Below are 61,558 nucleotides of genomic sequence, written 5' to 3' on the forward strand. Positions count from 1 at the left end.
CTCAGCTCCTCTGGGTGGGAGACTGGGAGGCTGCCATTTTCATTCCTGTCCTCCAAATCTCTATGGAAAGCATTCAGGGAACAAAAGCTCCTGAGAGCTAACCCAAGCAAATTACTTAGCCTGGCACCTGGCAAGGGTGGTGCAATTCTGCCTTGCGAAAAGACGTTGGAGATTCACTGCAACAGGCCCCTCCCCAAGAAGATCAGCAAGAATAACCAGCCAAGACCAAGTTCATCGATCAAGGAGAACAGCAGAACTCCAGAGCTAGGGGAAAGCAATGTATAGAATTCATGGCTTTTCCCCCATGATCCTTTAGTCTTGCAAAGTTAATTTTTTTTAATTTTCTTTTATTTTTTTAAGCATTCCTCTTTCCTCTTTTAACCTTTAGTTTATCTTAATACCTTTTTTAAAAATATATTTTTTAATCTTCATTGTTATAGTCCTATCTTATCCCTTCATTTTATTTAACCTTATTTTTTGTATACATATAGGGTGTTTTTCTTTAAAATTTTGGAATACGATTTCTTCTAATTAGATCAAATATACCCTAAATCCAGCACATGGCTCTGTTCTAGTCTCCAGCCTGATCACATTTTTTTTTTCTTTTTTCTTTTTCCAACTGACTTATCAATTCTTTTGGAAATTTTAAAATTCTCATCTTTACAGTCATATTCCATCCCTTTATCATGTTTACCCTTGTGTGTGTGTGTTTCCTTTTCCTTAAAATTTTGGGGGGTAGCCTCTAAGAGACCAGAATATACCCAAAATCAAATGGGTGGCTCTGTTCTATTTGCCCATCTAATATATGTACATATATTTTAATTTTTATTTCTTTTTCTCCCCCCTTCTCCTCCCCCACTTCTGGGTCTCCTCCCTCCTCCGATTTGGTTAGTATACATTTTTCTGAGGTCTTTGCTACTCTTTTAGTATTTTTTTTCTCTCATTCATGTATTCTTATCTGGATAAAATGAAAAGGTGGAAAAACTCACCACACACACACACACACACACACACACACACACAAAAGAACAAGAAGCAGTACTGATGGCTAGGGACCTAATCAATATGGACATTGGTAATGTGTCAGAACTCGAGTTCAGAATGACGTTATGAAAGTGCTAGTTGGGCTTCAAAAAGGCATGGGAGATATTAGAGAAACCCTTTTTGGAAAAATAAAAACTAAAATCTAACCAAGTTGAAATCAAAAAAGCTATTAATGAGGTGCAATGAAAAATAGAGGCTCTTACTGCTAGGAGAAATAAGGCAGAAGGAGAATTAGTGATATAGAAGACCAAATGATGGAGAATAAAGAAACTGAGCAAAAGAGAAACAACTAATGGATCACAAAGGGAGAATGAGAGGTAAGTGATACCAGAAGATGAAACGATATTAGAATAATTGGGATCCCACAAGAAGAAGAAAGAGGAGCATAAAGTATATTGGAACGAATTATAGTAGAGAATTTCCCTAATATGGCAAAGGGAACAAGCATTGAAACCCAGGAGACACAGAGAACCCCCCTCAAAATCAATAAAAATAGGTCCACACTCCATCATCTAACAGTAAAACTTAAAAGTCTTAGTTACAAAGAAAATCCTGAAAGCAGCTCAGTACAATAAATCTGTAACATACAATGGTAGAAATATTAGATTGGCAACAGACTTATCCAGAGACCTGGAAGGCCAGAAAGAACTGGCATGATATATTCAGAGCACTAAGTGAGAATAATATTTAGCCAAGAATATTATATCCAGCTAGGCTATCACTGAAAATAGAGATAAAAAGCTTCCAGGAAAAACAAAAATTACAAGAATTTGCAAATGCCAAACCAGTCCTATAGGAACTATTGAAAGGGATCCTCTAAACAAAGAGAGAGGCTAAAAGTAGCAGACCAGAAAGTAGCAAAGACAATATACAGTGACAGTCACTTTACAGGAAATGCAATGGCACTAAATTCATATCTTTCAATAGTTACCATGAATGTTAATGGGCTAAGTGCCCCAATAAAAAGACACAGGGTATCCTAATGGATAAAAAAAAAAAAAATGCGGTCTACAAGAAACTCATTTTAGACCCAAAGACACTTCCAGATTTAAAGTGAGAGGGTGGAAAACAATTTACCATGCTAATGGACATCAAAAGAAAGCTGGGGTGGAAATCCTTATATCAGATAAAGTAGATTTTAAGCCAAGCACTATAATAAGAGATGAGGAAGCACACTAGATCATACTCAAAAGGGTCTGTGCAACAAGAAGATCTATTTTAAGTATCTATGCCCCTAACATGGGAGGAGCCAGTTATATAAGCCAATTAATAACAAAATCAAAGATACACATCCACAATAACACAATAATAGCAGGGGACTTTAACACCCCCTCTCACTGCAATGGACAGATCACCCAAGCAAAACATCAACAAGGAAATAAAGGCTTTAAATGACACACTGGACCAGATGGACGTCATAGGTATATTCAAAATATTCCATTCCAAAAAAACAAAAACAAAAACAAAAACAAACAAAAAAAAAAAACAGAACACACTTTCTTCTCTAGTGCACATGGAATATTCTTCAGAATAGATCACCTCCTGGGTCACAAATCAGATCTCAACCAGTACCAAAAGATTGGGATCATTCCCTGCCTATTTTCAGACTACAATGCTCTGAAGTTAGAACTCAATCACAAAAGGAAAGTTGGAAAGAACTCAAATACATGGAGACAAAAGGGCATCCTACTAAAGAATGAATGGGTCAACCAGGAAATTAAAAGAATTGAAAAAATTCATGGAAACAAGTGAAAATGAAAACACAACTGTTCAAAATCCATGAGACACAGAAAATGTGGTCCTGAGAGGAAAGTATACAGTGATACAAGACTTTCTCAAAAAACAAGGTTTCAAGTATACAACCTAACTCTACAGCTAAAGGAGCTGGAGAAAGAACAAAGAAAGCCTAAACCCAGCAGGAGAACTCATAAAGACCAGAGCAGAAATCAATAAAATAGAAACCAAAAGAACAGTAGAACAAATCAACAAAACTAGGAGCTCATTCTTTGAAAGAATAAGATTGATAAACCCCTGGCCAGAGTTATCAAAAAGAAAAGAGAAAGGACCCAAATAAAATCAAAATGAAAGATCACTACCAATGGCAAAGAAATACAATTATAAGAACATATTATGAGCAGGGGCACCTGGGTGACTCAGTGGATTAAAGCCTCTGCCTTTGGCTCAGGTCATGGTCCCGGGGTCCTGGGATTGAGCCCCCATCAGGATCTCTGCTGAGTGGGGAACCTGCTTCCTCCTCTCTCTCTACCTGCCTCTGCCTACTTGTGATCTCTGTCAAATAAATAAAACCTTAAAAAAATATATTATGAGCAACTATACGCCAGCAAATTTGACAATCTGGAAGAAATGGATACATTCCTAGAGCTGTATAAACTCCCAAGACTGAGCCAGGAAAAAAAGAAAACTGAACAGGGCCAATAACCAGTAAGGAAATTGAAGCAGTCATCAAAAATCTCCCAACAAACAAGAGCCCAGGACCAGAGACCTTCCCAGGGGAATTCTACCATTTAAAGAATTAATACCTATTCTGAAATGGTTCCCAAAAAAATAGAAGGAAAATGCCCAAACTCATTTTATGAGACCAGCATTACCTTGATCCCAAAACCAGAAAATGACCCCAACAAAAAGAATTACAGATCAATATACTTAATGAACAGTTGCAAAAATTCTCAACAAAATACTATCCAATAGGATCCAACAGTACATTAAAAGGATTATTCACCATGACCAAGTGGGACTTATTCCTAGGCTGCAAGTTTGGTTCAACATCCACAAAAAAATCAATCAATGTGATACAATACATTAATAAAAGAATGAACAAGAACCATAGGATACTCTCAATAGATGCTGAAAAAGCATTTGACAAAGTATAGCATCCTTTCTTGATCAAAACTCTTCAAAGTATAGGGATAGAGGGTACATACCTCAATATCATCAAAGCCATCTATGAAAAACCCACAGCGAATATCATTCTCAATGGGGAAAAACTAAGAGCTTTTCCCCTAAGATCATGAACATGGCAGGGATGTCCATTATCACCACTGCTATTCAACATAGTACTAGAAGTCCTAGACTCCGCAATCAGACAACAAAAAGAAATAAAAGGCATCTGAATCAGGAGTGAGGACGTCAAACTCTTGCTCTTTGCAGATGACATGATACTTTATGTGGAAAACCCAAAAGACTCCACTCCAAAACTGCTAGAACTCATACAGGAATTCAGTAAAGTGTCAGGATATAAAATCAATGCACAGAAGTCTGTCGCATTTCTATACACCAACAATAAGACCAAACATTTAAAGAAGAACTAATTCCTATTCTCCTGAAACTGTTCCAAAAAATAGAAATGGAAGGAAAACTTCCAAACTCATTTTATGAGGCCAGCATCACCTTGATCCCAAAACCAGACAAGGATCCCACCAAAAAAGAGAGCTATAGACCGATATCCTTGATGAACACAGATGCGAAAATACTCAACAAAATACTAGCCAATAGGATTCAACAGTACATTAAAAAGATTATTCACCACGACCAAGTGGGATTTATTCCAGGGCTGCAAGGTTGGTTCAACATCCGCAAATCAGTCAATGTGATACAACACATCAATAAAAGAAAGAACAAGAACCATATGATACTTTCAATAGATGCTGAAAAAGCATTTGACAAAGTACAGCATCCCTTCCTGATCAAAACTCTTCAAAGTGTAGGGATAGAGGGCACATACCTCAATATCATCAAAGCCATCTATGAAAAACCCACCGCAAATATCATTCTCAATGGAGAAAAACTGAAAGCTTTTCCACCTAAGGTCAGGAACACGGCAGGGATGTCCATTATCACCACTGCTAGTCAACATAGTACTAGAGGTCCTAGCCTCAGCAATCAGACAACAAAAGGAAATTAAAGGCATCCAAATCGGCAAAGAAGTCAAATTATCACTCTTCGCAGATGATATGATACTATATGTGGAAAACCCAAAAGACTCCACTCCAAAACTGCTAGAACTTATACAGGAATTCAGTAAAGTGTCAGGATATAAAATCAATGCACAGAAATCAGTTGCATTTCTCTACACCAACAGCAAGACAGAAGAAAGAGATATTAAGGAGTCAATCCCATTTACAATTGCATCCAAAACCATAAGATACCTAGGAATAAACCTAACCAAAGAGACACAGAATCTATACTCTGAAAACTATAAAGTACTCATGAAAGAAATTGAGGAAGACACAAAGAAATGGAAAAATGTTCCATGCTCCTGGATTGGAAGAATAAATATTGTGAAAATGTCTATGCTACCTAAAGCAATCTACACATTTAATGCAATTCCTATCAAAGTACCATCCATCTTTTTCAAAGAAATGGAACAAATAATGCTAAAATTTATATGAAACCAGAAAAGACCTCGAATAGCCAAAGGGATATTGAAAAAGAAAGCCAACGTTGGCGGCATCACAATTCCGGACTTCAAGCTCTATTACAAAGCTGTCATCATCAAGACAGCATGGTACTGGCACAAAAACAGACACATAGATCAATGGAACAGAATAGAGAGCCCAGAAATAGACCCTCAAATCTATGGTCAACTCATCTTCGACAAAGCAGGAAAGAATTTCCAATGGAAAAAAGACAGCCTCTTCAATAAATGGTGCTGGGAAAATTGGACAGCCACATGTAGAAAAATGAAATTGGACCATTTCCTTACACCACACACAAAAATAGACTCAAAATGGATGAAGGACCTCAATGTGCGAAAGGAATCCATCAAAATCCTTGAGGAGAACACAGGCAGCAACCTCTTCGACCTCTGCCGCAGCAACATCTTCCTAGGAACAACGCAAAAGGCAAGGGAAGCAAGGGAAAAAATGAACTATTGGGATTTCATCAAGATCAAAAGCTTTTGCACAGCAAAGGAAACAGTTAACAAAATCAAAAGACAACTGACAGAATGGGAGAAGATATTTGCAAACGACATATCAGATAAAGGACTAGTGTCCAGAATCTATAAAGAACTTAGCAAACTCAACACCCAAAGAACAAATAATCCAATCAAGAAATGGGCAGAGGACATGAACAGACATTTCTGCAAAGAAGACATCCAGATGGCCAACAGACACATGAAAAATTGCTCCATATCACTCAGCATCAGGGAAATACAAATCAAAACCACAATGAGATATCACCTCACACCAGTCAGAATGGCTAAAATCAACAAGTCAGGAAATGACAGATGCTGGTGAGGATGTGGAGAAAGGGGAACCCTCCTACACTGTTGGTGGGAATGCAAGCTGGTGCAGCCACTCTGGAAAACAGCATGGAGGTTCCTCAGAATGTTGAAAATAGAACTGCCCTATGACCCAGCAATTGCACTATTGGGTATTTACCCTAAAGATACAAATGTAGTGATCCAAAGGGGCACATGCACCCGAATGTTTATAGCAGCAATGTCCACAATAGCCAAACTATGGAAAGAACCTAGATGTCCATCCACAGATGAATGGATCAAGAAGATGTGGTTTATATACACAATGGAATACTATGCAGCCATCAAAAGAAATGACATCTTGCCATTTGTGACAACATGGATGGAACTAGAGCATATCATGCTTAGCGAAATAAGTCAAGCAGAGAAAGACAACTATCATATGATCTCCCTGATATGGGGAAGTGGTGATGCAACATGGGGGCTTAAGTGGGTAGGAGAAGAATAAATGAAACAAGATGGGATTGGGAGGGAGACAAACCATAAGTGACTCTTAATCTCACAAAACAAACTGAGGGTTGCTGGGGGGAGGGGGTTTGGGAGAAGGGGGTGGGATTATGGACATTGGGGAGGGTATGTGCTTTGGTGAGTGCTGTGAAGTGTGTAAACCTGGTGATTCACAGACCTGTACCCCTGGGGATAGAAATATATGTTTATAAAAAATAAAAAGTTAAAAAAAAAAAAAAAAAAAGAATGGCTAAAATTAACAAGTCAGGAAATGACAGATGCTGGCGAGGATGCGGAGAAAGGGGAACCCTCCTACACTGTTGGTGAGAATTCAAGCTGGTACAGCCACTCTGGAAAACAGCATGGAGGCTCCTCAAAAAGTTGAAAATAGAGCTACCCTATAACCCAGCAATTGCACTACTGGGTATTTACCCTAAAAATACAAATGTAGTGGTCTAAAGGGGCACGTGCACCCAAATGTTTATAGCAGCAATGTCCACAATAGCCAAACTAGGGAAAGAACCTAGATGTCCATCAATAGATGAATGGATAAGGAAGATGTGGTGTATATATACACACAAAATGGAATACTATGCAGCCATCAAAAGAAATGAAATCTTGGCATTTGCAACCATGTGGATGGAACTAGAGGGTATTATGGTAAATAAAATAAGCCAATTAGTGAAAGTATTATATGATCTCTCTGATAGGAGGAATTTGAGAGGCAAGGCAGGGGGTTTTTGGGGTAGGGAAGGAAAAAAATGAAACAAGATGGGATTGGGAGGGAGACAAACCATAGGAGACTCTTAATCTCACAAAATAAACTAAAGGTTGCTGGCCTGGTGGGGTGGGGGTGGGGGGGTAGAAAGGATGGTTTAGTTATGGACATTGGGGAGCTATGTGCTATGGTGAGTGCTGTGAAATGTGTAAGCCTGATGATTCACAGACCTGTATCCCTGGGGCAAATAATATATGCTAATAAAAATAATAAAAAATGTATGTGTGTATACACACACAGGTATATTACTCAGCCATAAAAACATATGAATTCGTGCCATTTGCCAGAACATAGAGCTAGAGATTATTGTTAACACTAAGTGAAATGAGTCAGAAAGACAACTACCTTGGGATTTCACTCATCTGGAATTTTAAAAACCAGCAAATTTGTGTGTGGGGGGGAGAAACATCAAGGAACAGACTCCACTCTAGAGAACAAACTGACGATCACCAGAGGGGAGGTGGGTGGGGATTTAGGAGAGCACTTGTCAAAAGCACCAGGTGTTGTATGGGAGTGGTGAATCACTATGTTCTACACTGAAGCCAATAGAACACTTAACTAGGTTTAAAGACTTAAAACTAGGGGGGCCTGGGTGGCTCAGTCAGTTAAGCGGCTGCCTTCAGCTCGGATCATGATCCCAGGGTCCTGGGATTGAGTCCCACGTTGGGCTCCCTGCTCAGGAGGCAGTCGGCTTCTTTCTCCCTTGCCTCCCTTCCCCCCTAATGTGCTCTCTGGCTCTATCTCTGTTGAATAAATAAAATCTTTAAAAGATAAGAATTAAAACCAAATGCCAGTCATCCCCAAGTGCACACAGTGGTGCACTCCATCCACTCTGATACCCGAGTCAGAGCTCCTTCCATCTCCAGCCTCCCACTTTGCAGTCTCCCTGTAGAGCTGCTGCTTTGAAAACAAACACTGCCGTATAGAATTCAAGTTGTCCTTGGACAGAGGCCTACCACCCCAGTCCCAACAATGCCATCAGTAGGTCCCAGAGCCCACCCAACCAGGACAAGGGGCCTAGGCCTTCCTGAGGACATTGAAGCCAAGCAGCAGCTCCTGGTTATCTACAGTTGCCATCACCCTGAAGCTGCACTCGGTCGCAGAAGCCCCTTCCCAGCCACGCAAGCAGGGCTAAGGAATTGGGCTCAGAGCCCTAGGGGCAGCACCACATGCCAAGTAGCTCCAAAACATGACAAAAATGTTCTGGTGCCTATTTTAAAGGCTGCTATTCTAAGCTATTCTAAGCTGCTGCATTGAAGCATTTTGGAATGGAAGTTGGACTGGGGGTGGGCTGGGGAATAGCTGTTTGATCATTTCTTTGGGGAACCTTTGCCAGGACACCTGCCTGTGGATCAGTTTGTATCCTAGTTGGTGGTTTTCCTCAAGGGCATCTACTCCAAAGTGGGTGGCAAAGCTCTAGTGTCAAAACTATTGTCCCTGCCTATTGTGCATGTCTGCATACTTAGGCATCTTGTGTCTTTCCCTCCAAGGAGGCCTCAGACTAGCAGTCAAAGGCACATAGAGGGAAGGAGGACAGAGGGGTGGAACAGGCAACCCTTTTACCTACTTTCATGGATTGAAATGTATCCCAATGATACAGTCAAGTCTTAATCCCCAGTACCCTCAGAAGGTTAATTGGATATCAGGCCACTGTATGTGTAATCCATTACAATGGGGTCCTTCTGGAGGAGGGAGGCCTCAGTCCCAAATGGCTAGGGTCCTTAGAGAAAGTGGGGGTAGTGGTTGGCTCACAGAGCCTCAAGGAGATGTCACATGACTGTGAAGGCAGAGATCAAAGTGATGCTTGCATATAAATCAAAGATTGTCAAAAATCACAAAAGCTGGGGGACGAGTATAGAACAGACTTTTCCTCATGCCCTGCAGAGGGAATTAACAATTCTGCCATCACCAGATAGAGATCGTCTGCTGCTTAAGTCCTTCAGCTTGTGGTACTTACGGACAGCAGGTCTAGCAAACAAATACACTTTCCCAGCCACAGGCCGACTTAGTGGGCCTGGTTTCAGGGGCTGGGCAGTCTATATGCCAACACTCAACCAGTTGGAGGAAGCAAAGCACCTGTTTTCAGAATGCAGGCAAAACAAGTGCTCAGCAATGCTTAGCCAGTTCCCTAAGCTGAACTATTGGTCTGATCACTCCCCGCAGAAGGACAAAAACAGATTATGTCCAGCTAATCCATGTCCCTCTCTGTGGAAGCAAAAGGCCAAAGTCCTCTCAGCTACCAATAAAGCCAGCTTTGGGTTTTCTGTGCTTTGGAAAATATGGAGACTGGTTTATGTCTTGGAGCAGACTAAAGTCTGCTCCTAAATGGCCAGTGACTCCTTTAATCAAGCAGGAAGTGTTGGCAGAAGCCAGGATGGATTTCTGGAGTGCTCTGGCACTTCCCAAGATCCTCAGCTATTGGGGAAGTAGCCTAGAGCCAGTTCTGCAGAACTGGGGCTTAAGTACGCCCTGTACTTCCATACACAGAGGTCCAGGAACTCTCCATGCTTGCAACAGCCAGGGAGAAGGACCCCAGTGCTGACCAGACCAGAGGAAGGACAGACCTGGGGGTTGTACCAGGGTTTCTACACAAAGCAGAGCTCCCTTCACCCAAGGCTCTAGGTCATCAGGAAGGAGGCCAGCATGGCCCTCAGGCCAAATACCCCACAGCACTGCAGAATGTCAAGTGACATGCAGCCACATGCCTGCTTGATGGCAGCTACTGGGACAGGGGCAGCACCCAAAGCCAAGCAGATCACGACTGACCTAACAGACGGCTGGATCATTTTCTAGTGTAAGTCAGCAAAAAGAAAAAACAGTAGTATTGTAATCGAGTATTTGTCCCAGGTCACAGTTTTCAACTGAACAAGGACATCCTTGCACTTGACTGAAGAGCTACTGGATTCTATCGTTCACTGGAATGAAATAAAGTTGTCTGTTCAAGAACACAGGTTCACAAGTGTTGGTCTGGTTCACTTTAAGATTTTGGGGGTGGAGGGAGGTGGGAGTGGGAAGCAGGGGGGTGAGCTCAGAGCCTAATGCAGAACTCACATCTCATGACCCTGAGATCATGACCTGACCTGAAGTCAAGAGTCAGACACTTAATTGAGCCACCCAATTGCCTCTGGATCACGCCTTTTTACTAAGGAAAACAGCTGGGCTTTGGAGAAAGCTGACCCAAGCTTTAATCCTGCCTGTAGCCCTTTGCTTGGAAACTTGGGCAAGTCATAACCTTCGAGCCAAAGAACATGCAAGCCAGCACCTGGCTCATGGGAAGTGGCTGGGGAAGTCCTCAGTTGTAGAAAGCCCTTCAGAGAGGCAGAGTTGAGGACAGCCCTCAGGGCACCACTTCAACCAAAGTTCTGAGTATCAGGCAGCAGAGAGAAGCAAAACAGCTGCTGTGTTCTTTCTACAAGCTACAGGAGTTCTTAGTGCAAAGAACAGACAAGGAAGCGGTGGGACTGCCCCAGAGGCTTCACAGCTCTATGCTGAAGGAGTGAAGTCGCGCAGGTTCAAGTCTCAAGCCAGGTTTGCTGTCTCCGGCTGATGGACCTCACCCAGACCTTAGGAAGATCAGATAGTGAAGGTTTAGTGGTCTGTGAAGCATGGCTTATAAAGAACTAAGATAGGTCAGTGACTGGAATAAGGGTATATTTCCTGAACATGCAGGAATGAACATGCAGGAATATGGAGTATATTTCCTGAACATGCAGGAATATGGAGTTTTCTCCTACAAATACATCTACTGTTGATCATCTTCACGGGAAAGTAACTTATGCTAAAGTTCCTGTAGCTTGCAGGAATTTGACCTCCCCACCCCCACCCCCCAAAAAAAATCTTGTAGCGGTTACAGGGGTTAGTCATTCAATTGACAAAGCCCAGGTCTCCTGTGGGATCCCAGTTTATGGAAGAGGAAACCAAGGCTCCTGGGCTAAGCACGCTCAGGAAGTGGTGGATTCATGTAGAGCTACGTATCCTGCGCCTTCATATTTCAGCACAAAGCATCCAGCAGAACTGACCCAAAAAGGAAGCATCAAGGCCTTGTACTGACACCTGGAAGCCGATCTAAGGGTTTTGTTGGGGTTACCTAAGTAACCGACACCAGATTACCCAGAGCCAGCCTAGGAGTTTAAGATTTAAGGAATCACTTAAGTAGGTTTTTAAGACACTAATTGCTTTGAAATTCAATGCAAATTCAGGGGATGCTCGGATTTCTCATTCCCTCTAGGGCAGCCTGGTGGGCCCTTAGCTAAATATTCAAAAATCATGCAGCCCCTCAACAGGGGGCCCCTGTTCTCAGTTCACAGTGGGGGTGGGGAAGCAAGTCAATCCAGCAAGGAGAGGGCTTAATTTGGCCTTAATCTGAGAGTTGACTGACTGGCCTTCAACTGGGCTGTGCAGGAAAGGCTCAGAAATAGCAGGGACAATAGGCCCAGGCAGGCGCTGTGCAGAGCAGCAGAGCTGAAAGGCCCTGGGGGTGGCCCCTTGTGACCCAAAGGAACCCAGGCACAGAGCTACTAGAAAGCTAGGCTGAGGCTGGATCCCCACAGGGCCTTAGAGACCAACATCCTCTTGAGATAGAAGATGTGTGGGGGTGCTGACAAGGTTTGGGATTACTGTGAGGATTCACAGTGCCTGGATAGAGGAGATTTAAGGGAAATGGGTCTCCCAAGAGAAGACTGATTACGAAAAACAAAGGAGGGGGGCCTGGAACGCTGGGTCTGCTTTGAAGTTTGAGCTGAAAACAGCCAGAGTCAGATCCTTACTGCAGCTCAAAGCTCTCACCTAGGGAGTAAACATTTAACTTAAATGAAAAACACTCTCAACCTTACGGTCATGTATGCATCATACCCTTAGCCTGTATTCACAGCAGATGCCGCTTGCTGTGGACGCCTGGACCCATAGGTCTAGGTCTTGATTACTAAAACCTCACATTCCTTTCTGCTTTTCTGCTCTTACTTGATGTATTGAGACTTGCAATAAAAATGGAGACTGAGTCTAGCTCGGGATCTGTTCACCACTAGAGCCTCTCTCCCTCTCCTTTCTCCTATTTAGGTGTCTGAAATAATCTTTTCATTCGCTACCTCAGGGTTTACTGGCCACACCCAGTAGGTTAATCTGGCTCTGAGTGGACACAGTAGTTAGGAAGTGGTTAAAGGAGACTGGATGAAGCGTAGAAGCTCAGAACCTGGTGGTGTTGAGATGAAGGGATAGATTTGAGAAATGCAGGCATTCAAAAAATCAGATTTGGTGAGGGGTTGAACGCAGGGTGGGGGTGGAGGGGGTGAGGACAGGGCTGGAGCCACAATAGTCAGAAAAACAGGGTCACCATGGGAAGGGAGGGAGGCCTCAGAGAAACAGCCCTATGGCAGGAGGAAGTGGGTGTGGTCTTAGGCTGGTTTAATCTCAAGAAGTGCCTTGTGGACTTCCCTACAGAGATGCTGGGGAGGCAGTTGGTAACAGGTGACATGCTAAGAGAAGTAGCTGGACAGACATGCAGAAAAGGAGCCACCAGGATACTGACATCCAGGGTCCCTCCTAGAGAGGGGAAGCAGGCTATTGGTTGTATCAACAAAGGTGTATGTAGAGGAACCCAAGGAAAAAGTGCCAGACAGCTAGCCACAGCTGATACTACTCAGGTGTTACTGAGCCTTTACAGCTGAGAGACAACCAAGCCTACAAATCCCGAGACAAGCCAGAGGAAGAATGTCCTGGGGTCCCTTTTCCCTTTCAACCTTGTAACTTTCTACCTCTTCCTGCTGTCCAGACAGGTTTTTGCTTTGTTTTTAAAGTAGGGGAAGCATTCCTACCCCCACCTAAACTTCAAGCCCCCAGATCAATAGGACTTCCTAGGCTAGCAGCAAACCCTCCTACCAGCATTTTGAGAATGTTCTACGTTGAAGTTTTAGTCTCCTTGTGAAGTAGCGTTAAGTTCAACAAGGCTTTGTACGTGAGCTAAAGGTTACCAGCTTGCAAGAGTCCAAGGCTGGTGCCTTAGATTTACTTGCACGAGGGTCCTTCTGTTACATAAATATCCCAGGGGTGATTTTGAATCCACCTCTTCTAAACCCAAGTCTCATTAGGGGCTGATAATCAAACCCTGGTTTCTCCAGAGTTACAGCTACCACTTGTTTCAGGAATCACCATTTGATATCAAGACTTAACATTTCTAGGTTCCTTCACAAAACTACCTTCACAGCCACTGCTTCCTGATCAAAGGGCACACGTGTGGTACCGGGGTCACCCGTTTGAACATCTGCCAGGTGAACACTTAGACAAGTCACAGGAAAGTTAATATCAGGAATATGTTCCTAAGGGCTGGAAGCTTGGGATTTAAAATAAGATGGTCAAGGAAAGGGACCTTCACTGAGCAAGTGATACTGTAGCAATTAGTTTCTTCTGGAGAAAAGAGTAAATTGCCAAGGACCTAGGGCAGGCCTATCTTGGGGCATTCCTGGAACAAGGCAGACAGTGTGCAAGAGAAAGGTACAGCTGAGAGCAGTAGATGGGAGTCTCTCCTAACCTTGAGACTTGTTACCTAGGGCCCAGTCAGCCGTCTTAAAGGCTTTAGCTTGGGGACTTGGGAGTTCCTATAAACTTTAAGGTGAAAAGTAGGTTTCAGTTTATAGAACACAGACTGCAACCTGAAGAACAGACTGAGGTGAAGGTGGGGGACGGTGGTAGGAGCAGAACAGGCACATAACACCTGCGATAACCCAGGTGAGCCCTGGTTCTGTGAGACTAACAGTCAAGGAGGCAAGAAATGGTTAACCTGGGTAGATCTGGAAACAGAGCTAACAGGTCTTTCCAGTACATCAGAGAAAGGTTTTTCAGGTTGGACTTCAGTACCCACAGGTGCTTTACATACCCTCACTTAGCCGCCCCTCAGGAAAGCTGTGTCCCCCTACTGAAAAAGAAGGCTTAAAGCAACATCTCAGAGCCCTTGCTTTTCCCATTTTCACGCTGCCTTGATCTTGAAAGTGGAAGCCCCCCCCTTTCTTTCTGCCTCCTGACTCATAAACCCTGGTTTTCTCAGAGCCTACATGCCCTTCGCTCTCCTCGGCTTCTTAGGTTTCTAAAGGAAGTTATGAGAGAGTTCAGGCCCAGCAAGGCATTTCCCTGAAATCTATGCTGCCAGCGGCTGCTTTAGAGGAAGGGCGACTCCTACTCAGGCATGTTTTTAAGAAAAGAAAAACCAGTTTGCAATTCCTGCGCGAGCCTTGACTCTGCCGGAATGCTAGCGGCCCAGGATCGCCCGCTGCGCAAACACAGGGTGGGAAGCGGCTCCCCCAACACCCCCCGCCCCACAACAGCGTGCAGGCGCGTTGCGCGGCCCCACGCACTTCAGCCTGGAGCCGCCGGAGCAGCCCCCCCCCCCCCCCAGTCCGCAAACTCCGCAGCACCCAGAAGGGACCCGACACTCAGCCCGCTGCCCGCGCCACATTTTTACGGGGCCGCGTGCAACGTCACTTCCGGGGCGGGACCCACGCGGGGGTGGGGGAGGGGCGGCCCGGTCCGCGCAGCCTCACGCGGGCTGCAGTCGCCGAGCTGAGCGCTTGACTATATATGGTCAAAGCTGGGGGCGAGCCGCGCGCGAGACCGCGCTTCCGGGTTCGGCGCGTCCGCAGCGGCAGCGCGCAGGGCAGGGCGCGAGCCGGCCTCGGAGCCCCGGCCTCGGACCGCCCCCTCCGCGCCCGGCACGCCCGGCGCCGCCTCTCGGCCCCCGGTCCCTGGCCCGGCCTCTGCCAGTCTGCTTCGCGGCGCGGGCGGCTCCGGAGGTCTTAGCGAGCGGGGCGCGGTAACAAGTGGGCGAGGATGCCGTACGAGATCAGTAAGTGCCGCGGCCCGGTGCCCCCGGGGATGGGCGTCCACGCCGCCGGACCCCCTCGGCCATCGGCGTGGCGTGGGGCGCGGGCGGCCCGCCTGAGTCCCGGGCCGCGGGGGAGGGGAGAGGGAGCGGGCGAGCGAACGCTCCTCCGCCCTCAGGGCGCCCGGCGGCGATCCCCGGCCCAGGGGGTGCCCCAAAGTTGGTGCTGCGGGCTGGGCCCGTGGGAGCCCCCGCGTTCCTGAAGGGCCTGGTCGGGAGCGCGGACCAGGAAGTCGCGCGGTCCCCTGCGCTCCTTCAAAGTGGCGGCCGCCCCTCCCGGTGGAGGCAACAGGTGACCGGCTGAGACCGGTCCAGGTCCCCTCTCTCATCCGCTCCCGGCCCCCTGTTGTCAGTTCGGCCGGGGGCCAAGGTGGAGGGTGCCCCTAACGCGCTCTGCCTGGTTTGTGTCTCCGCAGAGAAGGTGTTCGCTAGCCTCCCCCAGGTGGAGAGGGGCGTCTCCAAAATCATTGGTGGAGACCCCAAGGGCAACAATTTTCTTTACACCAATGGAAAGTGCGTCATTCTAAGGAACATCGACGTGAGTAACCCCTTCCCACCTACTCCCTAGGCGCGGGTTCAGACCCTGGGTGCAATTCCCAGGTTCATTCTCCCTCCCCGCTCCCCACCTCTTCTCCCGCCGGGCAGCCTGGGGAGGGTGAGAACGCCACGCCCCCTCAGCCTTGGGACCACACCTCGGAAGCCTAGAAGACTGTTTTAGGCTTATTTAGGCCCTCTTCTCTCTCTTCCTGGGGAAACTGAGGCTTGGATTAGTTCAGACCAGAAGTATAAGGGCTCTGGATTGGGGGGATCAGACACACCCAGTCAGCAGCTGCTTGACCTTGGGGCCGTTGGTGACTTAGGCATCTGAATCCCAGTGTCCTCATCTGTAAAATGGAAGTGATGATGAGATGAGGCTCCCTTCCCCCCTCTTCCCCGGATTGCCTGTGCCTGCTGAATGAGATGATGTGTCCCTCCAGTCCAGCATGCCTGGCGCACACCCAGCACTTGGTAAATGGTACTTATGTATGATCATTATTAACACCCAGGGTCTCAGTGTGGCAGAGCCAGCAGGACCCATGTTCAGAGCTTTGCACTTCAACCTGGTGTGAGCCCCAGTGCAAAATCAGGAACCAGTTTATTCCCATGAATCATTTAGACAGACGTCCTGTACCCAGGCTGAGAATGCTGCTTGAGCCAATTTTGTGGGAAATCCTTGCAAATTCTTACTCCTCTGTAATTACTGAAATGACCCAGTCTGCTTTTTGGTCTCCCCACTGCTGGGATTGCACACTGAAATCTTTCTTCTCCCTTCCTCAGGCCGAGTTACCGTATGGGGGAGGGAAGGTGGAAGTACCAGCACAGCCATTTGTGGGGGGAGGGGTTCTCCTGCACTGTGCTTAGGGTTGGGCCTCTGCACAGTATGTAGGTGGATGATTCTGATTGGTCATGCTCCCAAGGGATGTCAGTTTAGATTCACATCTGTTGCAAGTGATTACCCCTGGTGGGCCAGGATTGTTGCTGATCAGATGCACTTGCCCTCGGGACCTCACAACTGGCTAAGGGAGTAAAGGGTCTCTGGGAGCCATGCTTTTCTTGCATGTAAAAAGAGAGGGCTCAGTATGATCTGAGGTGCTGTTGGCACTTCCCTCATCTCTGGGCAATCTAGCCGGTCACTGTCGTTCCTCTGCTGAAGGACCGAGCTCCGAGTGGCAGTTTCAGCCCTGCCCTGGATTGCTGGGCACCTCAAACGAAGAGGTGGGCGGGTGTGAATGCTCCCCGGAGGTGCCACACTCTGTTGTGCTAGTCTTACGGATTCCTAGAAAGCTGATCTGGCCTCACCCAGAACTGAGGGAAACCTTACCAGGGACTTAGATGGTAATGATGGAGATACCCAGGGTGCGGTCCCGAGATTGTGAGTAAATAAAAGTTTGATGGCCCAAAGTAGGTACTTGCTTGTAGTTGGGCAGACAGAATGGACTAAACCATTCTCAGGGATATATAGGGTGGGGAACGCTTGAGTTGGCCCCTAAAATTCCTGGACGGGTCATGGCAATCTACATGTGCATCTAGGTGGGGGGCCTCATGTGACGTACCTGCCCTTTGTCAGGTGCCACGAAAGTTCTTGACCAGATGCATCTTTCAGCCCTGTGGGCCCATTGCTCTGCAGAGGGGTCAGGCCAGCACAGTGAAGGAGGCCGATCCTTGGAGCTGCTTCAAGTGAGAATTATTCACAGCTGCACACAAGCACCTCCACCCCCCTGCAAACATTCCCCTGCTTGTGAAACCCAGTTTGCTCATTCTTCGGAGGTGTTTTGTTTTTGTTTTTTAAATATATATTTATTTGACAGACATTACAAGTAGGCAGAGAGGCAGGCAGAGAGGGGGGTTAGGCAGGCTCCCTTCTGAGTAGAGAGCCCAGTGCAGACGTGAGCAGACGGCAGAGGTTTAACCCACTGAGCCACCCAGGCACCCTTCTTCAGAAGTCTTTAGTTTTGCTGGTTCCCGAGTTCACCATTCTCTCTTGAGGGTGCGTCTGCTTTTCTTTCCCAGCTATTTGTCGGGCCCAGACAGCATGGGGAGCTGCTAATGTGTTCCTGTTCTGGGTGAAAATTAGGCCCTTAAGCTCTTTTTGGATTGGGGTATCATTGGTACTCAGTTAAAGATGGATACCATTTTTAGTGGGGTACAGCATTCCCGGGAAAAAGCTATGGGGAACTCTCATGACCATTCAGGGAATAGGAAAGATGATGGTCTGGTTATATTACAGGCTTGGGAAAGAGAGGAAACCCAGAAGAAAAGATTGGAATTAGGTCAAGGAATGTCCAACAGATGTCTGCTTGGCCTGTCCAAACCACATTCAGGTTCCTCATGTGTCCTTCCCCCAAAACAGCAGTGCCATTTCTCCAGCCGTTTGGGCCCCAAACTTGGGACTTCTGGATTTCCCTCTTTTTCTTCCATTCCATAGTTCCTTCGTCAGTGGATCCTAGTGTCTGTTGTCAAGATAACTTCAGAATCTGACATTTTTTTCTACCTGTTATGTTTTTCACCTTCCTCCAAGTTACCATCCTTTCCGAATTGCAAAACAGAAAACCCAAACTGTTCTTGATTCCAAGGTGGCTGTGCTCCAGTCTGCTCTCAGAGCTCAGCTGGACCAGTTACGTTAAAATACGACCTATCTGTCTCAGGGCATAGGTCTCTGTAGCACTCCCATCCTGGCCTTTTCTGTTCCTCTGTGCTAACGCAAAGCGAGCCAGCAGGCAGACAAGTAGAAGAAGTAGAAGACAAGTGCCTGTCTTCTGGGACTGGACTAGAAACTCCTTGAAAGCAGGGCTTGGCTCTCCCCTGTTTCATTCACTGCTGTGTCCTCACCCAGGAAAGTACCTGGCCCATAACAGGTGCTCAGTAAGTTTATCCATTGGTTAAAAGGCCTTGAAAGTGAAGCTGTGTCATGGAGATAATAGGTAGCCGTCGCAGGCTTTATTTCCTGGAAATTAAAGAAGCTCAGCTTGCTTGAGGTTGCTGGAGCTCAGTTTTGTGGCATTCCCCTCCTTTCAAACCAAACAGGTATCCATACCCATATGACTTCCTTCCCACTTGGGACCACTGCCGCCACTCATTGTGTTGACTTAAAAGTTGTTTTGTGAACCCAGTATAAAGGCATTTCATAAGCTCATGGAGAAGAATGTTTCTTACCTCTTTTCTTTCAACTCACCTGAATTAAAGTATGCAGTGGTGTGGCTATCTACCAGAAGGGGAGAGCCTGGTATATTCTCAGCATGGGGCGGGCATGGCCACTGCTCCTGCTGATTCTGCAACGACAGGAAGAGTTACTCCCAGTGACCGTGAAGGAGGCTCTTCAGGATTCTGAGCTGCCCAGCATCACATCCCTGTACAGAACAGCTTTGGCACATAAACTTCCCAGCAGAGGCCCCTCGAAAGCTGCCAAAAGCAGCCAGCAGATTTGCTACGAGGGCAGGTTTGGATCTCGCTTTTAAAGCAGTCCAGGCCCCAGATTGTAGAACTAAAATATGTATGTTTGACAAAGTTATGTATATAAAATCCAATTCCAGGAAGTGATACATTGCAGTTCAACACAGTCTGCTTCAAAGCACAGTGTGAAGTTCAGGGTTGTTTTTTTGTTTTGTTTTGTTTTGTTGTTTTAAGATTTTATTTATTTATTTGACAGAGAGAGATCACAAGTAGGCAGAGAGGCAGGCAGAGAGAGAGAGGAGGAAGCAGGCTCCCTGCTGAGCAGAGAGCCCGATGCAGGACTTGATCCCAGGACCCTGAGATCATGACCTGAGCCGAAGGCAGCGGCTTAATCCACTGAGCCACCCAGGCGCCCCTGAAGTTCAGGGTTGTTGAACATGAGTGCTGAGTTTGTCCTGGGGTGATCTGCCAGCCCTGTGCGGAAGGACCACCTGTGCGTGTGCCCCCAAGGGGTGGGGGGTGTCTGCAAAAGGACAGATGGCTCCAGAAGGATAGACATTGTCCCTTCTGTCTATTTGCACATGCCTCTTGAGTCCTTGCTATACATCCAGGAAGACCACCAGCCCTGTGGGGAGTCCAGATACAGGGGAGGTCTGTCTAAACTGGTCTTGGGAGCGACATAAGCTTCCAGGTGGTAGGAGGGAGTGGTGTGTTGGAGTACCACCCGGACACGTGAGTAGGCAACACATGCATGAGATTGAACCAGAAGAGACCTGGGGGTTGGATCTTTAAGAAGTGAGGAGACAGGCTCAGACCAGGCCACGGGGCTGCCTGGAGCCCAAGTGACGTAGTGGTGACTTACTTCGTGGGCCAGTGATTCTTGGGTGCTTTGGCTGTCCCACATCCAGTCTCATAGGGTTCCCTGAGTGTTGCCTGACCCAGGATAGGCATTTCCTTTCTATCCCTGTCCCACTGCCCTGCCCCCCCACCTCCTGTACCTCAAGCTCCAGTGAACCATATTATAAGTACTTACCAAGCATCTGCTTTGTAGCAGAGCCCATGGGCCTTTCCTCACAGAGCTCGCAGTCCAGTGGGGAAAACCAACTCTGGAAACTGGATGGGACTGACCCTGAGAGGAAGCACAGGCGCTGTGCTGCCAGACAAATGAGGCAGGTTTGAGAAAGAGGGCCTCTACAGAGTTGTTGAGTTCCAGGGTCGGAGCCTGGGTGTGGGAGGGGTTCTAGCTGTCAGCGATCAAGCAGCCCTGTGTCAGAGGCTACCAGAACCATTAAGAGGTTAGGCAGACTAGTAATAGGATTGAATCTGTAGTTGAGATTGTTCTGTACCTAAGATTTGAGATTCAAGATGAAAACACCCAAGCAAATGCTTATCAGCACTTGGTAGAACCACTCTTTGGTTCCTTTTTTTTTTTAATTTATTTTTTTTTTTTTTCAGCATAACAGTATTCATTATTTTTGCATCACACCCAGTGCTCCATGCAATCTGTGCCCTGTATAATACCCACCACCTCGCTCTTTGGTTCTTAATGTTTCCTGCATTCACGAAGCTTGTCTTGCTGAGCCCTGCCTGTGACCACAGTGCCCAAGATTCAAATCAATGTGAGGAGATTTTGCCCCCGCCCCATCCCCTAAGATACTTGGCAATGTCTGAAGATGTTTTGTGTGCTGCGGGTATCTGTCTAGTTGGTAGAAGCCAGGCGTGTCGCCAAGCATCCCACAATTCACAGGGCTGTGCTACAAGCCCACAACATCAGTAGTGTTGAGATTGAATGTTGTTACCCTTGGTGGATAACATTCTAATGATCTGGTAAAGCACTTTAAAAGAATGTCCTGGTGATTTGAGAACAAGAAAGAAGAACCGGTTGTGCCACAGAGCAGCAGGGAAGGTTTTTGGAGAAGGGGAACATTTGAGTTGTGTTTTGGAGGATGAGTTAGAGTTTTCCAGGAAGAGGAGTGAGAAAGTGGATGGAGATGGGAGAGAATCTAGAGAGGAAGCCAAGTGTGCAGCAAGGTTAGAAGTTAGACTTGTGTGCTCTCACACAGTTAGGGGCTCCTGCAGGGGGGTCCATGGTTTTGATACATTTCTTAGGCGTTTCTGTTCCTGGAGGTATAGAAAGGGATACCAAAGTCTTCAAGGTTACAAAGAAAACAAGGCTATGGCCTCATCTCTGAAGGCAGCAGAAAGGTGGTACTGGTTCTGCTTGGGTTATGGAAGTCAACCTTGTCCTGAAATGGTTGGAGATGCCCATTCGGGTCCCTGTGCAGTCCTGACCCCCAGACTGTTCCCCCACCAACCCATCTTTCCCCATAGGGCCTCATTATAGAGGATATGTAGACGCTGGAGGGAAGAGGGCTCTTTTTGCTTCTCTTCTAAAAGTCCCAGTGGTGGAACCTGCACACTTTTGGTTGTGGTGATAGCCCCTGTAGAAGAACCTAGACCTCAAGCTCTGGTCAGCCTACTAGTAGCTTCTACCCACTGATTTTATCCCTGCTCCTTGGGATCCTACCCAGAAGATGGCAATTTCTCCACCATATACCATCCCATCATGGGCACTCCAGTCCTCTCCCCACCTCCCCACCAGCCCTGCCCTTGTTCATCTGTTCTTCAGGGAACACAGATGTGTGCCAATCCAGCAGCAGGCCTGAGCCCTGCCTCTGGCAGAGGAGCTCCTTGTGCTTGAGTACATTTTGTGCTGGGCAGTGGCTGTACTTAAACCGGTTTGGTTTTCTGATCTGGAAGAGTAGGGAGAATAATCATGGGGTCATCATGGGCTTTAGAAGAGTTCATTCACAAGTATCCCTAGAGGGTTGCCTGAGCTGTGACGGTCCACAGTGCCTTCCTCACAAGTCTCTAGGCAACACAACCGCCGTGTTGCCTAGAGACTTGCTCTTTTTAAAAATGTGGACACCAGACCCCAGGAGGTGCTGGCATCTGACCCTGAGCAGCCTTCCCCAGACTCTACGCAGGACTGCTCAGTAAGGCTCTGGGCAGACAAGAGGAAAAGAGGGAGGGCAGGAAGGAAGGTGCCACTGTCCTGTGTGCAGAGGTCCCTGTGTTACAGCTTGATTTGCTGCACTGGGAAAGGATTGAGCTTGGAGGCAAGAGGGACAGGCCCTCAGGGAGCAGCAGACCATGCAGGACTGCTGAATGGCCCCACGCCAGTTCTGGAATCCTTACCTGTCAGCCAGACTAAAGTGCTCCTCTGAGTCAGAGAATCAGGCTGACGATGGTACCAACCACAGGTAAGAGAATAGAACTGAGGAACAAACGCCCTTACCTGACTTCAGGTCCCCACGCACACTGCTTACCAGCCGGGTAGCCTTGCGCACATCTCGTTCTCTGTGGGCAGCTTCTTTGCCTGTGAAGTGGGTTATAAGGTTATCTTCCTGTGAGGTTTCAGAGAAGTCAATAGAAGGGTCCACCCTCATGGCTGAGAGTGAACCATCTGGGCACGATGTTTCAGAACCGGTTCTCGGGGTCTAGCCAGCCTTGGCCTTCTGGGGCCTTTGGAGGTGGCCGTGTTGGGTCACATCCAGGCCCTGCCCTTGTGGGGCCCGCTTAGGGAGAAGGCACATGGGTGTAAGTGTGGCGTGTGGTGCAAGGCGGTAAGTGGTGAGGGTGGCGGGGTGGGCGGCGAGGGCACATGGTGGGCATTCAGGGCTGGATGAGATCATTTCCAGTTGGGGCAGCAGGGAAGGATTGTCGGAGGTGGCCTTTGCCTGTGTGGTAGAAGCTAATTAGGAGATGTCATTGAGGACCAGGGAGGAGGGAAGGAGTTCCAGACAGAGGCAGATAAAGTGAAAAAACAAAGTCACTCAGTGATTTCCTGACGGAAGGAGGAGGCATAATGGAAGATGGACTTTGGATTGTCAGTGGGAGGTGCCATTCTTCGGGCCAGCTACCTTGGGGGCCTGTTGGACTCGTACAGAGTACAGAGCATTCGTTCACTGCTGGATCCACAGGGCCAGCCCCAAGTGGGTGCAGGGAGTTCTTGGAAGGAGTGAATGAGCCACACTTACATGTTCTGTCTTTTGAGGCAGCAAGGTCGGGGCTCGGCTTCTGGGCCCCAGCTTGCGCTCTGGAAGCATACTTATCTGTGTGGCTGCTTCTCACTGGACTGCTGCGCAGTAATTCAAGTTTGTCCTTAGTCATCTATAGAGGTCTCTGCACATTGTGTTGGATGCACAGGTCCAGCTACCAGGACTGCTTTTAGGAACTAGAAGTTGTTAGAAAGTCCATGCTCTGAAACGCAATCCTCCGGGAAGGTCATGCTCACAATGCCTGGGCTGGGTTCGGAGTTGCCCAGGGCTTTCTCTCTCTCTCTCTGGAGGCTCTAGGGACCATGAGCTGCTCCAGGAGAGCACAGAGGCCCCTCTTGCCATGCCAGGTCCAACAGCTTCTACACTGGTTGCTCAGGGAGGCCTTCCTAATCTCCTGATACGTCCACCAGGCTCCCTGTGGTTCAGGAGCTGAGGTCAGAGCTGCCACGCCCTGTGACCTGGGCCAGTCACTGACCTCACTGTGGATGGTGTGGTGACCTCTGATCCCTCTTCAGCCCTGAGGTTGAGAGGACATAGGACCTGAAAGAGCTTTGGGGAGTCGGTGGCTCAGTTAGACACTGCCCATATGAAGTGAGTTTTGGGAATCCTCCCTTGATGGAGGGAGTCTCCTTGGGCAAGGTGGAGACCTGGACGGCGTGGGGGTTTGGATTTGTTTCCTGTTTGACAGGATTGGCAGAAGAAAGTCTGGTCTTGGGGATGGTTGTCTGCGCAGGTGGGAGGCTGGGTGGTATGTAGTCTGCAGGGGAGAGGGCCGCCTCAGGTTGGGCCAAGGTGCTTCCTGTCGTCTGGCTCCCACTGTGGCCAGAGCGCCCCCACCTTGCTGTCCCCACAGGTGTTTGCAGGGTCTGTAAGGCACATGGTAGGCCCTCCATGCCCGTGTCTTTCCTCAAATCTGTGCCTCTGTGTCCTCTCATGTCTTCTGTGAGACTCCCGACCTCCCCCAAGTGTGGGGCAGCCTTCCGGGGCTTATGCCAGGGCCTTAACAGCCCTGAGCTCTGCCCCTCACCTAGCAGTGTTGCTGAGTGCCCCCTGCCAGACCCTGAGCTGCAGGTGGTAGGGGGAGCGGGTGCCCCTGTTATATAGCCCTAGGTTGGCTTGGGGAGTAAAGGGGCCTTGGCCCCATAAGGGCATCAGCCCAGGGAGCGGCTCCTTAGCCTGGAAGGGCAGACCTGTGGGGGTCCTGTGTGTGGGGTGGGGGTCTGAGAAGAGTGGAGGCAGTGGGGTTAGGCCTGTCCTGAACCATCTCCCAAGACCGCCAGGGAGGGGAAGCCCGTGCCTTAGCAGGAATATTCCTTGGTGCACCCAGAATTGGCTGTCTTCCCGTCACTGGCTCATTTCCCCTGTTGCCTAGCCCTGCCCCAAATAAATTACTCACCCAAGTCCTATTCTCCTTGCCTGAGGCAGCAGGAGAGAGAGGGCAAGTGAGGGGAGCCTGCCGCCAGCTATGGCGGGGGGTGTTGGGTACAAATCCTGGTGCCTTGTGGCCTTAGCTGATCTGGAATGAGCCTGAACTGGCAGGACGACAGTGGGACATTTCTGCCTCTAGTAGCCAGCCTCCTTGTGTGTACTAAGCCGAGGTGGGGAGTTTGCAATGGACCCAGATGAGGTCATTATGCTCAATTTGGAGAATTTGGCCCCCTCCCTCGCTGGCTTAGTTGTATTTGCAGTGCAGACAAGAGAGATGTCTCATCCAGCCCAGGATTCTGGAGCTGAGCCTGCTGGGGATGACCTTGGGTGTTTCACGCCCCCTGGACTCAGCACCCTAACCATTTAGGGGAAGGAATGTTTAGGGGCAGAACTTCTCCCAGGGCCAGTGCCTACTGATCTCACATGCCCACCCTTTTAAAAGCAGAGCCCAGTGGGGATGAGTGCCAGCATGGGTGGTCATTTGCCCATGGGATGGTTTCTCATCTGTAAAATGGGCTTGTGGTGTCCCCCGTTAGAATGTAAGACCCCTCAGTCAGCCTTGAAACACACCTGGAAAGGATCTCAGTGGGGGTGGCCTGTCCACAGACCACTTTTGGCCCACTTCTTTGCAAGGGATTTTGTCCATGTTGGGGTGTTAGGATAAGAAGCACTAATCTGGGCTGGAATGAGTTGGATTAGGCAGATATTAATGGATACCAGGCATCTTAATTTTACTGAGGCATAGTTTAGATACAACAAGATTTATCTGCTGCTCAACGTGACAGATACTCACAGCCCCATAAACACCACCACAGTGATTTCCAGAAGGGCTCTCTTAACCCGTTGCCATCGGTGGGCTCCCTCCATACCGAACACCTGGAAAGGACCAATCTGCTTTCTGTCCCTGTAAGTTTGCCTTTTCTAGAAAGTCATAAGAAAGGAGTCCTGCAACCCAGTGTTGTCTTTTGTGTCTGACTTTTTTGTAATGCCTTTGCAGTTCACTGGTGTTGCTGGGTGTGTTAGTGTATGCCTCCTTGGTTGCCCGGGTGTGTTCCACTGTGGATATAGGGTGGTGGTTCTTCAGTGTCTGTTGGTAGACATTGGGGTTGTTTTCTAATTTGGACGGTTAATGAGTAAAGCAACTATAAACCTTCATGTATATGTATCTTTTTGTGGACGTGTGCTTTGGTTTCTTGGGTAAATACCGAAGGGCGGGATTGCATGTTTGGTGTGTGGTAAGTATATGCTTAATCTCATGAATCACCAACTAGACAGTTTTCCAGCTACACCATTTTGCATTCCCACCAGCAACACAGAAACTTTCCAGTACACTGCGCCCCCATCCTTGCCAGCATTTGGTGACATCAGTCTTTCGATCTTCCTGATTCTAGCGGGTGTGGAACGGTATCTTTCTGTAGTTTCCATTTGCTTTTCCCTAAAGGCCAAAGACTCAAGCACCTTTGCATATACCTGTGTGCCATTTATGACATCTTATTTTGAGTACCTGATACCCTTCTAATTTCATTAGTAAATGTTTATTCCGAGATGGATCAATTTATGAAACACATATATTAAGTGCTCACTACATCACATTAATGCCAAGTGTTAAGTCTTAGGGTGAAAAAGACTTTGTAAACCACCCCCCCCAAAAAATTTATTGACTACTGGCTAGCTGTGAACTGCTTTGATGGCCGAAGAGATAAATGCACTTGAAGCAGGTCGCAGAAAAACTAATTGGAAGCGATGACAAGAAGGTTTGGGACTTCAGGTTTCCCCACCATCCAAAACAGAGCATTCTTTGAAACCTCACGTGAGCCCAAATGGCCTAAAGCAAAGAGGCAGTTACCATTGTTACCATTGCTTTATATGAAAAAGAGTATAGAGTGTTCGTAGACCCTCCCCAAAAAATCACCTCTCCTGGCGTTTCTGATACTTTAGGATATGTCTTGCTAACAGATGCATGAAATAAATGGAGAGCCCAGGTGCTCCCAGACACGGCTTAGAGTTCTGGCTGTTTGAGACTGAGATGCTGAGTGTGGCTCCCAGGGAAGGAGCCTGGGGGTCACCCCACACTGCTCCGGGGTGCCTACTACTCCAGACCAGCTCATCTCACCACAGAAATAGGGCTAAATGCTATTTTGGCTTTTTGCCTTTTTTTATGAAAGTGAAAATCCTGTGTGGCTTGCTTTCGGTTAGTGAAAACTAGTATTAATGTAGATCTTGTGGCATAGTGCAAACTTTGTAAAAGCAGGGAATACCTGTATTGTGTGTCCTGAGTACCTTAGGGAACAAGGTAAATGATTTAAGGGGCATAAGAGGTTTCATGCAGGAAGTAACCCTGCAGTTAAGCCTTGTAAGTAGGGATCAGAGGGCAGGTGGGGTGGTCCTGGCCAGCCAGGGGAACGCCAACAGGAATGTCAGAGGTGGCTGGTGGTGGGCGGGGCTAGAATTTAGGGTCAGCTGCTCTGGTCTCAGTCTGGTAGAGTCAGGAGCTGGGGATGCTGTAGCCGGAAGGCTGAGAAAATTGCAGGCCTCTGACCTTGTGGTCAGGTTGGAGAGCAGTGGGGGCAGCTGGGCATCAGGCCAGGTGTTCCTGCAGCAGCTCAGCAGCTGCCTCTAGAAAGCAGAGTGTCTACACTGGAGCCTGATGTGTCCTCAGCCTCCAGCCAGGGGGATGTGGCCTCTTTGAAGAGCGCTTGGTTTACCTGACAGCAGGAATGGGGAGTAGATGACCGAGTTTTTATTCCTTCCAGAAAGAAAGCCCAGCCATAGAGACAGATCAGGAGCATCTCAGTGTATGTGTTTCCAGTTTGCTGAGACTGCTTGAGTGTGTGTGGAAGTGGGGGTACCGCAGTCTTCTTTTGGTAAATCAGACATTAGAACCTTCTTGGCGAGTAGTGGTCTGGGACGCCAGCCCTGTTCTCACTGTGAGTCCAGCCAGCCTTCCATCTGGGCTATGAAGCAGGTGGTAAAGTCCACATTTCCCTTTGAAGGTTGTGACAGGGGTAGGCTCCCAGTGCTGCGCCCCGCCAGGCTGCTGGAGCTAAGAGCCAGGGCTCCATTTCGGGCCACCTGCTGCTTGGCGTCCGGGGCAGAGCTGCTTCTGAACAGGGAGACCAGCACACAGCTGACTCCGGGAAGCTCCCCACCAGGAAGAGAGAGTGGTAGACTTTTCTCCCATGAAACTTGTCTTGAGTGTATCTTACAAGTACATATTTGTACTGTGTCAGGTGCAGAAAAGCAGAGGAAAGACAAGCATCTCCACTTCGACAGCTGCAGACTAAAGAGAAAGAGTTAAAACTACTTCGATTTCTATCACCCGAAGACAGGCAGGCAGGCACTGGGTGTGTGGGTAGGGAGTCATACTGCTAGGATTTTTCTTTATGGAGGTTTTGACTGAGATGTTCGTGCGTGTGTTATTTTTAGCCCCTGAATCCGCTCATCGGGAGAGGGAAAAGCAGTTGACTGCTGCTGCGTTCCTTGTGCTCATTCTGGTCTCCTCCCCGCAGAACCCAGCCCTTGCTGACATCTACACGGAGCATGCCCATCAGGTCGTGGTGGCCAAGTATGCACCCAGCGGGTTCTACATCGCCTCCGGAGGTACCTGTGTGTGCGCCTGGCTGGGGTGCGGGGGTGTGACCCAGGAGTTCCCCAGCCCACCTGGACTCCTAGCTGCAGGGTGGTGGGAGGAGGGGCAGGGGAAGTGTAAAGGAAGGGGTGCAGGAAGGGGTGCCAGTCTGATTAATTTCATTTGGGGCTGACAAGGAAAGTACAAGCCACCAAAAAGCCCCGTTGCAGAACTTCATGGCTGGCGGTGTTCCAGCTGGTTCCCGCTCAGAGGTCAGCAGAAATGCTCATGTGAGATTGGCCAGAGGCCTTTGCAGTAGCTGTGTCATGATGTTCAGGAGCTCATTTGTGTGTGTGTGTGTGTGTGTGTGTGTGTGTGTGTTTTCTGAGTTGTAGTGTTGTCTTGTGTCACCTTTATTCATTAGCTGCTCCTTTCCCAGTCCCTGCCAGTGCTGGCCTCAGGCAAAGGCTCCATTTCCCTGGGCTTACTCAGGCCCTCTGCTCTCTCCAGCCAGGCTTTTGTGTGGCTCTGCAGGAGGCTGGCTGGGAGGAGGGACAGAAGGGTCTTTACCATGGTGGATGCTTTGTTCACCTACTTCTTTGAGGCAGATCTTTCACCATTTACAGATGAGAAGGGGAGGCAGTGGGTGTGCGTGCCCCACCCCCTCCGTTGACTTACTCATTCCCTCGTTTGCACGCTCAGCAGATAGTGACTGGTTGCTTTACCAGTGCCCATCCCTGTCTCCAGCCTCTGGGAAAGCCAAGTGAGTGAGCTGCTGTGGGCCAGGGCCTGGTCAGCCTCCCCAGAGAGCAGCAGAGAGGAATGAATTGCTGGGCAAAAGAGAGGGGCTGGGGTTCACATGCCCCATGGCTGGTCTGCACTGCCCTCCGCCCCTGCGTGAGAGGTATGTGGGGACCTGTCCCTGCACGGTTCGTCCCTTACTCACTGTGCAGGCTGCCTGGAATAGCTCACCTTCCTAGGCCTTGGTTTGATCTCGGAGAAGCCGGACAGAATCCTGAGCCGTAGTGTGTATGCAATGCCAGGGACCGTCTCATGCTGGTGGCCTCCTGATAGCCTGTGACCAAGGTGTCTGCCACTAACCCTGGGACACGCCAGAGAGACAGGCGCGCTTGGCTGGTGGCTGAAGCTGGCAGTCAGGTTTGTGTGTGAAGGGCTTGGCCACAAGTCTGGCCCACCGTGGGCACTTAACGATGTTGGTGTTTAGACTCACTTACTTTCTTTCTTTTTCTTTTTTTTTTTTTTTTTTTTTGGCCAGCCCTGCTTGCCAGCAAAATACCTTTTCCTTGAAAGCCCCAAGATGTGACCCTTTTAAAATCATGTCTTCTCAGAAGAGGAGTGTGGTTGGCGAGGGCCCCGCTGCCTGCTTGGCGTGGTTTCCCCACCCTGGCGCGTGGAGCTGCAGGCCCGGCTGCTGAAGCACGTGGGAGCCCAGGCCTGCAGTCCACGTCCCGGGGCAGGGCCCTCCACCAGCCAGAAGTCTGGGCTCTTCAGATCCTAGTGCTAAATCAATGAGGAAGCCCAGCACAGAGACCGCTGCGAAGGACAGTCCACATAAATAAAGGGTCAGTTGGACATTCTGCTCTCATAAAGGCGCCCTCATTTGGTGGAGGAACTGAGGGAGGTCTGGGCTGCATGCAGATCACATTTACTTTTCTAGCGAGCTGGTCCCTTGAATCGAGTGAAGAGAAGGAAACCTTCATTGCAGAGATTAGGTGCTGGGCTAAAAATAGTAGGGTTGTACAGAGTTGGGAGGGAGAAAGAGGAAGGCTGAGAAAGGGCTTTGCTCTCTGGCTAAGTGGGTTACCTGGTACCTGGAGTTCCCCACATTAGGGCGGGGATCCCAGTACCTCAGGAGGCCTGTGGCTTACTCCCAGATGGGGTTCCAGCCCTCTGTGGGACCTATAGGTTTCTGTGAGTCTGAATGGTCTGTGTCCACTGAATGAACCTTCTGGAAAGCCTACTATGTAAGAAGCTCATGCCAGAGACTGGATCCCCAGCCCTGAGCAAAATGGTCAGTCTGCCCTTGGGTTGACATGACCCATGATGTCATGTTTTCTTGTTCAGAACCATTTCCAGGGCAAACCCAGTTCCCTTTTTCTAGCTGTGTCTTCCTTGGGTAATTTTGATGCCACTAGTCTATGTTCTGTGCTCTGTCCCTTGGGTACCCACCAGGGCTCTGAATCCCAGGCTGCCCTCAGAACAGTGCACCCAGGCCACAGATAGTCAGGCTTCCTAGGAGAGGGGCCTCTGCCCAGGGGAGAGAAGAACAGGAGGGTTGCTCAGGTGAGGAACATAGGAAGAAAGGCCAGGCTGCGGAGCTGGTGAGCAGAGGCCTCCATGGGCACTGGAAGGCCCACCTCACTCCCTGTTGCCACTCAAGTTGCTAAGCTGCTGGGAAGTAGGGGCAGACTGCAGGCTCAGACTGCTCCCCTTGGTGTAGCGTGTTATCTGGAGGAGGAGATGCCTTCCCAGTGAGGGGACAGAAGGAACTCTCTCCCCATCATCTCTGGCTTCATGCAGGTGTCCTCTGCCCCTGAGCAGGTGTCTTTGTTGTGTCCCCAGCACTCAGCACAGGGCTTGGCACCCATGGACACTTGATCAGATCTCCTGCCTGCACAGGGGCTGCCCTTGTCAGTGCGGCCCGAGCGCCTGGTCCCTGAGCCCCACTTTCTCTTCCTGGCTCTAGCTGCTTCCCAAAAAGAACTAAATGTGTGGAAGCAACCTAAGCTTCCCTCAATAGAGCAACAGATACAGAAAACGTGGTGCACATATACAATGGAGTCACGATGCAGTTGTAAAAAAGGTTGAAAGCATGCCATCTGAGACCCCACAGAGGCCCAAGAGGATAGCCTGAGAAAGACAAAGGCCATATGATTCCACTTAAGAGGGATATCTAGGGGGGAAAAAAGGATAAACAAAAGCAGAATCAGACTCTATAAATATAGAGAACACACGATGGTTGCCAGAGGGGAGGGGCGGGGACGGGGGCAGTGGGATACACAGGCTCCCAGGTGTGGAGTGAGCGAGTCGGGGGAAAGAAGGGCACTGTCTGGGGAACACAGTTGCAGATGTTGTAGTAGTGATGTCAGGATGGATGGTGGTTACCCCGTGCTGCACATATCGTAACTTAGGAACTTGTCAGGTCACTGGGTTGTACACCTGAAAGTAATGTGACATTGTCAGCTCTCCTCAGGAGAAACAGAAGGAGGATTAAATAGACGAGCAGGGTCCACGCAGGAGGTGGAGGGTGTGGTGGGGAGGCCATGGGAAAAATAGCTGGCTCCCAGCCCAGAGAGGAGTCTGAGTACCCCGCACCCACCTGGGAGCGGGAAGGGGGTGGCCGGCTCCATCCTGGCCAAGAAGGTGGGATACAGTCAGCCTGAGCTAAAGACGCTGATGGGGCCAGACTTTAGAGCCACCTGGACCGGCCTGAGCCCAGCTGACAATATGGCTTGGTGTGTGCGTGAGCATGTGCGTGATACTGTGTGACACGTGTCCTTCCTGCATACACCCTGCTCCGCTCCTGGTACTTCAGCCTCTGCCTCTTTCCTTTCCTGCTGGCCTGTTCACTAGAGACTGAACTAGTTCCAGGTCATCTTTGCAACTCCCTTCGGCCAGGCAGCCTTCCTGGACCTCACCCAGAGAGGCCCAGCACCCCCGGGCCCCTCAGGTCGTGCTCTTCACATAGCAGCGAGTCTTCCCTTGTCTGCCCTGCGGACTGTGGGCACAGCTGCTTGCTCATGAGGTAGCGTCTCTGGTGGCCCTTAGTTTTTTCGCTGGTGAGTGATGACCAGCTTGCAGCGGGCGCCTGCTGTGTATCCAGCACTTGTCTGAGATTTTCCACGTGCTGACTCGTGTCACTTCTCAGTAGCCCCCCACCGAGGTGGCCCTGTCCTCCCTCTCTGTTCGGTGCAGCTGTAGGTGTGTAGGATGTTGTTTGATGCCCTCAGAGCCCCAGGAAGCCTTCCCCTACCTCAGCCTTGTGCCCTGAGCTAGAGGACAGGACCTGTGCTCACAGAGCAGCGGGAGGGTCTCTGTGACGTACTAAAGGGGCCTAGGGACCCTAGGAAGCCCCAGAGCCCCCCTCCTGGGAAGACTGCCCCCCCAAGCCCAATCTGGACTGAGGATTTAAGCCTGAGGAGTTAGCATAAAATCCTCCATCTTCGTGCTAATTTGGGAATTCGGTGCTCTTTTGGAAAGGGCTGTGTGGGGATCAGTCTCAGATCTTGGTGACGGGATCCTGCCTGGAAGGGAGGGGTGTGCCTCTCCCTTGGCTCCCGTGTCTCTTGGTTACTCATCCCCGAGGAGAGGCGTGGCTTTCTGTCTGGAGCACCACTTCTGCCTGCCTGCACCCCACCTTGCATGCCTCCCACAAGGCTCCTGCGCTCACCTCACTCGTCTGGGCCATCGGGGGGTGCGTCACTGTAGATGCGGGGGATGCAGGCGAGTAGCTGGAAGGAAGCCCAGGCGGGGGCCGCAAGCAAGTCCCGGCATGCACCAGCCGCACACAGCTCCACTCCGTTAGCACAGCCACTGCTCGGGAGAGGCGGCTGTCACTGGTCTTGGCCCATTTTGCAATGAAGAAACTGAGTATCAAGCATTCAGAAAGGTGCCTGATCCCCATAGGCCATTTAGACCCCTCTGTGAGGAGACTAGAATCAGACCCAGACAGCTACCTGATGCGTTGGGCCGTGCCTCTGTGTGCCTTAGTGCTCTGGTGCCCACACAGGGTTTATTGTCCAGGGAGTGGCTGGTGAGCTGCAGGGACCCAATAGTGGGCCTCACAGGCCGTGTACTCTGACGGGCCAGGGGCCCATTGTGCTCACTTGAAATGCCGCCTGGGGCAGTGGAGCCCCCGGGCCCTGCTGGACAGGCACGCCTCGTGCCCACATCACCCAGGCCCAGGGATGATCATGGCTGTTGCCACCCTTTGTGCCCACAGATGTATCTGGAAAGCTGAGGATCTGGGATACCACGCAGAAGGAGCACCTCTTAAAGTATGAGTATCAGCCTTTCGCTGGGAAGATCAAGGACATTGCTTGGACAGAAGACAGTAAGAGGATCGCAGTGGTCGGGGAAGGAAGGGAGAAGTGAGTCTCTGGCCTTGGCGCCTCCCTGCCTGTGTGTCTTGGCTTTGCTCTCTTTGTGGGTGCTCCAGCTGGGAGGGGAGCGGTGACCTCTGGGCCAGCTTGGACCAGTGTGTATTGAGGCCCCATGGGGCTGGGCCCTTCTCTTTCTGTCTCTGACATCCTCAGCCCCTCACCTGGAGCGCCAGCTGTCGTGCCCACACTCTAGGCAACAGGAAATGAGGAGGGGGAAAGGGAGCTTCAATCTCTGTTGGGGTCCCTCCCCGAATGCCAGCAGCCATACCTGGCTGCAGGAGAGCTGGGTACATCACCGAAGGTGGTGACCTTCCGAAGGAATAGGGGCCCAGTGGAGACGGGGTATGTGTGCCACAGCGCAGGCTTCCCTCCAGGGCACCACGGCGACTTCAGGCACTCGGACTTGGCAGGCACGCCTCTCGTCTCCCTTACTCGGAGGCTATTTTTAATGCATGTTCTGGCAGGGGTTAGTTCTGCCAGTTTTTCAGGTCATCCTGTTGGTCTTAAGAATTCAGTTTGCCTCCAGACACAAGGAGGAGCCCCTGCAGTACTTACTTACCAGATGCCAGCTGAGAGCAGAGCATCATCTCCTTTCTGGTAGGGGGTGGTGGCTGCTGATTACCTTGGTCCTGCCCAGTACAACCACTAGGAAACCGAGAAGTCACAGAGCTGTTCCCCAGCATGTGTTTCTAAGGGACTTTCCACATAGGGGAGTTTTGTTGGCCCTGGCCCATACAGATGCAGACATCCAGTCCCTTCCCAGAGCCTCTTATTCTTGGATTCTTTGACCAGCACCGCACAGAGCCCAAACCACGGTGTCTCCGGTGTTGGCTCCTTTCACGAATCTGTGTGAAGTGTTGCTGTGAGCATCCCTGCACTGTACCACCCCGCGTACTAGCCTCGCTGCTGCCCACATCTCATCAACCGTCCCCAAGGTTGATTGTTTTCTTCCTGTGACTCTCTGGGTGAAGGTTTGGAGCTGTCTTCCTGTGGGACAGTGGCTCTTCCGTGGGTGAGATCACGGGACACAACAAAGTCATCAACAGTGTGGACATCAAGCAGAGCAGACCCTACCGGCTGGCCACGGGCAGTGACGATAACTGTGCCGCATTCTTTGAGGGGCCACCATTCAAGTTCAAGTTCACAATTGGCGTAAGTGGATGTCCCCCTGGGGATGGTTTGCACGTGAAACCAGCAGTCTTGACCTGCGGGGTTGTGAGCACGTGCCGTTTATGCTGTGGTGTATAGACAGAAGTGGGGTTTGCAGGGGAACGTCCTGTGATGGTGGGACAGCACACTAGCCCCAGGCCAACGGGGCCCTGCCCTCAGGCTGGAAGGGCTGCTTCTGGCAAGGAGGGACCCGCCCTGGGATATGTGTGTGTGTTTCTGGGGTTGTGGGGTGAATGAGTGGATCTCTGATGGCCTGTGACCAGGGGAGCATCCTGGCCTAGAGGAGCTTTGTCATAAAGGGGTGGCCCAGGCTTGGCTCTGGTTCTGCCAACTCAAGACCTGCTGGTGAGCTTCCGGGGACACCAGATTCGTCTCCTCTGGTGAGATGATGCGGGCAGGGTCACAGCTGGAATGTGACACTCGATGAGAGTTAGATGCTCTGCCTGGGGAAGACACATGTCAAAACACCTTAGCAGAGTGTCCCAGCTCTGCTCCTGCTCTCTGGTTGGGACAAGGGTCTGAACCTCAGCCTCACTTTTCCTATCTGCAAGGTGAGTGTGGGGATATCAATAATAGTGCATTTTAACCATGAACTTAACTGCACAGCTGCCCACGGGTCCAGAGCAGTTCTCAGTACTACCTCATCGAGGATTAAATGAGAGAAGGTCCTTTATGAGGCTCCGCGGGGACCACTGTTTACTTTGATGACTGAACACAGTGACTCATAAACCAGGCAGGGTGTGGCTGGAAAGGATGATGCCACTTCCTCAGCAGATCCCCATGGGGTAGCACTCGGGCAGTGGGCAGAATTTCCAGTGCAGATCTTGGCTTGGGGATGGAAGAGCTCTGCAGGGCTTCCCTGCTGGTGAAATGGACTCCTTTCTGCCCCCAGGGCTCCTGAGTGGGGCCAGGTGGCTGCATGGAAAGCCCCACGGGGTGTGCAGCTCAGAGCTCCTTTTGTAGCGGTTCTTGTGGCCATCCCCTGTGGCTGCTGCCCAGTTGGTAGGTGATGGGGTTTTTGTCAAAGGCTGTGTTCAAGGTCAGTATTCACTAAGTGCAGATCAAGGTTCTGTGGGATGAGTCAGATAGCTAAACTTCATGCCTTGCACCCAGGAGAGAGAGGAGGAGGGGTTGGGTTTCTGTGGCAACAGGAGGCGGTCTTTGCCTGTCTCAGTGAAGCTGTCCCTATCTCCAAGTCCCCCTCCTCCTCCCTACTGTTTGATGTCACTTGGATGTGATCTGGGCTGTGGGCCAGTGAGGCTCCTCTCCCTGCCCCAGGAAGGGTCACTTCCCCTTTGCAGATGTAGATTAAACCCAGCCAGGATGAGCACAGCGGCCGGTCAGCAGAGCCGGGTTTGCGCCCAGGCAGCCCGAGGCTGTGACTTCAGCACTCTGCCAGCCTTCCCTCTGCTCACCTGGGGACTTGGCTGGAATAGTCTTTCTCTTTTTGTTTTCCTTTCTAACGTGAGAACACAGCCCTCACCCCAACACTCCAGCCCAGGGCGATCAGATACGAACATTTGCCCCCTGCCTGTGTCCAGGGTGAACACACAGCTTGTCATCAGGTCTGCCTGTGGAGCCTATCGCCCATGGGTCCTGCTTCTGGACCTGGCTGCAGATCAGGAATGGAGGACGTTGGATAGCAGCCCAGCACCACAGCTGGCTGGCTCTGTGACCGTTGGATGGGCCAGTGGTGTGGCTCGGTCCCCTTAGGAGACAGGACGGTGATGGCCATTCTCCTATGGGAGGATGTAAGATGCTGGTGAACATCAGATCGGAGTGTCCACAAGGAGATCTTTGGGTGCTCCAGACAGGCTCAGGTGGCCAGCAAATGAAGGATGGGGAGAAAAGTGTTCGGGGCCCTACACACCCACCCAAAATGGCCTGTCAAGTGTTGACAACTGTGTAGATCAGTCTGACTTAGGCATGTGCATCTCCCCTGGAACCTCAGAGCCCCAAAGTGCACCTACCATGGATGGCTGTCTGCCTGCCCCCCTAGGCTCCAGCTCCTCCCCGTCTCTCCCTCTGCACCATGTCTGAGGCTGTGGGACGAGGACTGAGCATGTCAGGAGCACAGAGGGGTTGAGCTCAAGTTGCTGCCGTGAGAAAGACGAAGTTGTGTTTCCATTTCAGTAAGTGCTAGAATAAAATGCTGGTGGTGTGTGTACCCAAGGGGAGGTGAGGGCAGGGTTAAGCCAGAGTGCCTGAACGTGCTCAGGCCAGCCCTCCTTGGCCATCCTGCTGCCCTACGTGGGGGTGCTGGGTAGCTTTTCTCTTTGGTTCTTGAGCTCATCTGTAAACTGGCTGCTCATGTTGTACAATAAGTGTAGACTCCTGGCTCCTGGGGAGCTGAGTAAGGACCCACTTCATCTTGAGCCAACCAGGCCCTTGGGCTGTCAGGTCAGCGTCAGCATGAATTTTCCTTTGCCTGGACCTGCAATGGGCTCCAGAAGTTGCAGAAAGATGAGGTGAAGGAACCAGCACTGAAATAGGCTCTGGACCCCCTCATTTCAGAGGCCATGGGCCACTTTGGGCAGATGACATCCCAGGATTGTAGGGGACCGAGGCTTGCAGCGTCTCTGTTTCTGCTTCGTGCTGGCATTTTGTGGCAAAGGTTGAGGTTCCCTTGGAGGACCCAAGAAAGAAAGAGCAAGTGTGTGTGCCTTCGCCGCCTCCTGCTTCTGCAGCAGGAATTTCTTCCTGCCATGGCACCGGTCCTTGTGACCAAGGCGCGGTTAGCAACCCACGGGCACATTGGGCAAGGTTCAGCACCTTTCTGGCCTTGCCCTTTTCCATCAGGGACAACCACAGACTCCCCTTCTAGAGCAGGCACCCGGGAGGATTACGTCCTCAGCCTGTCCTGCAGCCAGGTGTGGTGGTCTGTAGGTTACTTTGTCTAACTCAGTGATTGTTTAGGTGGCACTCATGAGGCCCAAGCCTGCTTGTCCAGGCTGTGGTCGTGTGATCTGGAAGTGGAATCTTCCTGCCTGAGCTTCTAAGGGCGGATAGAGTCCACGTGAGGCAGAGGGGACACCTGGTCTCACCTCTCCAGCCGGGCGTGCTGTGCAGCATGGTCAGCTGCTCTGAGAGCAGCTTTCTCCAGCCACCTGTGGTCTCACCTATCATAGGCGGCGCCGAGCTGGGGGGATGGGGTGTCCCGCTTCCTTTGGCACAGTGGAGGTGAGTTGAGCTAGAAATGTGTCTTGGCTATTATTAGAGTCATTGCCTTTCAAGGCAGTTAAGTAAAATTGGACCTCTGCTATGCAGGATTTTCTTGGGGGGTGTTTTCCCATTTTCTGACTCTAAGCAGGGCAGAATGCCCGTGTCAGGCCTTCGGTGTGTATCAGGTGCCTGCTTTGGACAGGCTCTGGGCTGGGCCTGCAGAATGGTCTGCCTTGTCCTTAGCCGTTCTGCCATCTGTCCTCATATCTGCCGGTCTTGCTGTTCAGAGAACTGTGGGTGTGTTAGTCCTGGTCACGTTGGGGGCCAGCGGGATAGGTCTTCTTCCTCCCATTTCCTTCCTGGTCTGCTCTTGCACGGGCTGTGGCTGATGGTGGGGCAGTGACCAGACAAGCCTTCTGCGCCTTCCTCTGGTCCTCTTTCTGCAGAGGAAAGTGGTCGCTGAGCCAGTCTGCCCAGGTGGCAGGAGAGGCAGGCAGAGGATGGGGATCACTTGTGTCTCAGCCACGCTGAAGCAGGAAGAGGGTGTGGTGCTCCCCCTCCAAGCACTGGACAGGGGAGACTTCCCAGAGGGAGAGGAGGCCAGGTGTGAAGGGGGCAGTCGACTGAAGGAGTGAGGCAGTGTTGCGGTTGAGGACGGAAACCCACTTTCAGAGCACTGACTAAAGGTGTGTGCTGTGTGCTGAGGGAGGATGAGGAGGTGGGCCCAGGCGTCTGAGCCCATTTCTCCCTCCATGAGTTCATGACAGGGAGCAGGACAGGTGGGCAGGGCACTGTGCTGTGAGAGTTAGTAGCAGTTATATGTTCTGGGGACAGCTGAGGCCAGTGAAACCAGGGAGGGCCTCCCAGAGAGGACACCTGAGCTGACCACCTCGTCTGCCTGTGCTCGCTGGAGTCAAGCCACAGAGCCCCGTGGTGCTCTGACCCTGTTGGTGACGGGGGCTCAGGTATGTTACTTATTACCTAATGGCTTCACAGCTCTTCTCAGTGTCAAGAGAGGGCGATGATGGGGGAGGGACAGTGACAGAGGGGGTTCTTGGGAGGATCAGCTGACACAGGGCTCCACTGAGAGTCGGCTGTGACTAATGGGCGGACAGGTGTCGGTTAGACACTGAGGACCTTCCACATCAGGGAACAGCCTGAGGGACCTAGGCCTGCGGGATGGTGCTGCATCTCCTCCAGGGAGCATGGGGAGGGGAGGGCCAGGGGCTGTGAGCCCCAGTCCAATAGGTGGTGGCTGGGTTGAGCAGCCAGAGGAAGGAGGAAGCCCCGCAGGTATGTGAACCCTCCCCACACCCCTCCCCACCTTGATGTTTCCCCAGACCCCTTCCTTCTTCATACTCAGGCCTCACCTCCCTGTGGAACAGGCTATTTTTAACCCTCACTTTTTTGGTTAATGAGCTGTTCACTGCTGTTTTCCTTTAAATGGGCTATTTCAAGAGCAGACATCAGTTTCCTACTCATTTGGACTCTTGGCTCAAGCTGCAGGAAAAGCTGACAGGAGTTTCTAAAGCCAAAGGCCTTGGTTCACACAGTGCCGGTTCTCTGGGGGCATCCGCTGTTTCTGGCCCTCACTAAACCCAGGCTTTCCCACAAGCTTGCCTTGTTCCAGGGCCTGGGGAGTGATGTGCAGCATTCTTTCGGGGGAGGAGGGCCATGAGCCCATTGTGTGTGATGTCCCTTTCCCATCAGAGATGCTGAGTGCTATAAGGAGTCGGATTCCCGAGAGATGGCAGCCAGGGCAGAGGGCCCTTCTGAGGAGAGGCCGCGGCCTGGCCTCCTAATGGGATCACTCGGGCCGCGGGGTGGACATGTGCAGGTATGCAGCTGAGTGTTTGGTGCTACCCTTCAGGAGGGCATCCTGACTTCTATGAGCTGGGCTTGGGATCCAGGACGTTCCTGTTCTCTCAGGGAAGCAGCGGAAACTGGAGTTCGTTGTGCAGTGGAACTGAGTGGTGGCCGGCCACCTATCTCGTGGCGTATTCCTTACGCCCGGTGAAGGGGGCCGGCATTGTACTGTAGTGACCCCTGTAGCCGGGGTTCATTCCATTTCTTGTGCCCTCTTTTGGCATCCAAGTTGTTGGGGAGACCAGCTGGCTCCCTCACAGCCCTGGGTGGAAGGCACCATGGTGGTATTTGGCCTGGGGAGGGAAGATCTGACCCAGGTACTCCCCACAGCCAGTGCAGCCAAGCCTAGAGATCTGGAAGAGAAACCAGAGCCCCAGGTTCTCTCTGGGCCTGGCTGTCTCGGAGGGGTTGGAGGTTCCCCAAAGCCCTTACGGTGGTAAGGTGGTGAGTGACAGGGGGCTATGAGGGAGACAGAAGCACCCAGGAGGGCTTGAGAGATCCCGGCTTGGGAAGCAGACTCCTTCCACTGTGGTTCGGCTTGGCGGATTGCACCTGCTCTAAAACACAGAGGCCAGACCTGGGAGCAGGGAAGGTCAGCCCTCACCCAGATGAGCACACACTGTAAACCCGGCCATAGCCTTGTCACCCTGCAGGCCTGAGCTGGCTGAGGCTGGGCCCCGGGAGTGAGGTGTGTGGCATGTTAGTAGTGGGAACTGCCTCCCAGTGGTCCCAGAATCAGGGCCAAGTTCAGGCTGAAGCTGTGAGCCCATCATAAACCTCCGTCACAGGCACCGGTGATGATGCCCTAGAGGACAGGCTCTTGAGTCAGAACCAAGTTGGCAGCCCCATGATTGTGCTTGCCGAAAAGAGATAGGAAGGCAAGCCAGCTTGGTGGCTCACCAGTGTCACTGCGCTCAGAAGGCTCAGGCTTTCCTGTCCCCAGCCCTGTGGGGGAAACCCCCTGAGGGAGAGGAAATGCTGGCTGCTTCCGGCCTTATTAGCTGAGGGGAGCAGTGGGATCACTGAAGAGCAGCATGCCGGGCTGTCTCCGTGCTCCAGCACTGGACCCGAGGCTCGTGGGGCTCGAGGGGCCTGGCCTGGAAGTGTCCTCGGGCAGAGATCACAGTCTCCTGGCTCCAAGGGACGGAGCTGCCTGCAGCAGGGAAACCCCCTGCGGGGCAACTCCTCTGCTCAGCCTCCCAGGTGGACTTTGCAGACACGTGGATTCCTCTGGTCCTGGCCTGTGGCTTCCCTCCTCAGGATCCTGGCCCCGATTTCTCCTTCCTGGCCTGAGCTGCTTCGCCAGTGCATTGAGCATGGTGTCCTTGAAGGGCTCTTCCTCTGGGAGTGTCACAGACGGTGTGCCCCATGCCTTTTCCTGGGCTGCCATAACAAGGGACGACAAGCCAGGGGTTCAGCATGGGTTTATTCTCGGTTCCTGAAGCCAGAGCCTGAGCTCCCCATGTCAGCAGGCTGGTGGTCCCCAAACTCCGTTGGCCCGACGGGCACCCTCGATCTGCCTATGTCTTCACGGGCTCTTCCCGCACCCGCTATCTGTCTGTCCCAGTCTCCCTCATCAGAGTGCACCAGTCACTGTAGTGGCGCCGCCCTAAGGACTTCATCATACCTCGACTGCATCTGTATAGACCCTCTTTCCTGAGGTTTCCATTCACAGATGGCACAGTTTCAGCCCAATTCAGCCCCTCGCATGACACAGACACACATGGAGCCTTCACACGAGCGGCTCCTGACTTAAGTGGACTTGTGCTTGGCCTCAGGGAATGCTGTGGGGCAGGTGATGGGCAGTTAGGTGTTTATGCCCCAGGAGCCCTTAACCCTCCCTGCTTTGAGAAGAGCTTATATTATTAAGTTTACTGAAGGGGTGTTTCTTGAAGGTAGGGGAAGGGGCATGTGGCATTTAGAGGATGTTTTCTTATGCAGACCTTTGATGGGGGAGAGAATGAATCTTTAGGATAGGAAATCATCCCTGGAGGTCGTCTGGAGTCTTAGTCCCCAGAAGTGCAAAATCGTTGTTTAATTTCTTTAAAAGCTCAGTTGTTAACTCCGCTCCATCCCAACCCTTCCCAGTACCTGCTGTGTGCCTAACCCTGGAGACTCAGGGAAGAGGCCTAGGATTCTGGACTTGAGCTACCTCTGGGGCCCTGACTCTGTCTGCTCTGCAGATTGAGGGTGAGGGGAACTCATGCATCCCACCAAGCATGGGGCTGGGAGGCCTAGCAGAGGACAGCCTGGGCACAGATGGGCCTGGGCCAAGGCAGGCGGGCTGAAGCAGACCTCCTGGTGAGTCAGGAGCTACTTCGGGAGTATTCTGTTTAAGGGCCGAGGTCTTCCTGTGGACTGACTGTTCACACTGGCAGCTGGAGCAAAGGTTTGAAGCAGACTGCGTATTTCATAGAGAACTTTCCAGAACTTCCTGCCATCAGGTGGATAATTGTGCTCTTTCTTGCAGGACCACAGCCGCTTTGTCAACTGTGTGCGATTCTCTCCTGATGGGAACAGATTTGCTACGGCCAGCGCCGATGGGCAGGTGAGAGCCGGGGCCTGGGGGTGGTGGGGGCTCATTTGATCACCTCCCAGCTCTTCAGGGCAGACTAGCCTCCCAAAGCCAGTCTTGCTGGGGGAACTAGCTCTTTCCCTCCATTCCGTTCCTGGAAGGTGCACAGTTCCCAGGCTGTGTCATCACAGCTTGGTGCGCACCCCCCCACCCCCGTTCCCATCTCTCTCCTTTTAAATGGAGCTGGAAACTCCCCCGTTTAGCACGTTTTTCAGATTCCTTTTTTAAGAGTCACAGTAGCAAGCTCTTGACGGTAGAGCAGGGACGGGGAAGAGCTCATCTTGCGTGCCAGCTGGTGAGCGCGTCCTCCCACCTGTGACCCACGTGTGTGTTATTCTTTGAAAGATTTACATCTACGATGGAAAGACGGGAGAGAAAGTGTGTGCCCTGGGAGGCGGCAAGGCTCATGACGGAGGCATTTACGCTGTGAGTATGGATCTGTGGTGTGTGACCGTGTCAGCCACCGTTGGGGGCCGTGTCCATGAGTGCAGTGGTCAGTACACAACTAGAAGTTAGAACCATGAAGTGTGAGGGGGTGAAGTGGAGAGCTTCAGGATCACACAGAAGGGGTGTCGTAGCTTGGAGAAGCCAGTGGCTAGAGCAGGGAGGGGCCTGGACACCTGGTCTCCCCAGCCGTCGCTTCTCCCTGCTCAGAAATGGGGGCTTTGGGCAGGCTGCTTTCCGAGGCCCCTTCCCACTCTGTGTTCTCTGATACCTGGCCCGCTGTTTCATTTGAGTAGATCAGCTGGAGCCCTGATAGCACCCATTTGCTTTCTGCTTCTGGAGACAAAACCTCGAAGATTTGGGACGTCAGTGTGAACTCTGTCGTCAATACGTTTACAATGGGCTCCACCGTTCTGGACCAGCAGCTGGGCTGCTTGTGGCAGAAGGACCACCTCCTCAGCATCTCCCTGTCTGGGTACATCAACTACCTGGACAAAAACAACCCCAGCAAACCCCTGCGGGTCATCAAGGTAAGGCTGCGTGGCAGCCGGTGGGGTGGTGGAAAGGGCTGTGGCCCAGCGAGGAAAAGGGAGAGCTGGCAGGAGGCCGAGTTGGGGACCCACCTTGGGGGTTTGGTCAATGGCAGGAGGCTAGTTGCTTTGGGATGTGTGTTTAGCAGAAGTGGAAGGCTGGGGCCGAGCTCCCCTTAAGCTTCTAGAAGCACTGGGGGCTCAGGGCCTTGGTCTGCGGACAGTGCCCCTCCCCCTACTGTCAGGAGTCCCTGTGTCCTGGGGTGAATAGCCTCCTTCAGGTAGGAGCTGACAGCTGGAACGCATGGAGCTCCAAGAGCATCACTACAGACTTGGAGGACCAGGAGAGCGCCTAAGGGACGGCCGGGAGGCCTGGGGACTGGACCTGGGCACTGTGTCTCATTTGAACGTGGGATAGAGTGTGAGGAGGCCTGGAGTGTTACGTGGTTCGAGGAGGGAAGGCACATGGGAAGGAACAAGTTTGGAGAAACAGGCAAATCCTGAGGTTCAGAGGCCTTGAGTGGTGGGTCAGGAGTTTGTGCAGCCACGAGCGATGAGAGGTGGTCAGGCCCCAGCCCAGCTGCCGTCCTGTCACCTGGAGGGCTTCCTCGGGGCAGCTGAGGGACTCCTGGGGACTCCTGCTTCGGGGGTGGGTGTGGGGTGGGGGAGCATGCCTTCTCCCTGCATCAGCCCTAGTGGTCTTGATATCTCAGGAAGCCAGCAGCCCAGCGAGGACCTAGGAGGTTGGCTCTCGTGCCAGTCCCTGTAGACACTGCCTCTGCCTGGAGTTGATGGAGACAGTTGTCCGAGGTGGGAACTGCTGTGTCTCATTCAGAAGGGGATGTGGCTTGATGAGATTGAAGAGGATTGATGTGGTAACATGGCACTATCTATCCTCACTTTGGGTTCCATGCCTGCTGTCATGCTTCCCCCAGCTTGGACCTAAGCACGGGGCATTGCGGCCTCCTCCTTGATGGGCCCCTAGCTGGCGCAGTGCCTGTATTGTGCAGGTGTGTACAGCCTGGCACAGAGCCGGGGGGCACGCATGACAGTCACTTGACTGGATCTCTCTCTAGATGGGATGGGGAGAGATTCCTTGGGAGGTTCAGGCGTTGTCAGCCCACTTGGGCCCAGAAGAGCAGTTTCCCACTGGCCACTGAAAGCATGGAAACTACAAGCTGGGCTTCTGTTGCTCCCAGGCCAGGTTGCGGAATCTTGCAGGCTTTTACAGTCAGCAGTCAGAAAGTCCTTCCCGTTCCCATTCCCGCCACAGCAGTGTACGTGAATCCCAGGGGGTCCTTGGTGCTGATCTTGCGCTGCAGAGGCATCTGAGCCAAATGTGGGCGCCCCAGAGAAAGCCGGAGTTGGAATAGCAGTTCTCAGCCCTCCCGCTCACGGAGATTGAAAGAGGGCTGGATCCCTGGAGACCCTGAAGGAGGACCAGGAGGCCTTGGAACTGGACTTGCCCCAGAGGGATTTGGTCAGAACCTGTAGGGATGGCTCTATCTGTTGGTACCCCGACACCCGCGGCATTTTGCTGTGTAGCTGGAGCAGCAGTTCTCAAGCTAGAAGGTCTGTGAGAGGCAAACAAGGTGGCTGGGTCTGTCTAGACACCTGCGGGGCATGTGTTAACTCACAAGTGCCTGGGGAGTGCTGCGGCCCCAGGCAGGGCAGGTGCAATTCCTGAGTCAGGATGTGCAGGGGGGATGCCCAGTGGGGCTGATCTGGTCTGAGGACCAGATCAGTATCAGGGCTGATAAGTATCAGGGCTGGCAGGACTCTGTCCTAGAAGGAGACAAGAGGTAGAAAGGACCCACTGTGTCCCCTGAGAACTGTGTGTACCTTTCTTGGAAGCTTTTTGCCACAGTGTGGCAACAGGCGGAACCTGCAGAATGCTCAGGAAGCTCTGGGGGTGAGGCCTGTGCAGAATTGTGCCACCTGGCCACAGAGCATTGCTGAGAAAGACCAGACAGAGACCCACCCACCCTGGCCCCCAGGAGCAGTTATAGTGAGGTTATGTGTTCCCTAGTAGCAAGGGACTGGCTACAGAGAAGTTGACTGTGCCCCCCACGTTGCCGGTGAGGGAGGTATTGGGGGTCAGGGCCCGCCAACAGCTTGGGTGGGGAGGGGCATGTTGGGAGAGAAGAAGCTGCCTCACAAGCTAGGAGTCAAAGCTAGGGTTGTATGTTCCAGTTTGGGGAGAGAATAGACAGTAGAACCCGGGACTGTCTGGGTCTCTGAGTGGCTAGGAGGTCTCCCCTGGGTCCTGGGACTGTCTGGGTTCCTGCAAGGCCCGGATGTGTGCCCACCTGCCTCTGTGAGCGATGGACCCCCCTTGTGGCTGATCCCGCTCACTGCTGCTTCCCGTCCACGGGGGCTCAGCTCCGGACTGGGGCTCACCGGCATCTGCCAGATGTGAGTCAAGGGCGCTGCCAGGGTCATTGCACGGACCAGGCACTCGGCTCCTAGGGTTTTATTAGATCCAGTTCTTGGCTGGGGTTGAGGTTGTGTCCTGGGAGGGAAGGGCTTTATGACAAGGTTTTGCCAGAGGGCCGTCAGCTGGGGAAGAGCTGGCCGCGGCTCACAGAGGGGGTTTTCGGGCACATGGGGCTTCAGGGTGTTGGCACAGACAGGCGCCGCGGTGTGGAGGGCCCTGTGTCTCGGCATCCCGCAGGGGGGCAGTCAGTGGAGGGCGGCTGGCAGGTGGCAGAGGCAGGAAGGCGTGTTCTCCGCTCACCTGCTCCGTCCTCTCCTGTGCAGGGTCACAGCAAATCCATCCAGTGTCTGACGGTGCACAACAATGGTGGCAAGTCCTATATCTACTCCGGGAGCCACGATGGACACATTAATATCCTTTGACTCACAGAGCTGGCTCTGGGGCCACTGGCAGGACAAGTGGGAGTGTTCTGTCCCTGTGGAGCCGGAGGCCAGGGTAGCAGCAGGGCTGCAACCAGAGGGCCGTGTCCACGCTGAGGTCCCTGGCTCTGGGCTGCAGCCTTGACCCGATGGATCGCTTCTTTGCAGCTCTAAGTGGCTGATAACTGCATCGAGCTGCTGCTCCTGCCTGGGCCCCTAGTGCCGCCCAATCCCTCGCACAGGCCAGGAGTCAGGAGTCTGAGGATTCAGCAGGACCTAGAATCTCAGTACTTTTCCCGTTGTTTTAAAAATAAGAGAACAGAAACCCAGCATGCTCCAGTGCTTTCCCCAAAGTCACCCCACTGGTCGGTAGCAGCTAGAACTGGAACTGGAACCTCCATTCTGAGTTTCTTTGTGGTCCCACAAGACTTTCCCTGGAGGCATGTGAAGCAGCCCTTACGGGCCACCCCCACCCCCTTGTTTGAGGCCCGGGGCTCCCCCTCCTCCCACAGCACCCTCGGGTTCTGGGGTACAGGCTGACGCACCCCTGTTTTCACAAAAGAGCTCTAGCTAGGGAGCTGTCCCTACGGCTCTGGGGTAGGAGGGGGGAGAAGTCACCCTCTATCCACTTAAATGTGAGGAGGGGAGTGTATGATATGTGCCCCTCCTGGAGCAAGGTGCTGGTCTGCAGTCAGGCTGTTTTCAGCTGCCCTGCATTGCTCCCCTCCTGGTGTGACGCCTCCTCTTCCAGATCTTCCCCGAGCACAGCGCTGGGGCAGCCTGGCGTGTATTCTAGTGCTCAGGTATCTAGGTTTCCTCAGGTATCAGGCACTGGGGTCTCCAATCCAAGAGCCTATCAGCCGTGGAGCATACCTGTGACGCTCCAGAGGCAACGATAATCCTCGACTTGAAATGAGAACAGTCCACTCACTTACAGCACCCCTCCCCCATGAGCACCTCTGACTCACAGCGTGCAGACCATCCCTGCCAAGGTTGGGAGGCCCCGGGCAGTTCCTAGCTGGTCGTCCTCTGAGCAGGGAGGCGCAGCCAGCCTCCTGCTCTTGGTCCCAGGCTTCCAGCGCAGATGGGCTGTGGTCCATGGGCCCCGTTAGCCAGTGGGAACCCGCACACTTCCATGCCCAGCTGCTGCAGGGGGTCCCCGTGCAGTCCAGGCGGACTGCTCACTCAGCGTGTCCTCCATGGTCCGACCAACCATCACCAGAACATCTGTTCTGGAATTCGGATTCAGACTTGCCATGGACTTCTCCTCAGGCCCCATGCTCACAGTCTCATCCCGAGTGAGAGGCAGCCAGGCCTCCCCGGTGGGGCTCGCACCGTGTCCTGGAGGTGGCTTTTCCTTAACCCCCGCCCCACATTACTGGGATTCAGAGACAGGGGAGAACGACTCCTTCGCCGGAAAGGGCCACACGAACCAGGTGTCCAGGATGACGGTGGACGAGTCTGGGCAGTTGGTGAGCTGCAGCATGGATGACACAGTGCGCTATACCAGCCTCATGCTGAGGGACTACAGGTGAGGGCTGCCCGGGGCCCAGTCCGCAGTGCACCCCAGAAGAGGGGCTCTCTGCCCACATGGCTTCTGGCTCAATGGCACTTTGCTCTCCTCACTGCTCCCCCCAACTGCTTCTCTTGTGGCCATGCTCTCAGCCAGGGGCTGCATGAGAGTCCAGGTAGCCCACCTGGACAGTGACCTGTGTAGACTCTGCCTGGGAAACCTCTCAGCCCAGATGCCCTCCTCGTTCTGTTCCTCTACAGCAGAGGAGGGTATCAGTGGGGCCGGCCTTGCGGGCTGTTGGGAAGGCCCAGCAAGGCCCTCACGGCCTCCTGGAATGCGGCAGGTGCTCAAAAGGACATGTAGGCACCCAGGTGCTTTGAGGAAGCGGCCATGTTGTTTGGTTTGGCTCCGGTGCCTTGAATTGGCTGTCCTTGGCACCAGAAGACTAGCTGTTACCAAACTGCGGTTTCCTGTGCAGAGTGAAGAGGTGGGTGAGCAGGGTCTGCTTCGTGAAAGGACAGACTGGACGTCTGCAGCCGTGCCCCTCTTCCCCCTCAATGAGGCAGGGGACTCCAGGAGGACGTGTGACAGGCCTCACCTGCCTGGTGGGACTGGGCACTGGGAACTGGTTGAGCCTTGTGATGCGTGCGGAAAATGCCCCACAGTCTGGTGTCCAGGCCGCAGCCATTCTCTCTGTACTGGTGCCCCGTGGTGACCCTGAATTAGCACGGCCCACACGAGAGCCTTCCCGCTGCGTGGGCTGCTGCACCCTCGGCTTCCTCAGAGACCCCCGGGGCAGAGCCACAGCTGGTGACCTGAGCCGCAAGGTCCCCATGCTTGGCCTGGTCACATGGGATTTTTTCCCTTCATTTACTATTTTCAAGTTTTTGTGTGTGTGCAAGATTTCCAGGGCTTGTTTTCACAGCATTAACCAAAAACAAAGACATGATTTTCATCCGTGAAAGTATCTTATTCTTCAGAAGAGTCACCCTGCTGAGCAGAGTGGCTGTGACCGTGGGAGCGAGAGGTGGGCTCAGTTCCATCTGTAGCCATGGATCGTCAGGGTCTGTGGCCAGTGGACTCAGGACAAGAGTGGGGTGGGGTTCCTGGGGGCATCACAGCTATTCCACAGGTCATAGCGACTAGAGCACCACCACCCCCCGCCCCACTCCCACTTAATTTCCAGTCTCTTTCCCTAGAGCTGGGGATCTCTTTCTCTCACTGCTCCTGGGTTTTGGCTCATGACTCCCTCAGTGCAGGTGGATTGGCATCTCTGAGTGTAGGCTTAACATACATGCTGAGCCCTGTGAGGTTGACGTAATGTGTTTTCCCTTGTCTCCACCAGCGGGCAGGGAGTCGTGAAGATGGACGTCCAACCCAAGTGCGTGGCTGTGGGCCCCGGAGGCTATGCCGTGGTCGTCTGCATCGGGCAGGTATGGCTTGCTTCAGAGTGGCGGGGAGCACCAGCCAGGCAGCTGAGCGGAGCTGGTGGGTGAGGCATCTGACCTTTTGCCTCTGGTGCAGTGGGAGCTCTGCTGCGTGTCTGACCAAGAACCGCGTGCACACACATTGAGTCACTTGGTCAGCAGTTCTCTCCGGTAGCACGGCATCCTCCCTATCCTACAGACACGGAGGCAGAGGGAGGGCTAGTTGCTTGCCCCAGTCTGCAGCTGCCAGAGGGCACAGCTGTCAGGCATCAGCCTCCCTGTGTGTCCATCAGCCCGGGAGCCTGCTGGGTGCCCAGCAGCAGCAACACGGTTGTCTCAGCCATGAGCCCTGGAACCATGTGACTCCACACATGTTCCTTACCATCTGTGAGCTCCCTAACAGCTCCTAGGGGACTTGGGAGGCTCCTCTCAGTGTTGCCCGTTCTTTTTCTGACTTCTCCCAAGGCCACATGGTGGCTAGGGGCACCAGGGCCAGGATGGCATCTGGTGTCCTAGCTCTGTGACCTGGCTTCTCATTGAAGACAGGTCACTTACAGACCTTTTCTTTTGGAATTTCGGGAACAAAGTGCCCTTGACCCAGACCCTGGTGTGACCCATTTTCTACAAGGTTTTGCTCTGATGCAGGCGGCGTCTGTCAGTAGACCAGGGCATTCAGGAGATCAGGGTGGGCAGGTGTGACTAAGCCCCCCACGGCAGGAGTGACAACCCTGGTAAAGATAGCTGCTGTTCAGGAGTCCACACCCGTCCTGCGTCACGTGCACTTAACGTGCTTCGGGGAGAATGTTTTCTGCGTGTCCTAGATAGCAGAAGCTTCTGCCAAGCAGTTACCGTCAGCAGCCTGGGCAGTCAGTGGGGGAACAATAGTGATGATCTGCATGGAGAGCCAGAGCAGAGTCAGGGTTGGAGGTGCCGAAAGACAGCCTTCTAGAAGCACAGGCGGGCCTGGGCTGATGCTTTGTGTCTCCAGGCCTCACTTCCCTGTCGGTAGAGGGCAGTCCTGACAAGCCCTCCTCTGAGGCTCAGAGCGAGGCTTGCACAAGGAGGGTCAGAGAGGGGCAACCTGGTGCCACGTGGCGGGGTTGGGGGTATGCAAGGTTGTTCTGTGATGTGCCCCTGCTACGCAGGCTTCCTGCCCCGCTCCAGGTGGGATGTTTCTATAGAATATGCTGGAAGGGGCCTGTGATTTTAGTTCGGGAAATAGCTCGGTTTAAGTCTCACTTCTTAGGCAAGTTTTGGCAAATGCTTGGTCCCCTACTGTTTACCTGTCAGGTGAATCCACTTCCCGAGTCAGGCAGGTGGTAGGTAAATGTTCCTTGGGCTGCATTTTCATAGTAGATCTTAGGGTTCTGCCACCTGTCCACCTGTTCCCTTTTCTTGCCCCCCCACCAACCTCACAGTACACACAGAAGCAGAGGCCACTGGAGAGTGGGGTCAGGGGCTGGCCCGCCCTTCATGGGACAGCTGGTAGCCTGGGCAGGGGTACTGTGGGATGAAGCCAGAGTTGTCACAAATCTAGGCCATGCTATCTGGGAGCAGTCCAGTGAGCAAGAAGCAGGAGGGGCAGCAAGAGTGGGGGTGGAGGGCGAAGAGGGTCCCTGTGTACAGAGGGCCTCTTCTGTGAGTGCCTCCAGGTGGCGGTGGGGGATGGTGATCCCGCTATCTCCAGGGGTGTGCCCCGCTGTTAGCAATGCGTGTGTCTCACACTTGGTGAACTCGGAGCTGATACTTTTGTTTGCCTTTACTGAGGACTTTATTTATCCTGAACGTAAAATTCCGGCTTTGTGCTGTGTAGGCACTGGCTGGTTCTTCTGCCCTGGGAAGCTGAGGCTCAGGACAGAGCTGTCCCCATAAGCAGTAGGCGACTGAGCCAGGATCAGGTCCCTGTTTGTGTGTCCACAGGGTGCTGAGGACAGGCTGGGGACTCCGTCCTGCTTCCACCTCTGTTAGAGGGAGGTGAGGCAGGGGCTGGCTGGGGTGGAGCCCCTCCCAGGTACCCTCCAGTGCCTCCGGCTGACTTGCCCTGCACCATCTGTCCTGCCCTCCCATGGGATGAGTCATGCCCTGGTGGGAGGCCAGTGGGGAGCAGAGAGACTCTGTGGAGTGGGAGCCCATGCCTGGGGCCCAGTTTTTGTCCAGAAGACAGGTACCAGCATTGTCTCCCAGCTGTGGGAGACGCTCTGGCTGGCACACGTAGGATGCTTCACGTGCTGCGGGTTGGAGCTGTGAAGGGACTTTTTCGGACCTGGGATACCAGAACTTAGAATCCAGCCTGTCCTGTTCATTCCTGTTGTTGCCTTAGAGCCCTGCTCTTCCAAACGCTGTGTCCCTTGGATCTCGCAAGAAGGCCATTTGGGAGAGCTCATTCATTATGTGACAGGAGAATGAAAAGTTCAGAGGTCAGATGGCTTCCTGGTCCCCAGCGACTGATGAGGGAGGAAGCACAACGCAGGGTCACAGGGCGCCCGCCCCCAGTGAGCTTCGGGCCAAGCAATCTGTCCCCGGCCTCTGCACCTTGACCGCTGCCTGTGATTTTCAGATTGTCCTGCTCAAGGACCAGAAAAAGTGCTTCAGCATCGACAGCCCTGGCTACGAGCCGGAAGTGGTGGCAGTACACCCCAGTGGTGACACGGTGGCCATCGGGGGCACGGTGAGTCTCCTGTCCCTCATGTTCTCTGACCCCGGCTATGGGGGTGGTTAGGGGGTGACACAGGCTATGTACAGAGGGTCCTAAGGCAGAAGGGGAGGGAGCTAGTGGGAGACCAAGGGCCTGGGCAGTGAGCAGGGGCTGGGCTTGGGAGCACAGAGCAGGGGAGACTGCTGGGCCATCAACCACGTAAGTCCGTAGGGCACATGTGATTTAGTGTGTTGAGAGGGGACCAGCGTGGGTGACCTGGGCTGGCAGGTTGGAGGTAGGGACATGACAAGAAGATTCCTGACCCGTGTTTAGCAGCAGTAACCCGACGGGCTCAAGGTTTTCCTTTAGTTTTGGCATCTGTCTGGTCCAGTGTGGTGTTCTTGCTCCTCTAAACCTAGAGCGCAGGGACCCTGTGGTCCCTGCCTGCCAGGCTAAGTCCTAAAGTGCTTTACAACTTGGCTCCCTTTGTCCCTTCTGGCCCTGGGAGGCTTGGGTGCCCTGACGAAGCAGCTCTGCAGCAGGTATGGCGGACCTTCATGCCCCAGGGGAGGAAGTCAGTGCTGGGCAGTGCCCAATGTGCCAAAAGCCAACCCAGGGGTCACCTGCTGGTGTCCACTGTGAAACCACCTGCTCCCCAGCTGTTGGAGGAGCCCGGGGTGGATCTCATGGAGCAGGTGTGAGGGCTGAGGAAAGGCTGGACTGTGGGTGGGGCTTTGCTCCCCAGCCGGTCTCACCTTCAACCTCCGAAATGTCCTTGCTGCCCACCCTTCCAGCCTGGAGGAGGACCAGCCAGAGGGGCCCCTGGGTGTTTTGACAGTGGGTCAGGGTACCTGCCCAAGCAGGTGAGCAAGCCCCCAGCCACATCTACAAGCTCTTCCCTCCCCCAAGAGCCCTTGGGCACAGTGTCGAGCCACTGCTGCCCAGACACAGGAGCAGGGCTTGTCAGCCCTTAGCCCCTGCACTCGAGCCCTTCCTCTGTGTTTTCCTCGTCATGGCTGTAAGACACGTGGACTTCCCTGGTTTTCAGATGAGTCAGATGTGTCCTGTGTGTGGCTGCCCCTCCACGGGGCACTGCATCTCCTCCTGCCAAACAGCCCCACTGCCTCCCACAGGGTTCCCGACAGCCCTGCTCTCCTGCAGTGCTCTGCCTGGGCTACCGTCCCTGTAGGCCCACACCCCTGCAGTGCTGGCAGTCCCTTCTGGGCCTGTCACCGCTTCTTTCCTAAATCCCCGCTCTCTGGCATGTTTTGAGGAGATGTCTTCCCTTTTTTAGGGAGAAGTTCACAGCCATGGTCCTGGGGCAGGAGGTCAGAGTCAGACATGGGGTTTAAATCTGGTCTTCCCTCTTGTACTATGCCCTGCTTACTAGACCTTTACCTTTTTAAAAAGAAGAGAGATGGCTATTCCCATGTTTCCTCAGCTCCTACTTCAAGGTCTTGCCAACTTTGGTCTTTCCTGGTTGTCTGCCAGCCCTGGGCCTGTGAATCTCCGTGATCACACGGAGCACATCTCTGTTTATCCTAGGTTTCCCCATTGTCCTCCACACACCAGTAGTCTCCATTTATTTTAGTGACTTTCCAGCAAGTGGCATTCCCATCACATAGTTAGCCCGGTGGTGGACGTTGGTGCTGTGTGCCTCCTATGACGTCCACTGTGTACAGTCTAAGAGCATAGCCTTTTCCTTTTTTGCAGTGCCTCCTGTAGGCCATGTATTCACAGAACCCTGGAGCCAGGCTCCCACTGTAGGTAGACATCAGGCGAGCTTATCACGAGAGCTCAAGGACTTTTGTCCTCATCGACCTGCAGCATCTGGACGTGGCTCTCCCTCCTGCATTAGGGGCAGAGCCAGGGCTGTGTTGTGGCCAGAGCTAGGAGACCTTGGATTATCTTGGCCCCTTGGACAGCTCAGCTGCCCCAAGAGGGTGGCCTGGTCCTTAATCTGACTCCTCCCAGGGAAGCCTTGGACAGTCACAAGGACACCTGTCCTGGTTCCTTTTGTCTGTCCATCTCTACCCCCTTCACGGATTCATTCCGTGTGTGACACTTCTCAGGCCAGGCCCTGGACAAGTGTGAGGAGTCATGAAATTGGGGAGAGACAGTCCCTGGCCTGGAGGACAGGTGCCCAAGGTATGTCCGCCTGGCTGGGCTCCCACGGCATGGACAGAACTGTTAGCAAAGATGTCCAGACACCCTCAGAGGCTTCCAGCCGAGGAGAGCTGGGTAGAGCCAGGTGCTTGGGCATCCCAACCTCAGGGACCCCTGGGGCAGTTGGACCCTCTGAGGTCCCTCTCCCTCAGAGAGCAGGTGTGCCTCCCCTGTGAAGCGCTTGGGTCACGCCAAGGATGGGGAGCTCGCCAGGAGCCAGCAGGTTGGACGGAGCAGGGCGTGGTCAGAGAGCGAGTCGGTGCCTGAAGGAACCTCCAGGGCGCTGGGGAGGGTGGTGTGGATCCAGAGCACAGGGGGCAAGCAGTGTGGCTGGAGGATAGAGCCAGACCAGGGCTACCAGTGCAGCACTAACGTGTATAGGCGGACCTCATGGTTTGCCCTGTGAACACCTGCGTCAGGACTGACTGGAGCGTTGATGGAAAAAGTCAGAGTCCTGGACACCCACACACATGGAATCAGAATTGGGGGTACCTAGCATTCAGCCTCTTAATTACTTCCCTGAGTAGTTCTTCCCACACTGCTGGTATGTCATGGGAACTGCTGACAGGTTTTGGGGGGAAGGTATCGGGAGCATGTGTGTGCACGCACGTATGCTCTCCCGTAGCGTGCACGCCGGGAAGTGACTCACTGCCCCTCTGTCCTCCTGCAGGACGGAAATGTCCGCTTGTACTCCATCCTGGGCACCACGCTGAAGGACGAGGGCAAGCTCCTGGAGGCCAAGGGCCCCGTGACCGATGTGGCATATTCCCATGATGGCGCCTTCCTCGCTGTGTGCGATGCCAGCAAAGTGGTCACGGTCTTCAGCGTTGCTGATGGCTACTCGGTGAGTGGGCGGGTGGGGGGCCGTGGCTTCTCTCCCTTGTCATCAGCCTGGCAGTTGCATGAGACCACACAGCTTCCTTGCTCTCAGGGCTGAATGATGCGAGACGAGACATGCTGCTGTCCAGGGTCTTGGGGTTTTATGAGTGAGGTAGAGCACTTGCCACAAAGTTAGGGCCCTAGACGTTGGTGAGACTTGCCATGAAGACAAGCCGATTGGTTCACCTGGGCTGCCTGGCTGAGTGATTTCCTGGTTTCTTCTCTGTCAAAGGGCTGAGACTAGATTTTCTTCTTGAGTCTCATTACCATTTGGGTCTCACGAGGATGAGCGCGCATCCTCTCAGCACTGCCTCGCGGGGGGCTCGGGGCAGGAGACTGAGCTTGGTTAGGGGGTCGGTCACTTGCTGGCCAGAGCAGGGGGCACAGGCTGGCCGGTCTCCGGTCTCGGGGCCCTGTACCACGCCAGCCCCCCAGCACTTGAACGTTTTGGAATGCAGCAAAGATGAAAGAATTTACCACTGAGGTTTTGCCATTAACATCTCCCTGTGTTACACTATCCATCCAATGATCTTAATTCGGGGTGCACTTAAAGTAAATTACAGGCATCTGTATACTTCCCCATAAATACGTGCACTTACCTAGTAAGTAGGCTTGTGGCTTTTCTTAGTCTGTGTGATGCTATAATGTCACTTCTGGTAAGAGGGGCGGGCGAAGGCAAGTGTCCGCCTGTGTTGGACAGAAAGCTTGTAACTTGCACCTCCATGGACATACACCCTGCCTCCTGGGGGATTTTTCTGCTCCCTTGCCACGTTTCTCAGCTTTTGTGTTTATCTCATTTTTAGTGATTTCATGTATGTACAACAGAAGTCTTGTTGACGTTATGTTAAGTAGGCAGGGTGGTATCAACACAGTATGGAACAGGCAAACTTGAAAAAGAAAATCCTCGGGAGGTCGACCTCATCTAGGGATTAAGGAAATGGAATGCCCTGAAGAAAAACCATCCCTACAGCGTCAGGAAAGTGCTAGTCCTCCAGCTTGCAGGCCCCGTCCAGTCCTCGCCCCACAGAGTAGAGAGTAGCAGGCAGATGTAGTGGGGAGGAGCCGGCTGCCTCCCTCTGCTGCCCGTACTTTCCCTGCGCACCCCCTGCCCAAGGCGGGGCCCCTTGAGCGTTCGTGTCAGCGTGATGATAACCCTGGCTGGGCTGAGGGCCCCGTGAAGGAGCGCACACACACCTAGCACCTCAGGGTAGGTGCTGTGGTAGAGGCCGTCTGGTCCCGGGGACACAGTGGCTGCTGCCCAGTGCTGGGCTGCATCCTCCTGGGCCTTGTCATGGAGTAGCGGACACCTCAGGAGGTGTACACGGGTTCTGGCAGAGAGCACTATGTCAGCATCGGCCCTCACTGTGGTCACAGAGGGCAGGTGAGATGACACGTGCCCCTCTGGCCTGAACCCTGACCTACCCCCTCTGTTTTTAACCCGAAACTAGGAGAACAATGTTTTTTACGGACACCACGCGAAGATCGTCTGCCTGGCCTGGTCACCAGACAACGAGCACTTTGCCTCTGGTGGCATGGACATGATGGTGTACGTCTGGACCCTGAGTGACCCCGAGACCAGGGTCAAGATCCAAGGTGACTCTCGCTCCTACATCAGCTCCCCAGGCAGCCCCAGAGAGGCTGTCCCCAAGCCTAAGTGTCTTCTTTGTGCTTCTGGGGAAGTTAGCCCTGAGAAGCATGGCCCTCATTCCCCTGGCCCCTGCTTGACACACAGAGGGAGGGATGATGTGTGTGTTCCCTGAAGGAGAGGAGGTGGTGTCCATTCACCGGACACTCACCTTCACAGATGGGGATTCCTCTTGACATCTCTTCCTTATCCCGCTGGGCTTCCATGGCAAAGTACCGCAGACTAGGTGGCTCAGAAACCACAGAACTATTGCTCACAGTTCAGGAGGCTGAAGTCCCAAATGGGGGGTTGCAGGGCTGGGGCGTGGGGGAGCTCTTCCAGGTCAGAGACTTGCAGGGAGGGGCAGTGCTCTGTGGGGTCTGTTTAATAAGGCACTGATCCCCCCAGCCTTGGACATTAGGTTTCCGGCGTACAACGTGGGCGACAGATGCAAGCATTCAAACCACAGCACTGCCCCTTCCCCTACCCCACCCCCTAAATTAAACAGCTGATCAGGTTTTCCCCACAGTGGGCAGCATTCAATAGGAGTTCAGAGCCGGTTTTTTGTTTTTTTTTTTTAAGATTTTATTCATTTATTTGACAGACAGAGATCACAAGCAGGCAGAGAGGCAGGCAGAGAGAGAGGAGGAAGCGGCTCCCCGCTGAGCTGAGAGCCCGACGCGGGGCTCGATCCCAGGACCCCGGGACCATGACCCGAGCCAAAGGCAGAGGCCCTAACCCACTGAGCCACCCAGGCGCCCCTCAGAGCCGGTTTTTTAGCAGCCCTGTTTAAAAAACAAAACAACAACAAAAAAGTAAAACTATTCTTAATAGAAAGTTTTATTTAGCCCAGCATATTTTTTTCTCCATGTGGCAATAGCTCACTTCAAGGACTCTGTGGTCACAAGTGGTTCGTGGGAACTGTGTCTGTCCCGGTGTCACCCCCCCAGGCAGAGGGGATTTACCTGGGCTCCCTGCTCTGTTTGTAGTAAGACCCACCAAGTCAGCAGGGTAGAGGCAGGAGACTGGGGGGGAATGGGGTCACCCCTGGTGCACCTTACACAGGGGGCGACTCTCAGGGTCTTCTGGTCACGAGTCCACCAATTACAGAGGTTTCTCGGCCTTTTCATCCTCCCCCTCCGCCCCATCACCGCAGATACGCCAGGAGGCTGTGTATCCTCTGTGTAGTGTTGCTTATGCATGAAAAGAAGTAAGACTTTTCACACACACACACACACACCCCATGGGAGGAGCAGTTCTGTCCCCCAGGGGACCTTGTTGGTTGTTGAGACAGTCCCCATGTCTGGGAGGGACCAGCTTGAGAATGGCTGCACCCACTGTCCACCCAGATAGATGTTCACCCTTCCGGGAGGAGGGCCAGGATTGGATGAACAGCAGTCTGCGGTCAGTTCCTCAGGGCCCGCTGTCGGTGTTGCCACAGCCTGTCCCCTGCTCCTCATCTGCAGTGTTGCAGGGGCAGAGACACGGGGCTCACCCTCAGCATAACTTCTCTCTCCCCAGATGCGCACCGACTTCACCACGTCAGCAGCCTGGCCTGGCTGGACGAGCACACGCTGGTCACGACGTCTCACGATGCCTCTGTCAAAGAGTGGACAATCACCTACTGAGGACCCCCTCCGTTGGACGGACCTAATCAGGGACTAGAGCTTACGCAGCCGAACACGTCATTTCTCCCAGTCTCTCTGCCATGCGCCCCCACGTCCCCACCCGCTCAAAAGGGGGGGCCTTACCGCGCGTACCCTCAGCTCTCTGCAGGGTGTCCATACCTGTACACGTCCTTCTGAAAGCTTTAGACAGTGACAGTTTGCACATGAAAAATAAAGCAAGCACTTAAACAACGTGTGAAGCGTAACTCAAACCCACCACCCACCCAGACTGAGTGCAGAACATTCCAGAGGCAGAGCCTCGAAAGCACACAGACCCGCCCCCGCAGCTCCTGCTGTCTGGCGGGGGAGGCTGCGGCTGTGGGCCGCACCCCTCTCTGCGAATCCCTCCCCTGCAGACCCCTTCCCCGCAGAGTGCCCTGCGCCTGGCCCAGCAAGGGGCCCTGGGACAGCTCAGCCCTGCAGAGTTCTGCAGAGCAGGTGCCGCTGGGAGGCCTGGGTTGCGCACCCTGCTGTGTGGCCGCCCTCGCCGCTGACAGGGTGCACTCATATGAATCTTGGAGTCACTGTCTGTTTTTGTGCTTGATTCTAAGAATGGAATTGTGGGACTTTTTTTTTTTTTAATGTATCTTAACTGTTGCCTGTCTGTGTTTACAGGCTCGCGCGCCAAGGGTGCCACCGCCTCTGGGCGTTGAGAGCCGGATTAGCCAGACCCAGGAGTCTCGGCCACTGTTTTGCTCTCCTGCTTCAATGTGTTTCTGTCTTTCTTTACCCCTTCTGCCCCCAAGAGCAAAAGTTAATTTAAAGGCAGAGGTGACGTCACTGTAAACTAACCTGTTATGGTTTTCACTTTTTTTTTTTTTCAGTGCAGAAATTAAAAGTAAGTATAAAGCACGGTGATTTGTAGTTTTTTTGCGTGTGTTGGAATTACTGGTAATTGTTGGCTGAGAGCAATCGCTCCCTTTGCACTTGTGAAAACACTTTGAGCGCTTTAAGAGATAAGACCAAGAAGTGATTAAATGTCTTTCTCTTCACTGTGGATGGCTGACTTTGTGTGGTGGTGGGCTGTGGGGAGTGTGGGAAGCTGTGCGGGACCCTCGTGGCTTCTCCCTGGCTTGCAGCCTCAGAGGGATATGTTCCCGAACTGGATTGCTGGATCCACCCAGCTCGGGGAGAGAAGCCCCACAAGGGCCCGGCACATCTGGATCAAATAGCTCTGTGGGCTGGGCCCCCTCACCTCCCTTCTTTGGGCCTAAATTTGTTTTATTTGTAAGCGGAAAACATTGGATCAGATGATCTAGGGATCCCACCTGCTTTGCGAGTTGTGGGGCAGCCCATGACCTTTTTGGCAGTGCCTTCAAAAGAGGGAAGTAGCACGCATTTAAGCACTGAAGAACACTAAATTTCCAAGCATTCCTATTAACCATGAAAGAAGATCTTGGCTAGAAAGATAACACTGTAAAGATGTCTACATTTGCAACTCCAATAAAAAATAACTTTCTCCCTTCTGATTTCATCATATTGCTTCCACAGTTCATATATGAAAAGGGACCTAAGAAAGGAAAAGAGAATTAGATGTTACTCTGTAATACATCTAAAGCTGGGGCTGCCTCAGAACAGAGTCTGGAAATGGGCTTCATGCTTCTGTATTCGGATTCCAGACAAATTACTAGATCGATATGGGTACCAATCTGAAAAATAAGATTGCTTACTTGTCCTTACACCAAACTAAATTAAAAGTAGCTCCTGGGGCACCTGGGTGGCTCAGCGGGTTAAGCCTCTGCCTTTAGCTCAGGTCATGATCTCAGGGTCCTGGGATCGAGTCCCGCATCGGGCTCTCTGCTTGGCAGGGAGCCTGCTTCCTCCTCTCTCTGCCTTCCTCTCTGCCTACTTCTGATCTGTCTCTCTCAAAGGAATAAATAAAATCTTAAAAAAAAAAAAGTAGCTCCCAAGATTTTAAATTAATTTCAAACAATGGAGTTTAAATAATACTGGAAGAAAACTTCAGGGACTTTGTGTCCCCTCAGACGTCATTCTCAGAATGATAAAAACTATAAGGGACAAAAGATTGATACATTTGACTAATTTGTAAGAGTATCGAAGCAGGAAAAAACCCACAGTAATGGCATGCTTTTCTACACATGCTAGGCCAAAGAATGTGTAATGTTTGGGGTTTTTTTTTTTTTTTAAGATTTTATTTATTTATTTGACAAAGAGATTACAAGTAGGCAGAGAAAGGGGGAAGCAGGCTCCCTGCTGAGCAGAGAGCCTGATGCGGGGCTTGATCCCAGGATCCTGAGATCATGACCTCAGCCGAAGGCAGAGGCTTAACCCACTGAGCCACCCAGGAGCCCAGAATGTATAATGTTTTGATGCTCAGCCTCATTTTCCTTGAGCACACAGGATTTTTCAAATGGAAATTTGTGCATATGTGGGACAGTTTTCAAAATCTGATAGAAACTCAGTGATAGAATATTGCATATAAACCAACCACGTTTATGGAAAAAGACCACAGGCCTTCAGGTTGAGAAGGGCTGGAAGGTGGGAGGGTACCCACCAGCCAGCCAGGGCCCAGCTTCCTCAACTCCACTCCTCGGTAGAGACTTTTCAAAGCAGAACTGGAGTTTGGCCCACAATCCCTACCAGCGGAGGGAGACCTTCATACTGCACCCTGGGGACTCTAAGGGAGAGTAGTGGGCACTTCCAGACAGGCACCTGAGGGTGTGTGTCCATCTCTCTCCCCACCCCTGACTTGGGAGGTCACATTCCATAAAGGCTTGGCCACAGGTGGAGGAGGGTCACCAGACCTGCAGAGTGCAGCGTGAACAGCAAGTAAGCCCGTATTCCATCCATCCCCTGAGATAATTTGTTACTGCAGCCAAGCCCATTCCAAGCTGACTTAAGACAGAAATAAAAAAGAACGGCCTGCATATCAGGGTTGTCAGTGTCCACAACAGCATGTATCAGTTTCCACGTCTGGGAGATGAGGGTTATACCAATGAGATACTCCAGGTAAAGCTGAAGTCTGGATTTGGGACACTGTAAACGCAGTAAATGTGACATAAATGTAGAAGGACGTTGGCTAAAATGAAGTAACATACGGTAGTTATCACTGTGTATGTAGGACACAAAATAAGTTTCCATCAGATATTGTATGACAAATTGTGACCTGTGCCCCAAGAGGAGCATCTCAGGAAGGAAATCGAGGCAGGCTGTCTGGAATAGGAGGTCTCTCGAAGCTAGGGAGGAGGCTTTCAGAAAGTCAAACAGGAATCAGGTTGTGACATTCCTAAAAAATATCCGGGAATATTTAATATCATCCAATGTCCTTGCTTGAATTCATTCGTCTGTCCATTCTATGGAGATAAACAAGTATAAACTTCATTCTTTAATACAAAAATCTTTTTTTTCCCCTATTCTTGCATTAAGTCCTAGATTTCTGTGACAATGCTGTTTTCTGACTTACCACTGGCTATCATGATCCTGTCTAAAATGAGTAGTCAGCAGCTACTAAGAAACAAACTGGGAAGAGAAGTTGAATCATGGTTTTACTGTAAGC

General features: G+C 52.1%; 1 protein-coding gene across 1 annotated transcript; it reads left to right on the top strand.

Moving 5' to 3' along the window:
* Window positions 1–15,042: 15,042 nt before the first annotated feature.
* WDR1 (WD repeat domain 1) lies at window positions 15,043–59,038 on the top strand. The gene is made up of 15 exons (XM_082728518.1): window positions 15,043–15,381; window positions 15,834–15,955; window positions 28,346–28,436; window positions 33,368–33,515; window positions 34,499–34,679; window positions 42,196–42,273; window positions 42,646–42,726; window positions 43,041–43,274; window positions 46,035–46,122; window positions 47,505–47,661; window positions 48,989–49,076; window positions 51,628–51,738; window positions 54,542–54,715; window positions 56,199–56,343; window positions 57,896–59,038. The coding sequence occupies exons 1-15, from the start codon at window positions 15,366–15,368 to the stop codon at window positions 58,000–58,002; spliced, it is 1,821 nt and encodes a 606-aa protein (XP_082584644.1). The 5' UTR covers window positions 15,043–15,365; the 3' UTR covers window positions 58,003–59,038.
* Window positions 59,039–61,558: the final 2,520 nt, after the last annotated feature.

Source organism: Mustela nivalis, assembly GCF_964662115.1.
Source record: "Mustela nivalis genome assembly, chromosome: 4".
NCBI classification, from domain to species: domain Eukaryota; kingdom Metazoa; phylum Chordata; class Mammalia; order Carnivora; family Mustelidae; genus Mustela; species Mustela nivalis.

Bases quoted from the DNA above. Each gene is read 5' to 3' on its own strand.
- WDR1 (XM_082728518.1), top strand. The intron at 42,727-43,040 runs GTGAGTATGGAT...TCATTTGAGTAG, and splicing joins ATGACGGAGGCATTTACGCT to ATCAGCTGGAGCCCTGATAG. The intron at 56,344-57,895 runs GTGACTCTCGCT...CTCTCTCCCCAG, and splicing joins GACCAGGGTCAAGATCCAAG to ATGCGCACCGACTTCACCAC.